This window comes from Diadema antillarum, unplaced genomic scaffold, assembly GCF_040938485.1.
Source record: "Diadema antillarum isolate AM-2024a unplaced genomic scaffold, OU_Dant_1.0 seq00001071_RagTag, whole genome shotgun sequence".
NCBI lineage: Eukaryota > Metazoa > Echinodermata > Echinoidea > Diadematoida > Diadematidae > Diadema > Diadema antillarum.
The window spans coordinates 369,664-441,752 of record NW_027271896.1 but is presented as its reverse complement, the minus strand read 5'-3'; the positions used below and the strand labels follow the sequence as shown (position 1 = coordinate 441,752).

Here is a 72,089-nt window from a genome sequence, read left to right as displayed (position 1 = left end):
ATGAAGTGAATGGCAGAAGTAATCCATCGGGCAGTATGTCTTCTTCATTTTCCGCAGGAAAATTTCTTTCTCAAATTCTACGAAGGTCTCGGAACTGACAGCAATAACAGCATCCTGCGCACCCTGTACTACCCCGCGGTGTCTGTGGTGAAGGAGCGCCAGCTGCGGTGTGGAGAGCACACGGACTATGGAGGGATCACCCTGCTGTTTCAGGGTTCCCCAGGGCTGGAGGTACATGACTTAAAGGCACTGTTTAACAGTGGGAGCAGTGATTCAAAAAAATGTTCGAGTTATATCATTTTCATATATTTAGATCAGTTGTATAACAAAACATCCTACCATATAAAAATTTCAAAATAAAGCCTAAAATATCAGGATATACTACTATTTTTCTCACTAAATCATAACTGTAGATGGTTTAATCTAGAAACAATTTTATTGTTACTGTAATATATCAAATGTAGGGGTGTTGTTGCTGCAAACCCAAGCTTCAACCACTACAGACATGATGGAAAACTCATTCATTGCTATTCTCAGAATTTTGTCCAACCCGATTGGTCATCACATCCTGTGGTCAGTCCACACACCCTACCTCCCTAGGAGCCTAACCTCTCCCATAAACATTTCTGGATAACCTGTCTCCATTGTCTACCAGTGCTAAGTTTCTCCCCCCATCATCCCCATCATGTAAAATGTGAGTCACTGGTGTCAGTGACCCATGGATTGACAGTGGTCATTATTAACCTACTCCTTTATTTTATTATAATCTGAATCCCTCTATTTTGAACATTTGAATATTGTAGATTAAGCCCTTCCTTCGAGTATAGATGTATTATAAAAGTGACCATGTGCTTTTGGAAAAGAGTTCTCTCTTTCACCCTCTTGAGGTAAAGACACATAAAGCGTTGGTCTCCCTTGCCATCCCTCTTTAGGGGCAATATATGGCCGTCGGATAGGGAGCACCTATTACACCTATTACATCAAATACTGTATCTGTTAAATCTGGCATATTCCATCGTCGCCTGGGATATTATCACCGTTATCATAATTGCTGTCATATTCCGAAGTGAACATTTCTTCGAATAAATAAAGAGCCTGGATTGCACATGGTAAATGAACTGGTCTCTTGGTCCTTTCTTTGGAGCGTCGAGAAAACGTTTAATACCAATGTAACACCGATTACGCCATCGAAGAATACATCAACTAAAATAAAGGTGTTACATTACTATTGTTCACATTTTTTATATTCAACAATACTTAATAGTTGTTATAATGATTAAGATTTTTACATTGGTTACATATATTCCGATCTCACATTTTAGAACTATTTTGGAGCACTAATGCGCTGGGTTTTTCTTTCATCTTTAAAATTTGGCAAATAATGCCTTTAACTTTTGCGACTCAGTATAGTTAGGCAAGTACACTTGCTACTTACCACCGATGCAGGTTCGGAGTAATGTACCGATGACGGGAACCCACTGTCCTCTGGGTTGAATGAAAATGATAATTATGTAATTATAGTAAAACAGGGGCGATCGGTATTTAATAGTAAGGGCGTAACAAAAAAAAAAAAGCCAACAACAATTAGACATTAACAACACCTGACATGATCACGGACAATTTCACGTGATTCGGTCTTGTTGCTTTTGAGGTATAGAGTTCACAAAGTGTCCGGAATAAAAAAATAAAAAAGAATCCAAGCAAAAATAAAAGAAAATCATAGGCAATACAAGAACAATTGCATATAAGGTTTAGTAAGAGAAAAGTTCTTCCATAAACAACCAACTTATTGGCAGATATTTGTTATCACTTGTTTGCTAAATCGCTTATTTTTGCGACAGCTATTCAGTTATTGAAATCGATTGGGAATTTCGATTCCTGATGGGTTATACATGAATCTGTTTTGTTTTGCTTTGTTCGATCGAGTACTTGTATTTTCTCCTTCGTAATGTGACCGTAACTCATGAAACCTGATCTGGCGACATAGAATGAATTTTGCAAGTCAGGGCCACGTATAATATGCTTTGTTCTTCATGGTAAACCAGGTGCGAGATCGTGACGGTGACTGGATGAAAGCTGATCCTCTGAAGGGCTCCATCGTCCTGAACATCGGAGATCTTCTACAGCGCTGGACCGCAGACATTCTCAAAGCTACTGTAAGCTCATGCCAAATGTAGACTATGTCTTATAGACCGATTCAGTGAGGCGGTTTGTGTATTATCGGCATGGGCAGCGCCATTACTGCGGTGTCCCGTCCGACCCCCCCCCCCCCCTCCCCCCACCCCCTCCCTACATTAGCACGCGCACGGAATGAAAAACTGATGCATGGTTGTTTTAGCCAATAGGCGTCTCGTACTGAGTGCACGAACGCTTGCTTAGTGCGCGAACCTTTGTAGCAAGTGCGCATACTCCTGCTAAAAGTGCGCGATAAACATGTTTCCGGGGGTGGGGGAGGGGGGGGGGGGGGTAGGCTGGGACACCGCAAATTGAGCTAATGGCTGCGCCCAGTGCCACAAATCAAATTGTCTGCTGCCCTCAACGAACCCGAATCGGTTTATACTCGAAGAGTTTTATCGCAAAACGAGCTGACTCCATTCTTGTTAAGATTAGATCTTTGTGATTAAGGCTGTTAAAAAATAAAGTAATAGGAAAATACAGGATAGTTCTAATCATGTCTTCTATAATGTTCCTTGTTGCCACAAGTGAGTATTACTGAAAAGGTTTAATTCTGCTTGAACAATATCGGTAAATCTAGTCAACTGGACTTACTTGTAATTTGGAGTAGCGACGTTTCGCGTCCGCTCCGGGACGCTTCATCAGGCCGACTGATCTTTGGCGGCAATTGGTTGTTGACCCGTAACAGGGTCGGGGAATTTCGGAAAGCGCCGAGGAATCTTCCGAACCGCCGGGTTGTAGGCTCCGGCTAGGTTGTGTCTCAGGCCCCCTCCTCGGTTTAGGGATGGCTCCTCCCTTTTAACGTAGATGGACTCTTTGACTCCCCTCTCGAACCACCGTGCCTCGCGATCTAAGATGACTACGTCCTTGTTGTCAAAGGTGTGGTTACTGCTGTTCAGATGGGAGTATACGGCAGAGTCTCCACATCCAGACGAGCTAGCTCGTCTGTGCTGGTACATACGTTTGGCCAAGGTCTGCTTTGTCTCTCCTATGTATAGCTCATCACATTCATCATCCTTGCATTGGATAGCATAGACCACGTTGTTTTGTTGGTCCTTCGGGGTCTTGTCCTTAGGATGGACTAACTTCTGTCTCAGTGTGAAGAATAGGCTTGAAAGAGACAGAAATATGATGTTTGCTGAAGATTCTACGGATTTTCTCTGAAAGTCCGGAAACATAGGGAACCGTCACGTTGTACCTCCGCTTTTCTGTCGTTGTCTTGCTTTGGTTCGGTTTGTCCTTGTGTCTTGGTTTGGATTTATGAACTGCCTTCTCGAATGTCCAACCGTTGTATCCACATGCGCTGAGTGCCTCTTTAACGTGCCTGTTTTCCTTGATTTTCGTGTCCTCATCAGAACAGATGATATCTGCCCGGTGGAGTAGGGTTTTGATTACCCCTAGCTTGTGGACCAGGGGGTGATGCGAATCAAAGGAAAGGTACTGATCCGTGTGTGTTTCTTTCCTATAGACTGATGTGTGTAGCGTACCGTCACTCTGAATATTGACCAGGCAATCCAGAAAAGCGAGTTTTCCCTCTTTTGCTCTCTCTCTTGTGTGAACTTGATGTACTTATTCACCTTGTTGATGTGGTCAAAGAAGGAATCCAGTTGGTCTTCCCTGATTTTTACCCACGTATCATCTACGTAACGGAACCAGTATGTTGGTGAGATTCCAGTGTACGAATGTAGAGCCTGGCGTTCAAACCGTTCCATAAACAGGTTTACCACTATTGGGGACACTGGCGAGCCCATTGCACAACCATGACACTGTCTGTAGAAACGGCCATTGTACACAAAATAAGTGGTATTCAGGCACAGCTCCAATAAGGAACAGACTTGGTCCGGGCTGAGCTTCGTCCTGTCACTTAATGATGTGTTCTCCACTAGAAATTCTCTGACCACTTGTACTGCTTCGTCGGGTGGAACGCACGTGAATAGAGCACTTACGTCATACGATGTTATTGTCTGTCCCTTCTCTAGCCGAATGTCCTTGATTTTGTCAACAAAATTTTCGGAGTTGATGATGTGGTGGTCAGAATTCCCAACAAGTGGTCCTATTATGTATGCAAGGTGCTTTGCTACATTGTAAGTGACGGAGTCTATGCTACTCACAATTGGTCGTAGAGGTGTGTTCTCTTTGTGAATTTTCGGCAGTCCATAGAATTTGGGTATCGAGTCACCTGGGTACAGTCTGTAGTACAAGGCCTTTTCAATGACTTCCGATCTCTGTAATTGTTGCAGAATGTCAATCACTCTCTTCTTGTAGCCAGTAGAGGGGTCACGCCTGAGAAGTTCGTATGTTTTTGTGTCGCTCAGTAGCTCATTCACTTTGCCATCGTAGTCCGTCTTGTCTAATACCACAGTGCATCTGCTTGTCTGCTGGCAAGATAATGATGTTTTCCTCCTTGCTTAGTGTTTTGACAGCCTCTCTCTTTGCACGTGAAAGGTTGGAGTTTGGCATTTTGGCAGTCACTAAACAAGCTGACACCCGAATTCGTAATTCCTCTGCTGCCGAAGCCTGTAGTTTGTTGTTCCTGATTGTTGACTCAGTCGCAGTTATGAATTCTGCGTAAGGTATGCGGTCTGGTGCTACCGAGAAGTTCAAGCCTTTCCCGAGAATGTCCTTTTCCGCTGCGCTTAAGGGTCTACTAGAAAGGTTCTTGACCCATTTATCTTTGGAATCCTCTTTCAGATGCAGTTTACCCTTCTTTCTCCAATCCTTGTCCGTATCACATCTAGAACGCTGTGTATTCAACAATCTCGTGAACTTTTGCTGTTGTCTTTCTTTTGACTTCCGATGTTGGGACAGCTGCGACTGCGTTGAAAGCTGCGACACTTGCTCATAGATGTCTGTTGGCAATCGGTTATACAAATCATCTGATAACTTACTCACTTTATTTTCCAAAGAGTCGATTGTGAAAATAGTTTGACGGACCCGTTCATTAAGTAATCCTTTCTGTGCCTTGGCGATGATTTTTCCCGCTTTGTATCCCTTCACTAATGGTTTAATCCATAAGCTCCGAGGTGTAACATCCGAATGAAGACAACGCAGGTTGAACCGAAGATGATTCCTATAGTCGGCTAATTTCCTCGACGCTTTCTCATAATTCCTCACCAAATCTAGGCAATCTTTGCCAAATTGGTTTAAGATATGTCTGTGAATGTTCTCAGTCATCCAGGTAAAGTATCACATGAACAATATCGGTAAATCTAGTCAATTCTGCTCCATCTGATGATGGCCTTACTTTGAAATGGGGCTCAGCTTATTTTGCAATAAAATTCTTCACTTGTGCTTGATGCTTGGAGATATATGGTGCCCTGAATCAATAACTATTAAAGCTTTAATGTGCCTCACAGATGTTTAGATAACCAACTCGTCATGTCGACATCCAGTCTGAAAGATGTCTCCAACAGGGTGTAGACATTATCCGGCAAGCTCCGAGATCTTGTCATACAATCATCTATGTCGTATGGATGTTTAGGAGGCGAGATTGATTTGGTCATCTGATCATCTCTTCTAAGGGATGTAGCCATGATGAGGTCCGCATCTCGTCACCTTATCATGTGTCACAGTGTGTTATCACTTGAACTAACTCACTCGTCTATTTGGCTGTTTGACCATCCAAAATAAAGTATATCGGAGGAGATGGAGTAACGTATAAGTACATTGATTTCATTGCGGTGAATTTACACAACGGAACCAAACATTCATGTATGCAGAACCTCTCTGAGCTCTAACCTTGAGAATACATTTGTCCAAGAGTGGATGAATTCATTCCACACATCAAATGTTAACAACCTTTCAATTCTGTTGACTAATTATTCGCGTCGTTAACCTTGACATACATAAAACTAATTGAATTATCACATAACATACAGCATTATAATGCTATATTATGCTATATAATGATATACTAGTATTAATAGGTTATAACCTATATGCGTATGGGACGACGTTAACCTGTATGGCTTGCCACAACTCATATCATTGAGTACAAAATGTTTATCCGGAGTTCAGTTTCGAGGGTGCGATTCCAGTTTATCGGATGGCTGTAACAGAAATGTACTGACATTGAATCGCGACTTCCGGATGGCAGGCGCTCCCCGAGCGTGCGAAGACAACTTTGGAGGCGGTGAACGCGGGTCGCTTGGAGAATGCGATTTAGGAGCGACAACGACGTCCTTTGTCGCGACGACGTAAAGTCCGGTCGACCGTGTTCAATGAAATATCTTCTGCATGATCCTTAATCCAAAGGATGGAAGACATGACGAGATTTTAGGCAAAATCCGAGATCTTAGCATCTAATCATCCCTCCGTGCGTATGTAGACATGGCGACATCTAAGATCATCACCTCTTGAAAAGGATATCACCATAATTACTAGCATTCAAATCCGAGATCTTGTCATCTAATCATCCGCTCCACGAGATGTAGACATGACGCGATACAATATTTGTCATCTGCTCTCTTCGCACTCTCTTCTGGTTCACAGTCCTTCTCAGGATGTGCACATTTTCAAGAAAGAATACCTCTACTCTCGCTTTATACTATCTATCTCACCTCTCCCTCTTCACTCTATCTACCATCTCCTCTTCCAACAGTCCTTTTCAGGACTTACCACATGGTGAACCGTAAAACTCAATCTTCATTATCGACACCACCATGCAAACCTCCACCTTCAAAGATCATCTGATCTACTCACCCATTGTATCCCAGTATATGATACAAGATGCAGACATGATGGGATCTAAGATCTTCTCATCTGATCGTCTGTTATACAGGATGTGGAGATGACAAGATTCGAGATCTTCTCATGTGATTATAATTATTTCCTCATCGATGTCGACATGAAAAGTTGATTATCTGGGCATCTTCAAGCTTCCATACTAATCTCATTGCTCATGCATTGACTCAGTGGGGAATTCCAATAATGAACCATAGGTGTAGATGGTATCTCTCTAAAAAAAATCGAGTGAAAATTTTCACTCTAAAAAGAGTGAATACAAAAAAGAGTGAATTTCGAGTGAAATTGGAGTGAATTTTGAGTGAAAATGTTCATTTTCACTCATTTTGGAGTGACCTCATGGATCACTCCAAAATCTTCGAGTGATCCCTGACGTCACTCCAAAATGAGTGAAAATGAGCATTTTCACTCAAAATTCACTCCAATTTCACTCGAAATTCACTCTTTTTTGTATTCACTCTTTTTAGAGTGAAAATTTTCACTCGATTTTTTTTTAGAGAGTATACGTGTGATAGGCTATACACCTGTCAAAACGGCGGGTGCGATCGGTAATGGGTTAAAGGCCTTCACACACATTGTAAAGCTGATGTTTTATCATTAAACATTTTATAGAATGGATGCTGAGATCCACAATGCAATCGCCTGTCAGTGCCCGTGATCAGGAAACGACTACTAGTATTCGTTTTCTCCCATAAGTAGCGCGATTTTTCAATCTACTTCGTGACGTGGAGAAAAAACAACAACAAAAGAACAAGGGATGATGAAGAAGTGAAGGAGATGAAGCAGTGAATTGATTTCTTCATGGGGGAGGGGTTCGTCAGCAAAATCGATTAGTTATGTGGGGGTTTTCTGCAATTTGAAGTAGCATACAATGTACTTGACATAGGTCGTTTTTATCATTCTTTTTAACGAAAACATTACTTGCCTCAAATGTGTTTATGTTTGCTTCACTTATTTTTTTTTCTGTGCAACAGCATGTTTTTGATCTGCAGAAGTTGGCAGTCCTGTTGATGTATCCCTTTTCAGTTGTCTGGTGCAGTCTGTTGTGACAATGATCCTCGTTTCTCATGTGTACGTGCCTGTTCTCTCCTAAAGCCTCATCGCGTTGTTCGCTACGATTACACCAAGGCCCGGCAGTCCATTGGATTCTTCGGAAAGCCTGACGACGAAACCGTGATCGAGTGCGTGGACGGTAGTAACAAGTACCCGCCTGTGAAGTCCAATGAATTCTTCACTGATCGTGTCCTACCCACCTACACAGGAAACGATCAGTAGATTTGAAGTTGATTAACATAATCCATACTCGAGATTTTTGTGGTCATTTATGAATAGATTTCAATTCTTGTTTTCTTGCTTTTAAAGAGCACAATGAAAGTCACTCAAATACATTGATATATTACAGGATAAAACCGGAAGCATGTGGTCCGAAATATCGCATACAAATAATGATAAAACAAGGTAGCAGCACAAGTTGCAAAAGTTGCAAGTTGAGCATGATTGCTTAGAAAGAGATAAAAAATAAACAAAACCAATTTCAATGAGGAGATTTACCTCTCCCCTTACCCATATTACCCCACATTAAAATAGGGCCTTATTCAACATTACGGGTGTATGATGGCACATTGGAATTGCACAACAGTAACACGATGTTGCCACTACTTCTTCCACAGGTAAATGCTTATAGTCACGTCAACATTTACGCCATGACTTTTCGACATTTTGCTCGTTCATTTGTGCATTAAACAAATTAAACAGGTATTTCATTATGAAAATTAGATTAGTTAAGCCTAGGGGACGGGTACCATCCTTCTATGACTATAATATAAATGTATTGCTGTCGTGTAATCACGCGATGTACATGGAACAAAATAAATATAATAGTTCAGTATTCTCCCCGTGTGAAAAGTACAGAACGATTACTCGCTAATGCTATCAGCCTTACAGGTATGCATGTTTTTTTTTTTTGTCGAGCCCACCGGAGGTGAGGGGAGACTAAGGGATCGCCTGGGCTTCCGTCCGTCCGTCCGTCCGTCCGTCGTCCGTCCTACCGTCCGCAACGCTACAAAAACTTCAATAACTCTTTACTCTGGGCTTCAATTGCAATCAGACTTCGAGGGTAGAGGAGTCATACAAAGTTTCACATTTTATAATATATGAAGGTCACCTCAAGGTCAGAGCTCACAGGCAGGGGTCAATGAACTTTAGAGCCCAATGTTAAGTTTTTATGGCGCGTTTCTATTATGGGTCATAACTTTTGATACATAACTCCATTTTTGACCAAAATTGGTTGGTAGATGTCCCTTGGGGAGTGGATGATCACCACAAGGTCAAAGGTCACAAGCAGGGGTCAACGAACTTTTAGAGCCCAATGTTAAGTTTTTATGGCGTGTTTCTATCATGGGTCATAACTTTCGATCCATAACTCCATTTGTGACTATTCATTAAAACTTTGATGGTGGATGTCCCTTGGGGAGTGGATGATCACCACAAGGTCAAAGGTCACAAGCAGGGGTCAACGAACTTTTAGAGCCCAATGTTAAGCTTTTATGGCGCGTTTCTATCGTGGGTCATAACTTTTGATCCATAACTCCATTTGTGACTTAACTTTGATGGTGGATGTCCCTTGGGAAGTGGATGATCATCAAAAGGTCAATGGTCACAAGCATGGGTCAACAAACTTTTAGAGCCCAATGTTAAGTTTTTATGGCATGTTTCTATCATGGGTCATAACTTTTGATCCATAACTTCATTTGTGACTAAACTTGGATGGTGGATGTCCCTTGGGGAGTGGATGATCACCACAAGGTCAAAGGTCACAAGCAGGGGTCAACGAACTTTTAGAGCCCAATGATAAGTTTTTATGGTGCGTTTCTATCATGGGTCATAACTTTTGATCCATAACTCCATTTGTGACTTAACTTTGATGGTTAATGTCTCTTGGGGAGTGGATGATCACCACAATTTCAAAGGTCACAAGCAGGGGTCAACAAACTTTTAGAGCCCAATGTTTATCACCACAAGGTCAAAGGTCACAAGCAGGGGTCAAGGAACTTTTAGAGCCCAATGTTAAGTTTTTATGGCGCGTTTCTATCATGGGTCATAACTTTTGATCCATCGGTCCGTTTGTGACCAAACTTGGATGGTGGATGTCCCTTGGGGAGTGGATGATCATCAAAAGGTCAAAGGTCACAAGCAGGGGTCAACGAACTTTTAGAGCGCAATGTTAAGTTTGTATGGCGCATTTCTATTATGGGTCGTAACTTTTTTTACTTTATTTACTTAATTTATTTGCTATAAATGTTTACCCTTTTATATCTCTTTTTTTATCTGTTATGTGGGCGAGACACATTATGGCACTTTCCTTGTATTTTGCTAGTGTTTTGTCTGTTTGATGTTACAAATGAAAATTATACATAGAACGTATGTCCTTATTGTTCACTCTTCTCTTACTTGTTAGCATTCAATATGTTATCTTCTACTATATTATCTCTTCCTACTCACATTAATAACAGGTTGCAATTCGGTATTATAATCAAGTGTAACCGTCTGATGTTTAGCGTATAGTTGCAGTTTATGTATAGGAATATTACTCGCGTATGTTATCGCGTGTTCTGTCCAACTTACAGGCAGGCAGCGGAGGTAACAAATTTATCATGTTTATAGCCAGACGGCAAATCGCTAACCATTCCCGCACTGTAAAAACATCGGTGTTAGATTTAACACCACGGGTGTTAAATCTAACACCGATCAAACTTCAATAAAGGACCACACCCACAGGTGTTAAAAATGCACCGTGATGGTGTTGAAAAGTGTTCACCTGACACTTTGTGGTGTTAATTTGACACTGTACCTGGTGTTATTTTGACACTGCACTGGTGTTGATTCAAAAATGACACCACATGGTGTTGATTTGATATTTGTTGGTGTTAATATCAATGGTTTAACACCCGTCCAGCTTCAATAAGAGACCACACCAGCTGGTGTTACTTTGGTGTAAATTTATTTTCACATTTTTTTCAAAAATCGAGTATTTTAATGTAAAATTCTTGATCGTCTTGTTTAAATTTAAAATCAACAAGAAGTGCAGTTACTAAGAAACTCTTCAAAAAACAGTTTAAAATTTGGAAATGACACCCGTTGGTGTTAATTTAACACCATAAATGAGCACCGAAAATTTAACACCAGCTCGGTGTTCACTATTTAACACCGGACTTTTTGCAGTGCGGGGTAATTTTCTCTGTGTCTCTTTTTGTCTGTCTCTTTATGCGCTTCTTTCTGTCTGTCTGTGCCTATGCTAATAACCAGTCGACGGAACCAATAGGACGTCAACTATTTCATTTGTAACTGTTGACCTGCTCTTGTATTTAATACAGATTGTTATCTTTTTTTTTTATGGGGGGGGGGGGAGGGTTATCGCACCATAATGGTGAAATGCTTTGTCATGTGTGCATGGATTTATTTTGAGGTTGATGTTATGTTATGTCATGTTAACTTCCAAAGAAATTAAAATTTACGATACAATAATTTCCAGTTTAGTATGATCTTACTTTAGTCCCTTTCTCTTTTACTGAATACATCTTTAAAGGACAAGTTCACCTTCATAAACATAAGGATTGAAATAATGTAGCAATATTAGTAGAACACATCAGTGAAAGTTTGAGGAAAATCAGACAATCCGTTCAAAAGTTATGAATACTACTGCAGTGTATGAATAACTTAGATGTCACATGCGTACAACAATATAAGGAAAATATAAAGAGAATTTCACAAAATTCCATCTTTTGAAAAAAGTACACATTCCCCTGACTCGTTACCGACAAATGTTATGGGAAATATTATTCCCCCTGCCTTTAGAAAGAGGCAAGTCAAATGCTCTTTTATTATGCCAAAAAAGTGAAAATATGTTGAATTTTCTTTTACATTTTCTTTATACTGTTGTACGCATATGACTCACAAGCTGTAGTAGTCTCCTCATCCAGCGGTTCCAACACAAAAATTTGAAAAATTCATAACTTTTGCATCGATTGTCCAATTTTCCTCAAACTTTCACTAATGTGTTCTACTAATATCGTTGCATTTTCTCAATCCTTATGTTTATGAAGGTGAACTTGTCCTTTAAGCCGTTGGTGATAGGTATGATAAAAAAAAAACTTATCTTAACCTTGGTACTACAAGCATTTATTGTGACAACTTGAGGCTTAAATTTATACAAATTAATACAAATACAAGTACAAACACACACACACACACACACACACGCACACACACACACAAGTATACATAACAAACATACAAACTTGACATGCGAGCCTGATTCATTTCGTCAAGAACTCGAAAGTTACAATGCTACTAGGCTAATACATTGTATTAACAAGCAATCACTGCAGTAAACACGAAAATGAAAACTTGGCGCTCAATGTACTAGCATTGATACACTGCATGTTTGCTTGTTTCATTTTTCCATCTGAAAAGATGACTGCATAGCCCGTATTCAGCTGTACTCAAGCTGCGTGGCCTTTCGTGAGGTCCAGTTTGGTGTGGGGCAAGATCACTGTCTTCACCATGTTAAACACCCTGCTCTTTTCGATGAATAAATGAAGCGGTATCTTTTACGTGCATGAGTTGAGACTCTCTCACACACCGGACCTCCATTCCATTAATGTCCTATCCAAGGGACAGAATCTTTTGCCTCTTACTTACTGATACTAAAGGGGGAGGTATGATTACACACGACATTGCTCAGATAGACTCGGGAATCGAACCCGGGTCCTTTAGATCTGGAGGCAGACGAGCAACCTACTGAGCCATGTCACTGCCCGACAAACAAACTAACTGCGTGTATGTTTACTTCTGTAGCAGATATGACTTTAATTGTCATACCCTTAAAGGGAACCAATATTTTCAGATGAAGTTTTTCTTATTCAAATGCTTGATATATTTGATTTGTTTGTTGCAAATTATTGAGCTAAAACGAACAAGTACTAGTAATAAAGTAAGCTACAGCTCTTTTAATAAATGGACCGTAGACGGCGACAAATCAACTCGGGGTGAAACTTGTATAGACAACTCTCCATTCATTTTCTACACAAAACGTCAGTATTTTAAGTTTCCTCTTGAATTACATATATAAACAATATGGTTCAACTTCAAAATTGGCCCTTGCAAAATGGATTGCTTCATTTTTGCCATATTTGGAGTTCAGAGAAGAAGTTACGAAAAATATGAAATTCTGTGTATGAAAAACGGTGGAGACATGTCCACAATTCAATACGTCACATGCTGTCTGCTGTCCTCTACTGTTGGGCTTTACTTCCTTGCCCAATTTGGCTGTAACTTCACATGAAGGCGTTGCTTCCTTATTAGTAAAGCGTGGAAGGATAAAGGAGTGTGACTACATTAATGATCGAAGATGAGAGAAGGGGAGAGAGAGGGAGAAAGGAGATACAAGGAGAAACGAGAGACGAAAAATTAAAGAGCGCTGCGGGGATAGCTGGAAGCAAATGCTGTGATCATAACGTCGAAGCCTGGTATCCAAGAGATTTCTCTCTTTATAAGCTCTTAGTCCCTCATACATGCATGGAGACTATATACACAGACGCGTGCGCGGTATTATGGTACTTAACGGTGGGTGCAAGTCATGTGTTCGACACCCACGACTCGTACAGGCCATGACTATGACACCTAAGTCCAGGCAAATAAGGCCCATGAGTCCGACACTAGGCAAACAAGGTCCACGAATGTGGAACTCGTTACATCACGGGACTTATAATGTGAGCTGTGTCGGCCTCGTGGGCCTTGTTTGCCGAGTGTTGATTGGACTTTTGGGACTCCGGAATTCTTTAAGACTAAATGGCAACGATCACCCGGATGGTATACATTGAAACGTGAGCTTAAAGATAAACTTTTCTTTCAGTACTCTAGTGACGACACGAAACAAGAGATGATTTAAAATGAATAACATTGATTTAGACTCCTCGACTTGGTTGTATGCTGAACAGGTCACATGGTATTATTGAGACCCAACCTCATCATGACGATACATTTAGGGCTATCATTTTTTTTACGTATAAAACTTAATCTTACTTCAAAGAGACTAATTGCCATTTATGCTGCTCAATAAAAGTGTATAATAAATTATCTCTTTTAAATTTGGGCTCCTTTATCATCTCAATCCCTCATGTATAATATCATTTGTACGATGATTGTACTAGTATGTCATGTTGCCGTAGAGGTATATTAGATTTCATGTGGAACTTCTCACTCTATACTACAGTCTCGCATGACAGTGAGCCACAAAACCCCGTGATCACCTCATCTGTTGTTTACTTGTTTTCAATGTATTTGCAAAAAAAAAAATAAATAAATAACCAAACAAACAGTGGGAGTAGGCAAAGAGAGTAAGGTTGAACCTTTGACTTCATTGCTGTGAGTACTTGTTGCAGCGCTGCGTAGCCGTGGCGCGTTTAGCTTGTACTTGGTGGACTGGTGCTGACAATAGTGGGAATAAGGTAATCTCCAGGTTGACCATGCCCGGGAAAATACCCGTGATCGACTTTTCGGCTTATTCCCTTGATCGCAACGAACCAGACAGCGATAGAATCCAGTCTCTCGTCAATGACGTACACGAGGCCCTAAAGACTGTCGGCTTTCTTTATCTAGTCAACCATGGAATCCCAGAAGCAACGGTGAGACTGGAAGATTGTCTAGTACATTTTGCATCAAATGCTTCATCCTCTTCATTGTTTTGTATATAGCTTTCTTATCATAGTTTATTTTCAGATTGCATAGAATAGAATTTTAACCGCAATGGCTGTCATAGAGCTTCATTTTTAGTTGTGGCAGCCCAGTAACAATCTATGGAATATCATCCATGAACTTTCTCAAAGATTTCAAGTATTTGACCGCCATTTTTACGAAGTTTGCCAATACGAAATACACGAATGCATACTCGCGCACACGTGCCCACACACTACCCATATAACATTATGTGTATAGATAAATTATGAAAAACAGACTTACGGGTCATTTGTTTCTCGGTTAGTAAACGTGCAAACGTATTGGATATAATTGTGTTGATTTGACCCACGTCCCACGTCTTACAAGCTTTGCTTCTCCGCATTCTAATATTTACTTTTCTGTCAATCTGCCTAGTGAACTTTGATATTTTGTTTACTTAATGAATAGTGTATTATACTTCATAGTATTTTGATCATGTATTTTTACAAAATGATAAAACAATAATGCATACTGCATAATGTGTAATGCACTTGTATTTTGTTATGGTTTTTGTGGACGAATGGAAATAAATGTCAATCGAACCAACAACAACAAAAAAGGAATGATTTTCGATACATATACTTGGTATTCAAGAGTAATTTTTGTTTTTATGTGGCATTCGAATCTTGGGTTTAAAGGCATAAACTTGGGTGAAAGATTGGGATAACATTTGTTCTGTAGCGTAGCGATTCATTTTGGCTGCATGCATATCTACATAATCTTTTTTCTTAATTGTAGGGCCTATAGAGTATACTCATTTTTATAATTATGACATTAATTCCCTCGATCGAGTCATTTACCTCATAGCATGCCAATAGGTGTCAGGTAACAAACAAAATGATGATGCAAAGAAAAAAGAAAAAAAAAGAGAATCTTAGCAAATTGAACTTGAATATCAACCGAAGTATTCTATTTTTTACTCGGCATTTTTTTCTCTCATACAGAGGCGCTTTATTCATTAACATATCACATGCCACAAACTACTTCGATTCAACTGTTTTCATAATTTACCTAATAATGTTACAATGTATAGGTTGCAATGATATAACACATTCTGATTACTGGAAATCTCTGCTTGATAAATCAAATAAATAGACTGACGTAATGACAAAATTCATATCTGAATTAAATCAACATGTTATGGAATGTCTGTTGAATGGAATTGCTTTCATCTTTAATATCTGAGATATAACTTGCATAGATTGTAGATAGCGAATGTATTTGATCAAAACAACAAATATTTCGGTTCAGGCATCATATACGTTTATGTGATAACCAAATATGAACTCTTATCATCAAAATCACATGTTTAAAGAGAATATCTACTGCTTCTCCAATCTTTTCCCTTTCCTCGGCATTTTACTCTGTTTTACTGTTGTTGATTTTATTTATCTAGGAATTTTTTTCTATAAAAAATGTTGGCTTTTTTTCTGTAATTTTTTACCTGTATTATTGTTACACCGAAACAGGAAATTTCTTTTTGCTTGATTTCTTTAAGACTATAAAGGAAAACATCCAGGTGCTTTTCCACTTAATTTTGTTTCATTATATCCATTTTCATATCATTTCATCTATCATTTATTTATTATTATGTATCATTATTTCTATTTCATTTTATTTTTCATCATTATAATTATATGTTTTATCTTTTTTGTTTTTTTCATTTTCTTCTTTTGCTGTTGTTAAAACATACTTAACTCGGAGGATATCTAGTTTGGGCTCGCGTGTGTCTATAGTTCTGGATCCCGAGTACTGTATGACATTTAATAGAGCTATTTGAATGAACGTCATGAGTCCGAACAACTCTGAATATTCTATCAGGTGATGGCCACCGGATATGAGTACCCTAAGTTTGTGTTTGTGAATATTTCCTCGTGGGAAATGACACGGTATGGATGTAGCAAACAAAACTATATGGGTCACATTGTTGGCCTTATCAAGTTGACACCCTCAATTAGGATCTGCAGAGCGATTTCCTTTTAACCTTGCTCTAATTACTGTATGTGCTTGTGTGTGTTTTGTGTTTGCTGTTGTTGTTCTTTCTTCTTCTTCTTCTTCTTTTTTTTTTGGGGGGGGGGGGGGGGTGGGGGAGGATATGTAAGAGTATCGTTAAATCTACAAGGCTTTTGAGAATAAAAATGATTTTAGGATTAGTCATTATGACCCGCCAAGAATATCAAGACATGCATCTGTCAACACAAGGGTTGTCACTTTCATGAAAATTCATTTTTTAGTTTTTGTTTTATTCAAGGTCAACAGCGTCTTTTCTGCTTCGAAGCGATTTTTCGAAATGCCCGAGGAGATCAAAGCTGAATACGAGAGCATAAATGTGTATGAGGGAGGCTACGATCACATGGGCAAGGAGAGGTCAGTAAACTTTGCGATGAGCACATAGTCACGTTGTGTACACTGTACAGGTCGTCTCCGACAGCAACGCTTATAGCTATCCTAACGAGTATTCTTTGTTCAAATGTGTCCATAAATCATTATATTCATACATGTCAATGATGATGTTATTGAAGACTGTTTGCCATCTTGATTGAAGTATGTTTATTTGTTCCTGTTTGTTTGTGTGCTCGTGTCTCATACTAGCCGTGAGAAAAAAGAAATACATTTATGACGCCAATGGCGCTCATATAATTTGAACCTAACCTCTTACTATAAATCAAGATCATCTGATATGACAAAACAAAGAGCAATGTATCATTTATTACATTTCTAACAAATGATTAATCAGACAGCCATTCAAGCAAAGCTTCATGATAAATAGATACATGTACCTTTCAGGTGATCTTCGTACAATCAGTCCTTCTGGAGCACCATTTTCTGATCGACTCGAATTTCCTCGCAGCCACAAGACTGCAATTATGATATCACCTGAGTTTAAAAAAAAGCAAGAGGAATAAGATTGGTATGATTTTTTTGTTGTTGTTGTTGTCAAGAATTGGTCATTATTTTAAACTGCATTTTTATTTTTTTTCCCCTGACATTGCAGATGTAACATTGAAAGGCCTACAGATCTGAAGCAGAGCTTCAATTACAGTACCAAGGGAGATATCAGTCGGGTAGGTGCATGTAACCTGATGTAACCTATCAGATTTTTTTTAAACAACAATTTATGAATATGAGTTCCCATATAGATTATACTCCACAAACATCTTAACAATTCCATTCATGTTTTCTTACGAATATGCCCCCAAAATGATTTCGCTGTCCAGAGCGACTTTACTCAGGAGACGTTTGTGATAGTGTTGCTTGAATGGTGGGCACGGTTATTTATATACAGTTCGTTATTCCAGATGGTGTGTTTCGGGATAACGAACCTTCAGAACGGCGAACCGTACTTCATTTTCGGAATAACGAACCTTTGGAATAACGAACATAACCCGGTGGGAGATTTCCTTGTGTTATTTTATTCATTTATTTATTTGTGTGCTGTTGTTGTTGTTTTTTTTTTGTACATCGATTTAAGTGAGGTGCAGTTATCCATGGCATTATGCCATACTGCCGTACTAATGGTATGCGAGAGACGTCTAATAGAGTGCGTGCGTATGACACATCGATTATTTTGATTTTATTGTTTCATCTATAGTCTAATAAGTCATTTTACGGGTCGAGTGTCAGTCCAGTATAGTGTTTATTTCACCTCATTGTCTGATTACATTGAGAAGTTAAAAAAACCGAAAGAAACCAGCTAACAATATAATAGAGCACACCACAGAAATCTTATATCACGCCTTCTTACAATATCGTTAACGGTCATGCTGACAATGTTTTCCACTGAGACACAAAATAGTTAGTAGTGGTATATGCACAATAGATCATTATGTTTGTTGATTCCTGTAGAATTACTGTTCTGTAGTGGAAACGGATTTTTTTTTTTCAAAGCGGGCATGCAGACGAAGGGTTAACGTTCACTCAAGTTTAAACAAACTTGACAACAGAGTTGCTGGGATGTGCTATTTTTAAAACAGTCTTTCAGGTTTGTTTGTTTGTTTTTTTCAATTCATTGAGAGCGCATGGTGCGCTCTGTGTGCACTAATTCTTCTTATTTATTCTTTAAGAGGAGATCGTTATAGGGTATAAGACCCAGTTTACAGTGCGGGGCTGGGCCGAGCCCGGCCTCAATTGCGGGGCCAACCCCGCAATTCTGTCCGTTTACAGTGCCGGGCTCGGCCCGGGCTTTTAATTCAAACCTTTCAATAATTTGTCGTAGTAGCGCTCTGCTTGTAAACAAACGCAATATTAAGTATTGTCTGGTTTCCAGACCCTTTGCCAACTGGATTCCGTGGCGAGGCAAAGGCCTTTGCCGAAGGAAAAATCCTTTGCAGGACAAAGCCACATTTAACTATACTAGTTTTCGACGTTGAGGGGGTTCAATTCAATTTTGTTTTCCACTCATGGGGTGGAACACCCTCGTCAGCCAAAGGCTGGTTTTCAGAGGGGTCCACACATACAGGTTCAAAATACAAACATTATACATACAGTATGACAAGGATATACATCACATAATATGCAAAGAACAAGAAACAATGATGAGGTACAAGCACCATGAAAGCTTGTTTCAGACACAAACGAAGAAAATATATATATATCTACAAGGCATTAGATTACAACATAAAAAAAATAAGGGCATGTGACACTGAATTTCAAATACAGAAGAGAATCGGTATTGCTGAGATATTTTGACTGTGAATTGATGAGTGTAAAAAAAAAGAATGGTTAATATCCTGAATATATAGCGAAATAGTACGGGCAAAGGGTCTGGAAGCCAGACTAAATTTGGTACCGTATTTGGCCCAGTTTGCGTTTACACTGAGAAAAGACCACCTCCAGAGCGTGGCCAAATGCGCGGCCAATTTTGGCCCCGCATTTGGCCTTTTGCGCGTTTACACTGAAATGAAGGCCTTTTCGCTCGCTGTAAACGGGGTCAAAGACCCCGTTTACAGTGCGAGGCTCGGCCACGGCTCGGCCGCGGCTCGGCCCAGCCCCGCTTCAGTGTAAACGCGCAAAAGGCCAAATGCGGGGCCAAAACTGGCCTCGCATTTGGCCTCGCTCTGGAGGTGGTCTCGGCCGCGGCCGAGCCGCGGCAGAGCCCGGCCTTTTCTCAGTGTAAACGCAAACTGGGCCAAATGCGCGGCCAATTTTAATCTGGCTCCCAGTTGGCAAAGGGTCTGGAAACCAGACTATACCAAATTGCGTTTGTTAACGAGCAGAGCGCCACTACGACAAAATATTGAAAGGTTTGAATTAAAAGCGCGGCCGAGCCCGGCAGTGTAAACGGACAAAATTGCGGGGCTCGGCCCCGCAATTGAGGCTGGGCTCGGCCCAGCCCCGCACTGTAAACGGGGTCATAGACTTAAAGACGAAATTTACCCCGAAAAATAGATACACTTCAAAAGAAAGAGAAATATATTCCCTGACAGAACGATACAAAAATGACTGAAATCGGATAAGAAATAAGGAAGATATGACCGTTTGAAAGTTCTTTTTTTTTTTGGAGAACATTTCTTGACCAGTCCTTCTGAATATTTAGATTACTTGATGATTTCATGCCTTCACAATCAATTGTTCATTTAGGTAGCCTATGTTATTTATGAAATATGGAAACAAATATTTTTAGCTAATACAAGTAAAAGCATGTTCCCACATCAAGATAATCAGAGTTAACATTATTTTATTCTCTCTTTTTTTTTTGGGTGGTTTTAAGGCAAGTTCTTTTTTTATCTATGCAGTTGAAATATGAGTTTTTTGCCATTTCTATATGTACGAAGTGAATAAGAGATTGTGAGAGCATGACATCGTCAACTTGCTGATTTGAATATTCATAACGATTGGTCACGAAATGTTTTCAAAAAGAGTGAAATTTCAAAATGTCAAATCTTCCTTATTTCGTATCCGATTTTGTCATTTTTGTACCGTTTCTCTTTCTGTGGAAGTTTATTCATTTTGGGGCGGATTTCTTCTTTAAGGCCGTCCGTCTATTTGTAATTCCTCCATCAGCTGCAGTGCCACACACATTGTCATTCCGTACACAAGTATACTGAGATGACAGAGAAAGTCTTATTTTAGTTGTGTTCAAGCAACTGTTTAGTCCTTGGTCATTGCATATGCGTGTATGGGCCTTATCCACGTGGCGATGCACTTAGGCTTTTGTCAAGCCCGTGGTATACGAATATCGAGGAAAGGAGGGCGATAGGTTTCTGTTAATGTGGGCTTAGTGGGGTAATGGTCAGGGCCGGCGCAGTGTTTTCAAAAGTGTGGGGGCCCACTTCCGGGTTTCATGACCTAACAAGCAAAAAAAAAAAAGGTCCTCAGCTCATCTCTCCCCGTCCACTTCCGGGTTTCTTCAGCTAACAAGCAAAAAAAAAAAAAAAAAAAAAAGGTCCTCAGCTCATTCTCTCCCCTCCCATTTTAGTGCCACTTACGTACTTCCGGGTTGAAAAAAGTGTGGGGGCCCAAAGTGATGACACCTTATGTATTCCTTTGTATGGTGCACAAAAAGTGTGGGGGCCCGAGCCCCCACGGCCCCCACGGCTGCGCCGCCCCTGATGGTGCAGACATCGTTATCTGTCCAACCGAGCTAGGCTCACCCATGACAATTGTGATTTTCTTTCTTTTTCACTGTTTTCAATAGTTGTAAGTGCAATTATTTGCAATCTAAATAAGCCATTCGAAGCGGATATGACATAGGCCTACACAAGTCTATGTGTTACTTTCAACTGCGTAGACCTACGTTTCCTAGTTAGGGTTCATCTATCAGTCTCATCTTGATTCGAAAGAAATGGACAAAAATACAATTAGCGAGCTTCAGATATGAGACGCTAATCCTACGACGCGGATATCAGGCAAAAAAAAGAAGAAGAGGATATACTGCACATGCGCGAGATGGCTGTTCCCATTGTGCAACCTTAAACATTTATAGCGTCGAAGATAATGAAGCTCGCTACTGATCCCAACTGAATTCTTAAAGACAACTTGTATTTGATGTAATTCTGTTGATTCACTGTAACCATCTCACATAACAGTACCTACCCGACCAACACATCCCAGAGTTCCGAGCATCTATGGAGAGCTTGTGGAAGTACTGCGTGAAGATTCACGAAAGGCTGCTGATTGTTATTGCTCGTGGACTGAATCTGAAGGTAAATACTCTTACGTGCGTAGTACTGTAATCATATTACGACATCTCAGTAGGACACCTTCTTTTCCTATCCAGTTTTTTTTTTTTTCAAATATCAAATTTGATTGCTCTGGTTTCACCAAATATTATGTATATCATGTCGACAAGGAAGACTATCGGAACTGTGTTTCCCGCTTCTTTGCAGGACCCAGAATTCTTCGTAAAGCTTTACAAAGACATTGGTTCAGAGAACAACAATTCCATTCTCCGCTCCCTGTACTACCCCGTAGTGTCGACTGTTGAAGAGCGCCAGCTGCGGTGTGGAGAGCACACTGACTATGGCGGGATCACCCTGCTGTTCCAAGACTCTCCAGGGCTGGAGGTATGACTTGAACTTCAGACTCTCAGAATTGACTGCAGTTTTGTTGTACAGAGAAACGAGGTGCAATATGAGCGCTAAGATAGATACTGAAGTGAGGGCCGTTTTGGATACCGAGCTTTTAATAGGTCTACTAGACGTTGATATCACTGGCAGGGAAAATTAAGTTGCCGTTTTCACGAACATGTCAATTCTAGCCAAGACCTAGTCTAGTAACTTCTGCCCTGAATAATCGTTCTAACAATAACATTTAGGTCTTAGAGACACGAAATGCCATATGATAAAAACAAAATAAAACAGATGCACAAACAATTCGTTGTTCACATAACAACAACTACCCAAAATATGTGTCTTAAACACAGATTTCAAATTATCAAAATTTGCAATAATTGTGTGTTATGTTGATGGGGAGATTGTTCAGTAAAGCTGGTACAATAAATTTTACCAAAAGCCTTGTCACCGAATGTCTTGGATTTTAGACATGTTTCAGAGAGGAGATTTTTGTTTTCAAATGAAATGAGTCTCATATGGTAGTAATCATCAATGGACATAATGGATGAAAAATCAACTGTGCTGAAAACAGAGTTGGTGTTCATTTCTATTTTGTGTGTGTGTCTAGGGAAGTTTTTGTTTTCTTTTTACTTAGAAAATAAAAGGGAAATCGGCAAGAAAATACACATTCTTGCCATCACTCTCAGGTCAGATGATGTCTGGGCGATTTAGATCTTCCTTGACTTTGTGTTGACGTTTTAGTTGTTTGGGTCCCTATATAATTCAAAACCGCGGCGTTTTCGTCAACATCAGGTGCGAGATGCGGAAGGTAACTGGATTAGTGCTGATCTTATGAAGGGCGCCATCGTACTGAACATCGGAGATTTATTGCAACGGTGGACTGCAGACATTCTCAGAGCTACGGTATGTATTTTTTTCTGGTGCTGACTTTTCCAAATTCTCTTAAGAAATTAAGCACTGTGGCTTTCACTTGATAAGTATCATTACATGCGTGGCTGTCAAGTCACACGTCTAATCAGAGAGGGTCTGCAAAAATGAAGAAGAAAAAATCGCTTAAATGTTAAGGGCTGCGGAGCCGGGAAACGTGCTAACGCAGGGAAATTTGCAAACGACTCGCCGGGGATTGTGCGAATTCCATCAACGGGAAATGTGCCAACACGACGCCTGGAAATGTGCAAATGTCGCCTAGTACTATTTACACATTTCCCGGTGACTTGTGGCGGGGAAATGTGCAAATCATTTACTTCACCAATATGTTTTATAAAGATGGTGGATAAACTCTATGATCTCAATTTGTTAAGATTACCCTTCCCCCTTTCCCCCTTTCCTTGTCTTCTTTTTTTTTCCTGGGGTGGGGGGGGGGGGGGGGGGAGCCTGGGCACCTCCAAGTCCCAGAACTATGACTTTTTTATTAACCTAAGAAGATAGAGCTAGATTGGTGCTATAAATACATTGATGACTGTAATTTCAAGAATAGTGACAGATCTAAGTATAGGGGGGGGCAGGGGGGGGGGGGGAACAAGGGGAGATGGATCAAAATTTAAAAGCACTTTAAACTTCTCTCTAAAATCTCATGACATACATGTACCTTTAGCAAACGTAGCAGGTAGTATCCCTAGAGTTTTTCCGTTCTCTTTTTACCCCCCCCCCTTTTTTTTTTCCGAAGGTGTAATAAGCCCCTTCGGATGAGGGAAAAAGGCCTCAATATTTGGGATTGAAATATATATATATAGAACCAGAAGTGATAAAACTAATGCAGCGCTATATTGATTAGCACATTAATGAATGTGTTTTCAAGTTTACTATGGCGAATCCAGGGATGCGGGGGGGGGGGGGGGGGACGTAGGAGGCGGAAGTTTCAAATGTTCAACTTCTTCATGAAAATGGAGGGAGTTGTCTTTAGTGGTCGTACACGGCAGGTGGCCGCTATAGACAGGTGGTGGTTCTAAGACAAGTTTTACTGTACAGTCAAACCTGTCTATAGCGGCCACCCCAAGGGAGACGAAAAAATTGGCCGTTATAAACAAGACGCCGTTATACAGGTTCTCTAACATGCTTTTTCTCTCGGAGGGAATTTTTTTAGTGGTCATATACAGCAGGTGGCCGTTACAGACAGGTAGTCGCAAAGACAGGTTTTACTGTACAGTCAAACCTGTCTATTGCGTCTATCCAAGGGAAATGAAAAAGTGGCCGTAATAGACTGGAGGTCGCTAAGACAGGTTTGACTGTAAATAATAATGGGAATGGTTCATGCGCAGGTTTGATAGAGAGTTTATCTTCCATCTACATAGTACTAGTATACAATTTATCGGTAAAAGTGAATGGTTTGCACATTTCCCCCCCCCCCCCTCCCCCCCCCCCAAAAAAAAAATGAACGTTTGCACATTTCTAGGCATCACGTTTGCACATTTTCCGCTGATTCAATTTAGAGATCTGAACATTTTCCCGGCAAGACCTTTGCACATTTCCCGGCGAGACGTTTGCACATTTCCCTGCGTTTGCACATTTCCCGAGCTCGACAAGGGCGTTTGTCCCCTAGTGACAGTCAAACAAGACCCTCTATTGGCTACCTCTGGCGCAGCTCTGGTGACTTCATTGTCACAGGATGTGAAGTTTTGTACTCGGCATACATTTCTAGACGATCTGCGGCTGACACACTGGTGTCATCGAGTGTTTAAAAGTATCATTCCACGGTCAAGTTGGTTGACTTTGATATGAGTCGAGGAAGAGATCAAACAGACTGACACATGGAAGATTCATTAAGTCGTTTATCTAACAATAAAGATGAGAAAATTCAAAGATTTTCGCGAATTAGCATTTTGATTACAGATATCGGTTGCATCAAAATACTGAATAATGATGAAGAAATTATGTCACCGTCACAAAATGCATTGCACTATCATAGCATCAAAGTGATAGTCCACGATTATTCATTTTTTAAAATCACAATCCGCTTTCCTATAACTTTGAGTCATTGATGACAGTTATTAGAACTCTAGGATATATAGGCTAATGCAAAAGATGCATTGCATTCTAAGAAGGAAAAAAAAAAGTAGTTTTGTTTATCAAACATTCTTGTTTTTTGACCGTTTGTAAGTATAGCTTTCACTGCCCATTTCCCTTGAATTCAGTTATTGCTATCGTCAGTATGTATACATGTACATAGAAAAACAAATCCTTGGAGGAAACTAAAGATGTTTCAGTGTTGAAATATTTTCGACGATATGATATGCCCGTCATATGCATATTACAGACTTTTTGTCGGAAACATTATGCTCTTTGAGATATAGGAATCTTCTGACATTTCATGCTTGCAATAGACAAGGACTTTTAAATGCAAGCGATATCTTAGTCACGTGAAATGACGTGTCCTTTGAACGACATGCTTTAGTTAGTCAGTGACAATCTCAGCCTTAGAAAATATATATTTTCAAGAATCTCTTTATATAGTTTCCCCTCCTACCTTTTTGCACCATTCATGTGATGCGATAAAAGTCATATAATGTGGGGGAACATTGCCCTTTGGGGCAAACATGAATTTTCTAAATGCTGTAGGCTTTTATTCAATATAAGATATGTCTAATTTCATTACAAGGAAATTTCCTCCATTGCAAGAAAAATGCCCTCCCCCTCCCCCTCCCCCTCCCCCCCCCCCCGCAAAAAAAAAAGAAAAAAAGAAAATGACTGAAAGTCGGAAAACTGTTAAAAGTTATGTTCGAGAAGTCAGGGTTCCGCGAATTATTCTTATTTTTATGATCTCTGACTTTATGCAGGTCCCAAGATGACGCATTACATTTCCACTGCATACCATTCCATAAAATGAGGGAATCTTTTTTGTTTGTTTGTTTGTTTGTTTGTTTGTTTGTTTGTTTGTTTGTTTGTTTGTTTGTTTGTTTGGTTGGATGGTTATTTTGGCGAGATGCAGCCCTAAAGGAGGCAAAGTAGAGTAGTTGTGACCTGTTTAACGTTTGCTTGAGTTAATTACTGATGACACATATCGCAGAGGATAATTTCTCAGGTGGTATTCAGTGCACACGCAGAGCCCACGTGACACTAGCATGTTTACTCTCAAAATCTACAAGTCTTGATGTGTTGACGTATCGTTAGCCTGAAATGACTATTCTTTGTCGATGCGACGGGTGTCCAAAGAGAACAATGAGGTATCGTTTTGTGAAGTTCGCGGGTTAGGGTTAGTGTGCTCATATAGGGTAAAAGGACTCGCTTGTTTTTTGTGCATTTCCTGTGAAATAATGTATGTTTCCTCTCTTGTATGTGCGTGTTGTAATGCAGCGTGTGGAACGATTAACGTCCTTATTGAAGAGGCGAATGCAGAGAGTAAAAGTGGTTCCCTTTGAATGAAGGGAAGATGTTGAAAAAAGAGGTACCCTTGTGTCATCCTTCACCTAAACTGATTCCGTGAAATAATCTCTTTCATATTCATTTCGTTTTTCTTTGTTATTCGTACACCATCCTTTCGGAAAATAGGGAAAAATAAAAGTTGACTCCTCACGCGCGTTAAGGAAGCTTCACAAAATATTTCTTTTATCATCATTGTGTGTATCAACATTCATATGAGTATTGCTAACCACATTATTCTATGAATAGAAGAAGACTGTTCTGTCGTACACGTTCTCCCCACAGTGTTGAATGATCTTGTTGCTGGTTTTCTTTTCTAGCCTCATCGCGTAGTACATCCCGAGTCATCCAAGCCTAGACAGTCAATTGCCTTCTTCGGAAGACCGGACGACGAGAGCGTGATCGAATGCGTAGACGGCAGTGATAAGTATCCCCCGATCAAGGCTGACCAGTTCTACAGCGATCGTGTTCTGCCCACGTACAGCGGGAACGATCAGTAGGAGATGTGTACATTGTGGAGGCACAGTATGCGGGTTTTGGGGTGCGGAAGATGAGTGAGGGAGTGAGCACATCCCAAGGCCCTCCCTTCTCAATAATGGGTGATGCGAGCTCATTGATCAAGTTTCCAATCAACCTAATGTGCTCCAAAGTAGACTCTTTTGAATACCAGCTGCTAATTGACGTATATGTTTCCAGACATTTTCCACTCGCTCCTTGTAGTACTGTGATACACTGGCTCTGAAAGCTATTCATCTGCTCCGGTGACTGTCATAGATATTTTGTGTCACTATAGCTGACAATCACAACATAGCAAGTAGACGCTCAAAGCTGATGTTCTATTCTAGAGTTACCCTGTAGCTGTAGGGTGAATGTACATCATTCTTTCATAATGGAAAAAAAAACTCCATCAGTCTAAATACATCTCATAGTATATGTTTTCGTACCCGGAAGTACTCATTGATATTCTCTATAGTGAACGAAATATCGACAAATGATAACTCATAGCCTATCTACGTTTCATTGAAGGTCTTAATCCTATAGATCTGATTTTAATGAATTCCTCAATAATCACATTTCATGCTTGAAACACACTCAACTATCTTCCAAGAGTAGTTCCAAATCCATTGTGATGTAGGCTCTGTAAAACAGGATTAGATCATTGATCACTGGAGTTTCAGGTAGATGCTACTGTTATCATTAAGACGATGTGTGTAACAAGAATGTTACGTCGTCGTTATTCCTCTACTTTACCCAGAATGTTCAGTCATTTATCCGGAATACCAAGCATGGCAGACACCACATTCATGCCGTCGGTAGATTAACTCCAGGTACACATCAACACATTTTCCTGCCCTAAAGAAATGACAACTGGGGGAACATGATATCGGGGTCATCCCACGAGTTAGACACCCACGAGTCATACAGTCCACGAGCTCGACACCCACGAGTCATACAGCCCACGAGCTCGACACCCACGAGTCTTACAGCCCACGAGCTCGACACCCACGAGTCATACAGCCCACGAGCTCGACACCCACGAGTCATACAGCCCACGAGCTCGACACCCACGAGCTTGACACCCACGAGCTAGACAATGAAAAGAAAGGAATTCATCCCAAGAGCTAGACACCCACGAGCTAGACAATGAAAAGAAAGGAATTCATCCCAAGAGCTAGACACCCACGAGTCATACAGCCCACGAGCTCGACATTGATAAAAAGATCCATATGAGTCATACAGCTCGACACTAGGAAAATAAAGTCCGTCAGCTCGACACTAAGCAAATAAGACCCATGAGCACGACACTAGGCAAATAAGGCCCACGAGACCGACACTCGTGGGCCTTCTTTACCTAGTGTCGAACTCCTGAGCCTTCTTTACCTAGTGTCGAACTCCTTAGCCTTATTTGCCTAGGGTCGAGCTGGTGGGGTCTATTTCACTTGATGTCGAGCTCATGGGCCTTGTTCGCTTAGTGTCTATCTCGCCAGCTGTATGACTCGTATGGGTCTCGAACTCATGAAGTGCAGCCCGTGATATCTAACCGCATTACTTTGCTACACTCGCGATACAGTGTTCAAAAAATTTTCGTTCTCAACACATCATTATTTGTTTTCATTTTCATCTTCATTTTGTATTCGTTCGGTCGATTGCTTAATGTAAATGGTCTGTGTGATCAGATCAAACACAAACTACGAAATTATCACTCTGATATGCATATCGATGATGGCTTTCACATTCGGTACGCGGTATTTGACACATTTGAGTTGCTACCATTTGCTACTCAGAAATTGTCTCCAATTTCTATTTCTTTTGAAATAGAAATAATATCAAAGCATCCATCCTTTTGCAAGCGTATATTGTGACTAAAGAACATGATATCCACATTACATGTGGAAATAATTCTGAATCACACACAAACACACAAATACAGACACACAATTACAGGGATAAAGGAAAAGAAGGAACAATGATACCGATAGATACCATAATCAGGCGCATGATACTAGTATTAGAACATCTGTTTTTATCTTATAAAAGAGAACCAAACGTTGTTAGTCTGGTAAGAGATTATATTACATATTTCGACAGACGAGTGATTGAAGCGGTAGGATACGAGTTAAACAGCAGGAAAGCTATCTTAGAAACAGTGCTAAAGATAGAAAATGAGCAAATACATGTATAATGCTTTTTCGCCAGCTTGTCTTTAATACTTGGCTGCAATCACCTGTTGGTCTGGATTGTTTTCGTACCATGATGACGTCAGAAAGTGGGAATGAATGAGATTTTTTTATTCTTTTTTTTTTGACATAGGGTTTGCATAGTGCAAGAGTGTGAATTATTGACGAACGTGTCACCTCACAAATGTGTTAGCTGACCTAATGCCGATAACATTATGAAAACGGGTATTGCGCGCACACCAAAACAATTCATTTCAAACGACATTCAAATGAACAGATGTCAGGGGCGTATACACTACCATCGAAAAAGAAAAATGTAACTTTCTTGCAATTCCAGTTTTTCGTCGGAAATCACCAGGCAACTACCGGTATGTGAGCGTAAATGATAATTCAAAAAAAAACCTCCTTGGTACTCTAAAAGTGTTTTGTCGTTGTTGTTGTTGTTGTTGTTGTTGTTTTATAACTCGGAAGTTTCATTCAGGTTTCTTATGAATGTAAATGCTCGCTTTACGGTTCGCCACTTTCTATTTCGGTTTTGGTCACGTGACATCTACCTCGGCGCGGGGCTCGTTACCTGCAGCCGCAGGCCGCCCGCCAATACCGCTGATCTCCGTATAAAGGCCGTGTCACACCACTACGCGGGCTTGTGGCGAGGAGGTAGTTTCCAGCACGTAGAAGATTTTCAGCGGGCGAAAAAAAATGTTTGCAATTTTCATTCATGCCTTGTCATACCGTACGGGGGAACTTCTGCGGCTTGACTTGCGGGGAAACAAATTTACTCCCCGGAGCTCTCCGCAGTTGGTCCGCACCTGACAGTATCTAGCGCGTAGTAGCCCGGAGATGCTCACGCAAGTCCGATTTAACCGCAGCCAAGTTTTGAGCATGACCAAAACTTTTTCCGGGTGAGTCGCGGGAATGCCCGTAGAGGTCCACGCAGAACGCCAGTAGGAGACCCTTAGCGGCAGTACTTCCCAGGCAATTCCCACGCAGGTACTTCGCAGTCCCGTATGCAGCCAAGATAATGAAATTCTGTGGGATTTCAGCCATTCCATTAGAGGAATTCCTTCACTGAGTTGTCAGCCCCCACGCGACTGGTACAAAGGTCACACAGTATACTCGCAAGTATAACGCGTCCAGCAAGTAAGACACATGTGCTGACTCGCTCAAATCCTTTTCCGCCCTCAGGAATGTCCGGTATGCTAGAAAATCCCTACACGTAACAAGCCCGAGTAGCTTGGCCGGAAAGGTGTGACAGGGCCTAAACGCGGTTGCGGGTAAAAAAAATATGCGTGCGCACCTCCTGGCGACTACTTTTGAGATACATGCTAGGTACTGTCATGTGCGGATCATCTACGGGGACCTCCGGGTAGTCAAAATTGTTCTTTGCAAGTCGCACGCAAGGCTGGTGTGACACGGCCTTTAGTATCACACTAACCAGTGGCATTCATTGAAGACAGCGGCATTAAGTGGCGCTAAAGCATACATTATTTCTTTCCTTTCCGCGAATGCAGACTTCCCGCAAAAAGAAAGAATGAAAGATTCCGGGGTCTCCATGTATACGCATTAAACCTGAACGATTCTGTTTTTGTTTTTGTTTTGATTTTTTTTTTCTGGCAGTGTAAACAGTTCATGAAAAAACTACAGTTTTTCCCTTTCCGGTTTCTTTTTTTTTAATTATTATTCCAGTGTGAATACCTCTATTTACTAACGAGTACACTGTAGTGTGTTTTCGAGTGTGTAGGTGTGCGTGTATGTATGCGTGTGAATGTTGTGGATTGTTTGCTTGTTTTTCTAATCATCATTTCAAAGGCTATGGCCCGAATTCACGAACAATTGAAACCATATGGTTTAAACCATGCACAATTTGTATGGAGCGCCAAGTGTCGCATGGCCTATTTCGTTACGAAATCAGTCATATCGTCGACGAAATTACCATTTCGTTAAAGAAATGATCATTTCGTGGAAGAAAAGTTTTTTTTTTTCATTGCGAAATGATCATTACGAGATGACTGATTTCGTAACGAAATAGGCCACGTGACACTTGGTGCTCCATACAAATTGGCCATGGTTTAAACCATGGTTTCGATTGTGCCACCTTCGTGAATTCGGGCCTTAGCGTCTGGACGTTCAATTGTGGACGCATTGTTGCATCAACAATCACAGTCGTTGATAAATAAACAACACATCAACACACACACTAAAATTGTTCTGATGAACTTGAACTCCGATTTCAAGACGGGAAAACTTGAAGACCGTATAACCGTAATTACAATCAGACATTAACATGTTCATGAAATAGTGATTTGAGTACATGTACAATCATTACGTCACGTATAAGATAAGACGATGATGGCTTACTGAATTGCGCACTGTCTTGATTCAGTTGTCTTCTTTCATTTTATTACAAAATAGGTAAGTGGGTATACGATGAAACCATGAGTTTATCGACCAAACACGTAAGTCATAATGTAGATACATTTTTCACGTTTCTACAAGTCTGTTACGGCACAAATTGTCTCCCTGGCAGAAATTGTCGCCCCCGGCTCGGGGCGACAGTTTGTGCCGGCACAAATTGTCGCCCCTGCATAATTTGTCGCCTGTTTGTGCTGCTTGTGCAGTTCCCAATTTTTGACCTCGATGGCGACAATTTGTGCTGGCAAAATGAAACGTAGCTGCACAAATTGTCCTCGGCCATGCACTATGAATTGTGTGGTTGGGGTGGTTGCTCCGGTGTTATGCTTGGGTGGGGTGGGTATGACTGGTAAGTTATGCGCATGTGTGTGTTGGGGGGATGCATGGTATGTGTTCAAGTGTATTATGTGACTTGTGTGTGCATTTGCGCATAGCTGTGTGTGTGTGTGTGTTTGGAGTATGATAATACAATATGTGGAAACTGTGTGCATGTTTGGTGGTTGTATAGTGGTAGTGGCTTGTTTCTCTGTGTGTATACGTGTGAATTCTTCCATAATATGATACAACACACAACACACACTCACACACACACGCACACACACACACACACACGAACGGACACTTAATTATCATGCGCGCGCGCACATACACACTTCCTTGAAACCTCACTGTGACTTTTTACATGGCTTGTTTGCATTGATGTAGCTATGTAAGTTATGCGTTGGTATTTCAATGACTATGTCAAGAATGATGTTACCCCCCAAAAAGCGCTTCGAGGGCGGGCGACAATTTGTGCCGTCAGCCATCAGCACAAATTGTCGCCATACGACAAGTTGTGCTGGGGCGACAATTTGTGTCGCCTGCTTCAGGGGGCGACAATTTGTGCCGGGGCGACAATTTGTGTCGCAACAAAGCCAATGGGGAAATTGTGAAGTGTTTACATCATTGTTTCTTAGGATTGATTGTATGGTATCATGTGATCGCCTCAATGTTTAAAACTTTGTGAAAACTCATTTTGAGATGCTCAATCTGTTCTGCTCGTTATTTCTAACTCTGTGATATTCTCAAACATCTTGAATGACTTTCAGCCGACACATCTATTTGTTTGGAGTTTTTGGGGTTTTTTTTAACAATTTTAAAGTGTGCAATGTTACTCATCACATTATCATCCATATAACATTTTGTACTTTTTTGTCCTTTTTTTTAATTGTTTAAGATTTGAATTGACGAATGTATCACTTTGTATTTTGTAGTTCCTTCTATTGATTATAATTGAAGTGCAAAAAAATGTACAGAGCTTCAATTCAATGCAAAAAATAAAGCTAGTTGAGTTTGAGTTGATGCCATGGTTTATTGCCATTGGTCTAATATCAGATGGTCTACTTTCCAGTTCGTCTAACATCACTAAAGCTAAACTTAAGTTCAAGTTCAAATTGATTTATTTCATTTCCAACAAAATAATTAGGGATATAATGAAATGTTCGCATGTACAGATAATGTCACAAAATCAGTAAAACAATGTAATGAACATAATAACATGTAATAAAGACACAGGTAAATTATTAACAGAGATAACAATGAATGTTATGTCATTGTGGTAAAGTCAGAAACAAAATTGCTGGAAATGGAAGGTACTGCTAAAAAGCAGAGCTTGTAGTATACAGTCCCCTCATTAAAAAACAATCAAATCTCATTTGGTCTACTATCAGTTTCGTCTAATGCCCGTTTGGTCTACTCCTCACTTGGTCTAATGTCCAGTTTGACTATCATTTCGTCTAATGGCCAGATGGTCTAATTGCAATTTTGACTCCTTGGATTTTTTTTTTACATTTTGTCTGATAAATTGGGGTATTAGACGAATTGGGCATAACCAATGTGGAAGTATGAATAGACCAACTGGTAATAAGGCTAAGTGGCAATTGGACTGAATCATGGTCAGACGAACCGGTTGTAGATGAAACGGGATTAGACCATGTGGGTTGAGACTAAATGGCTATTAGACGAAGTGAGAGTAGACCAAGTGATAGATCACTGATTTCATTTCATTTATTAAGTTTCCACATAAATGAAACAGAATTGTGTTTACAACGTCCATCCATGACAATTTAAAGCAACGTAAATTATAAGTTATAATTTTAGTATATACAAACAGCATTTACATGGCACAAAATCAATTGAAATCATTCTCAAGTACATGACATTCATGGCGTATAAATATAATTGTGTGTAGTGGGAACCTACATAGAAGCAGATGCTTGTGGGAGTAGGTTCCCCGAAATTGGTTACTTGCCATTGGTTACTTGGAAAGTTGTGATATGGTGTCGAATGTACCATCAATGAGCCATGTGACATTACGGTTTACAGAATGCGAGATGTAGATATCTTGAAAACCAAAGCCCAGATATATATAGAAAATGTGGATTGCGTTAAAACAGCAATATCGGTAAAATACATCAGCGGAGTTTGATTCTGATTCTAACTGCACCGAGGGTTCAACAAACTCCACATTACAACCCCAAAACATGAACACGAGATATCGCGATCCCTGAATGACATGAAAACTAGACTAACCGATTTTTTTTTTTTGTTATTCATGATCCATATTCCATATTTCATACAAGTTTTATATTCCATTTGATTTTAGAATTTTTTTTAACACAACAGTCAATTTGAAACAAAATTGCACAAATATATAAGGACATATAAGTGACGTGTAATATGAGGAACCCACTAAAAACAAAGCTTGTAGGATGTAGGTTCCAAAGATATAATAGGCTTTTACTACAATATGTCGGTATCAAAAATGACGAAACGTGCAAAAATACAACATGTCGAGAATATCATAACGTTTACGGAATGTACAAGGTATTGTATGATGTTCATGATTAAACTTAAGGTATCAATGCTAAGTAAAGTAACAAATTGATAAAACAAATGAAGCCATCCGAGCGACAGAGCGAGGCATCATTTTGAGTATGCAGAAATACTTCAAGTGATCACGGCAAAATAATTAAATGATTGAATAAAATAAATGATTAGAAAATTGGCTTTAAGATTTTGCTTAAAGGAACTTAGACGTGTTAGAGAACTTGATTGCAACCGAACAGAGTCTGACTCATTCCAGAAAGAAGGACCGGTCGAAGTAATTATCTTAAGAGCTAAAACTGTATGAACGGGGGGGGGGGGGGAATGATAGGATTCACTGTGTCTTGTAGGGTAAGTATGGGTATCACTGTTTTTAACAAACATTGAGGAAAATATACTAGGAAGATCGCCAATATTCAGCTTATACATAAACATTTCAACATTGAGAAGGACAGTAGCATATTAACCATAAAAATGTGAATTGAAAGTTCTAAAAATGATAATGATTGGTGCAAAATTTCAGGTTTCATGTCTTCAGAGTCTTTCCATGTCTTTAGATCGAATGTGTTTTGTGTGTTTGTTTGTTTTTTTCCAGTGGAAGGGAATCATTTCGCCATATGTGTATATTTACTCGTGTCCGAGTGTATAGTAACTATCTACTTTTGTAAGACTCAACGTATTCATCATTGTTCATTTCTGGTCGTAAATGTTGACATGACGTAAATGTTGACATGACGTGATGTTGACGTGACATGACGTGATATTATGATGGTGAAAATTCACTGCGAAGATCACACCTCAGTGATCTTTTCATCAATACTTCAGTACACATGTATTGGTTGTGCTCGTCAAATCTTTTTATTGCATCGGGAGGCAAAGAGTATATTAAACGGAACATTTTTTTTTTTTAAATCAATTTATCACAAAATGTTTGATATCTGATTGTTGGTCTCGTGTCATTGCTCTATGGCCGTCGCTACTCGACAGAAAGTCACTGTAACGACACTCTGTGGAGCAGTCATGTCCAGCTTTATGTATGTTGTGTGTACACACACACACACACACACACACACACACACACACACACACACACACACGCACACACACACACACATACAATATATACATGAACATCTACTTATTTTTTTGACTATTTATGTATAAGGTAGGTTTGAATGATGTCTCCTAATACTGACATATCAATACCCTTATAACCATTACAACAACTATGAAAGTATCGTTGTCACTTACACAATAACAGCACACAAGCATGCATGAGCACCTGAATCACTTTCAGTGCGTGTTCACATCAAATAATTACAACTCATATCAGAAAGGGAGAAGGACTGAGTGTATTTGCATGGTCTACACTCTCCACTCATAGTATGCATTCAAACCTCACTCGCATTTCATTATCTTTATTTGGCGACATCCTCGCTACGATAACTGGTAGAGAGTGCGCGTTTACCCATTTTCCGATAGCGCCAAAAATGAAACCGGTCTTTTATGTTCTCCCTCTCTCTCTTTTTAATCACCGCCTTTTTCTAACTTGGGCCTACCAGATACGATATTCTTTGACGTCAATTAAATTAGTCAACTTCCTCATTCTGCCAGGTATTATGTCATGCACGTCAGAAAACACGCCGGAGTGTTCGAAAGACCGCTCAGCCCACATCCTGCTGGCTTTTCTTAAAACGGGTGTGATATATTATTTAAAGAGCTATCATCGCTCCATGTCAAACCTGAAAGCACGAATCAATAGGGGGAGAGATCCATGCCCCCTTAACCGGTGGCGTTATGAATATATTCCGGAATTGTATTTTCTTACTTGAGAATAAAACCAACAACAGACATGGAGGGTCTGAATACATGTTTTCCCCTTTTATTTTATCTCTCCTGTCTCCTCCCGAGAAACTCCGTGAACATCACTCATTTTCCTCATTCGTTGCGGGAATTTGAATTCTCTAGCCATGACTTCATCTTGTCTTATTCCATTGACATATAAAGAACACGCTGAATGCATTCAAAGCTCAGAAAAATAATCGTGCGTGCTTTTCATCTCTTTCCTCCCCCCCTCTCTCTCTCTCTCTCTCTCTTACGCTTACTTCAACAATGTCGCAGTTCGCTTGTTTGTCTCATCATTTTTAAGTCTTCTTTAGGAAGAAACAAAGACGCATAATTATTCTAAACATTCTAAAGACTTTGCAGCTATATAATTGTGCACAAATTTTTCTGCAGTGCTATAGGAGTCAACAGCAAAAGAACTTGTCGCCCATCTTTGAAATATATCTTGTTATTGTCAAATTTTCAAGCCATGGACTCGGCACTACATACAGTTCGATAGCAAATTACATTTCTATTGACTTGCTGAGTTAGAGATAAGGAAATGAATAGAAGCAAAGTTAGACTTTAGGTGTCATTGTAACTACCAAATACAAATGACCTACCATAGGTCAAATGATGATGTAATTGCTTCATGGTCATTATGAATACTTCGTCGTTATACACGGGTGATTGCACACTGCTGATATTGATTACAATTAATGCATGACAATATGGTTATGATACAACGGCGTAGCCAGGATTTCATCTTAGGGGGGGCGGTTAGTCTGCGAGGGAGCGAAGCGACCGAGCCCGAGCGAGCGGAGCGAGCGAGGGGGGGGGGGGGGAGGGTGTGGGAGGGGGGTGTCCCCCCTCCCACGGTAAGAACTTTTTGCATTTGGATGTTGTAAATGGTGCAATTCGATGCATGTTTTTGCGCGTTTTATCGACGTGAAGCAGTCCCACTTGTTTATGGTAGCAGTTTATTTTGATGTAGATTATTATTGAACAATTTGCCTATAAAATGGTATAATTTAGATACTGTAAAACATGATATATTCGCGGCATGAATTTTTCGCGAATTGGAACCGACAGCCTTTTTCGTGGCATGAAATTTTCGCGAAGTGCCACTGGCGTTCAATGCATATAGTGTAAACAAGGACTTTCGCGTGCATTTTAATTTCGCGAATCTTGGCGCTCGCGAAATTCGCGAAATTAAAGTGCACGCGAAAATTCCTCGTTTTACAGTACACTTCTTGTATTGATTCTTTTCACTGAATATCATGAACGCGACTGAACCCGAGCGAGCGGAGTGAGCGAGGGGGTAGGGGAGGGTGTGGGAGGGGGGTGTCCCCCTTCCCACAGTAAGAACTTTTTGCATTTTGATGTTGTAAATGATGCAATTTGATGCATGTTTTTGCGCGTTTTATCGACGTGAAACAGTCCCACTTGTTTATGATAGCAGTTTATTTTGATGTAGATTATTATTGAACAATTGCCTATAAAATGGTATGATTTAGATACACTTCTTGTATTAATTCTTTTCACTGAATATCATGAACGCGACTGAACCCGAGCGAGCGGAGCGAGCGAGGGGGTAGGGGAGGGTGTGGGAGGGGGGTGTCCCCCTCCCACAGTAAGAACTTTTTGCATTTTGATGTTGCAAATGGTGCAATTTGATGCATGTTTTTGCGCGTTTTATCGACGAGAAACAGTCCCACTTGTTTAAGGTAGCAGTATATTTTAGTGTAGATTATTATTGAACAATTTGCCTATAAAATGGTATAATTTAGAAACACTTCTTGTATTAATTTTTTTGCACTGAATATCATGAACGCGACTGAACCCGAGCGAGCGGAGCGAGCGAGGGGGAGGGGAGGGTGTGGGAGGGGGGTGTCCCCCCTCCCACGGTAAGAACTTTTTGCATTTTAATTTTGCAAATGGTGCAATTTGATGCATGTTTCTGCGTGTTTCATCGACGTGAAACAGTCCCACTTGTTTAAGGTAGCAGTATATTTTAGTGTAGATTATTATTCAAGAATTTGCCTATAAAATGGTATAATTTAGATACACTTGTTGTATTAATTCTCTTCACTGAATATCATGAACGCGACTGAACCCGAGCGAGCGGAGCGAGCGAGGGGGTAGGGGAGGGTGTGGGAGGGGGGTGTCCCCCCTCCCACGGCGAGAACTTTTTGCATTTTGATGTTGCAAATGGTGCAATTTGATGCATGTTTTTGCGCGTTTTATCGACGTGAAACAGTCCCACTTGTTTATGGTAGCAGTTTATTTTGATGTAGATTATTATTGAACAATTGCCTATAAAATGGTATGATTTAGATACACTTCTTGTATTAATTCTTTTCACTGAATATCATGAACGCGACTGAACCCGAGCGAGCGGAGCGAGCGAGGGGGTAGGGGAGGGTGTGGGAGGGGGGTGTCCCCCTCCCACAGTAAGAACTTTTTGCATTTTGATGTTGCAAATGATGCAATTTGATGCATGTTTTTGCGCGTTTTATCGACGTGAAACAGTCCCACTTGTTTAAGGTATATAGCAGTATATTTTAGTGTAGATTATTATTGAACAATTTGCCTATAAAATGGTATAATTTAGATACACTTCTTGTATTAATTTTTTTCACTGAATATCATGAACGCGACTGAACCCGAGCGAGCGGAGCGAGCGAGGGGGAGGGGAGGGTGTGGGAGGGGGGTGTCCCCCCTCCCACGGTAAGAACTTTTTGCATTTTGATTTTGCAAATGGTGCAATTTGATGCATGTTTTTGCGTGTTTCATCGACGTGAAACAGTCCCACTTGTTTAAGGTAGCAGTATATTTTAGTGTAGATTATTTAACAATTTGCCTATAAAATGGTATAATTTAGATACACTTGTTGTATTAATTCTCTTCACTGAATATCATGAACGCGACTGAACCCGAGCGAGCGGAGCGAGCGAGGGGGTAGGGGAGGGTGTGGGAGGGGGGTGTCCCCCCTCCCACGGCGAGAACTTTTTGCATTTTGATGTTGCAAATGGTGCAATTTGATGCATGTTTTTGCGTGTTTCAACGAGTTGAAACAGTCCCACTTGTTTAAGGTTGCAGTATATTTTAGTGTAGATTATTATTGAACAATTTGCCTATAAAATGGTATAATTTAGATACACTAGTCTTCTTGTATTAATTCTTACACTGAATATCATGAACGCTGTCTGTTCAGCAATCAAACAGAAAAAGCATGCACACGAGGGTGTAGATAGGGGCATATCCCCTCCCACACGAAGGTGATTTTGCGTTTTCAGACCTGAAATTCAGCGATCTGGTGCAAATTTTTGGTGCAATACGTTTTCATCGAAGTGTTAAAATCACGGAATTTAGCTCTTATTCCGAATGTGCACCATCTGTGCGAATGTATAAAGTCTAGTGAGGTATAGAGCTTAGGGGAAGGGGGATTCCCCTTCCCGCTCGCGGAGCTTTTGCGTTTTTAGAGTTGAAATAAAGCGATCTGGGTATAGGCACAGTCTACTTCTTTGCATGGCCGGGGGGGGGGGGGGGTGAGCAGGGAGAAGGCGTGGGCGAGTGTTATCTCCACCCTTCCCTTCCGATGGAGCTTTTATCTTTTTAAGGTTGAAATTGAGATATCTCGTATACGCATATTTGATGGAATCAACATTTGAGAAATCACCAAAAAAAAAAAAACCTGATTTTTTTTTTGGGGGGGGGGGCTGAGGGAGGAAAGGGTCGATTAAAAGGGGAAATTCCTTTTAAGATACATGAGGGAACCTTCAGTTTTCGGAATATAAGTGATAAGTCTTGTGCACTCAGAATTATTCAGAATTTTTTGTAAATCTAAAAAGTGTACTTGGCTAGGGAAAGAGGCACAGAGGGGGAGGGTTTGGGAGGGGGATACCCCCTCCCAAGCACGAGAGATTTTGCATATTTTGAATTGAAATTCAACGATCTGGTGCATACTTTGAGTGAAATATTAAAAAAAAATATCTTATTTGATGAAAGGTTGCAAAGGAGACCCGCTTCATGTGCATGCATACAGTAAACACGCATTTTTTTTTTTCCGCCTCCCAAATCCCCGGTCCAAATCTTAGGGGGGGGGGGGGGGGCGACCGCCCCCATCGCCCCCCCCCCCCCCCCTGGCTACGCCAGTGTTATGATAGTGATACTGATAGTGAAAACTGTAAAGGAACGCTGTTACAATTACCAGTGATAAGTACAATTCAATCAGTTCAGCAGGCCTCGTAATTTTGCACACTATAGTCTACAAGGGTTTCCACACTCTGCATATAGCACCTGTATCGTTCAGGACATTAGCTGTTTTCGAAAAAAAAGTACTATAGTTGAGATCACCATTCGCAGGTATACAGTTCGTTAATTCCAAACTGCCGAAGGCTCGTTATTACAAAGTTTCGTTGACCGGAAAATGAAAAAAAGTACGTTTATACTAAGAAGGTTCGTTTGATAATCCGAAAAAAGATAATCCGGAAAAGGTTCGAAAAGGTCTGTTAGTACGCACTTGAATCTTCGAAATAACGACTCTTTGGATTAACGAACCTTCTCAATAACGAAACTTGTTTCATTTTCAGGCTAACTTACCTTCAGAAAGACATCAGAAATGTTCATATTAATGAACCCTATTTCATTTTTGTAGTAATGAACATCTATAGGTATATAGAATTAGTGTATTACGGGATAAAAAAAAAACTTTCAGAACAACGAGCCTTATTCATTTTCAGATTATAACGAACATTCGGAATGACTGACATCAACCCATTTGGGGTTGAAGACTCATGAAGTTCACCAAAATATGACGAACATTAAAATCATTAACGTGGCAAAGTATGTTTGTAGAAGTGAATCAAATGGATAAAGAAATGATTGTCGTTTGATAATGATTAGAGATTCAGTAATGACATGTAGTGGATTTCCACCTAGATATCCGTCTAATTGTAAGCCATTAGCAATTATTATAATTATCTCTTGAATAGAAAAGCAGAAGCTGGTTGAATCTAATATTTCCATGATTTAGATAATGAAGAATCTTAAACGAAGAATAATATAATTATTGCATACTCGCTTATCTCTACCAAGTTTAAGATTCTTGGCTCTTACACACACATACATAATAGGCCTAATAAATGTTTGTGTGTTTTTGTGTGACAGTGTTGGCAATGGCCGGGATGAGTTAGTTTGTTTGTGTGAGACCTTTCAGTCATAGAGACCTTTCCTTTATTCCAGCCTTTTATTTTCACGAAATAACATCTAAATGGTGTACAGAATATAAACAAAGCACAACTCAGTCATGTCCATCGCCTTCACGATAATGATTATCCACGTGAAAATCTTCTCTGAAAGTCTTGTTTTCTGCTATGATGCAAATCAAAACTTTTCTTTCCTCATAAAAATGACACTAATAAATTACGTCTCGCCGTTCTTTCATATAGGGACCCTCAATATCAGAATTAGCCCCCTTTTTTAATTGCACACACGGTAATTCAACAAGATCTTAAACAAAACTAATGTTAAAGCCTGCAAGCACGCCCCTTTTTCCTGTGATGCAATCTACCGTTTTGCGTCAATTGCTTCTTGTTGTTGTTGTTGTTGTTGTTGTTGTTGTTGTTTTAATTTCGTCACTTTCTTTGTGTGATGATGGGGATGCATGGGTCAGGTGAATCACATATTTTCAAAATCAAGATCGCGTGTACATCTACACATAAAAGAAACCATCGGTTTTTGTAATGGAATTAGACTCTCTACGAATTCCGTTCACTTCCCGATTCGCTCTTGGCATTTCCTTTGAAATGAGCAGAACACACCAACTTTAAACGGCTGTATAAATACTAGTGGACGGTGATTCTAATATGTGGAATAATTGCGGTCGAAACAATCCTCACGTTTGTCATTGTTTTGGTTGAGCCGACTTATTCATCTTTTATATCATTTAGCCGCTGCCTCGCCCATCTTCCGTCTCTCCCCCTCTCTACCCTCCCTGTCCTCTCTCTCTCCCTCTCTCTCTCCCCCTCTCTACCCTTCCTGTCCTCTCTCTCTCTCTCTCTCTCTCCCCCTATCTCTCCCCCTCTCTCTCTATCCCCATCTCCATCTCTCTCTCTCTCTCTCTCTCTCCCCCTCTCTACCCTCCCTGTCCTCTCTCTCTCTCTCTCCCCCTATCTCTCCCCCTCTCTCTCTATCCCCATCTCCATCTCTCTCTCTCCCTCCCTCTCCCACTCCCTTGATTGATGTCCATTCCCGCCTATCCTTCCTCCCAGATCATCGGAGCCCGGCTGGCACGAAGGCAGGTGTTACGCCTCTGCGATCATTATCCAGCGGAAAAAAAAAAGGGCGAGTTACTCTTCACAAAATCTGTCACAATTACATCAGAGTCCGATAAATGGAAGCTATCACAGAGACTTAATTGATTATTAAACCATTTTTTCCCTCCTCTCTTTTTCCCCGAGTAGTTTACGCGATATAAATGCATGATCATCGTGCACCACAACCAGACGCCACCTTAATATCGTTATAACGTCGTAGAGCATTCTTGCCTTATAGAGCTGCTCGTATGTTTTTGGAGTGGAAGAGGACACCCAGAATTCACTAGACAGCCATTTATCGAGTGACGCCACGAATGACATTCAGCCAGAGAAGGAAAGTTGCATCATTGTAGGTTTCTTATCGGCAGCGGACGTGCGAATCATTTCCGACACCAGTGAGCGGTAAGTTCATTACCTTTATGAAGTTTCTTGCTCGGACTTTGGTGGAGTAGAACTGATACTTCTTACTCGTCAACATGCTAGTCGGTGTCAGAGACCGTCATCACTTAGGATTCATTCATGATTTTTGTCCCCCTGCTGACTTTAAGAGACAGTTGGTAAAGAGCAGTGCAGATGTTGTCGTAGACAAGAGAGCTCGATAGCTGCATCCTAGCTGCTGCTTGTAATAATATCATTTCATCCGTAAGTTCAGTGACCTGAGACGAAACTAAAAAATATCATTCTTTTATAAACTGCCCTGTATATTTAAATCGAGGCGACGCGCTTCCAGCTGCTATGAGAAACTGGAGCCATGGATGCAGAAAAGAGAAGTTTCAATAATTTCGTAACTGCGTAAGCATATTATTTCGAGTCCCCTTTTTATACTTTCAACACAGCGTGCTTTTTAAACATTAAAACGGCAGAAGCGTATCAATTCGAGCCCTAGTTTAAAACCTTCGTTGAACGATTATGCTCTCATTATACTTTCTGTAAAGCAAATCTTACACAAGCAAAAGTGAAAAAATATTCCATTGTTATGTCAGAAAAAGTAGGACATAATCACATCTTTTGAGAATATTGAGCGTTGCCGATATTAATTTAATTGGACAGTAAGCAATTTACCTCATGTCTCTCGATGTATTTTCTCATACAGTGAAAGACGGTTAATCTTTAGCTGTTTAATCTGTCTCTGTGCAGACTCTAGACTTCTAGACGTCCGTCTGCCTATTTGTTCCAGATCCATTCAATGTCAACAAATTTAAAACCATATTTTCATCTTGAAATCTGGTGCAGTTTTTTTTTCGGAATCAAAACATTGTCATTCTTACTATTACCATTTTATCCCAGGCAAATGAGTTTTCTCAGAGCCTAAAAAATAACAACATATAAAACCAATGATATGATTATTACCTCAATGCGACAAGAATTCATTATCATAACTTGAAACCATAATTTTACAACCTTACTGCCAATGCTAGATTCGCAGTTGTAGGAATGTCCATTACTTTTCAGAGCTGGCTGTCTATGAATCATTATTCATTCCTCACTTTTAATGTCATAGTTTATGTTCCCCTGATGATAAATGAGAGTGAAATATACACAAACAAATCGATTAATTCAAATGGATTCAATTCAAATAAGTTGATGGAATCAAATAAATACACGTATCTATTATAACAATTATAAGGTTGTAGATCTAACAAAAGATGATGGAATTTGTTAAGTTTTACTTAAACAAAAAGTGACACTGATTGTCGGACAATTATTGCAATAAACCAAAGGAACAGGTACCAACTTTCAATAAGAAGATTAATTCATTTGTGTTTAGAGAATGGTTTCTCACCCTTCAATCTTCGTTTTGTTTTATTTTGTGAGAATGTCTAAGCTTTGAGGAAATCAGCTCAAAGTAAAATTGATTCGTAAAAGCAAGGTACTAGTACTTCGAAAACATGGCTAGCTCAAAGAGAGAGCGCTGAGACTTCTTTTGTGGTGATAAGACGCAACTACAAATAAGGGATAATATTATCTTTTAAAAAATACATTTTTTTTAAGATAATATAATACTCATACAAAATTTTTTACAAAAATATTGTCTATTTAGACGCTTAACTTCAATAGTTAAAATATGAAAAAGTAATGCTGTTTTCTAGATTCAGACGCTAAGAACTTCATCAACATCGTACTCCTTTTCTCAACCTCCTCCTCCTCCTCCTCCTCCTCCTCCTCCTCCTCCTTCCCTAAACTTCTTGTTCGGAATATTTATTCATTATGAGTATCAAGAAAACCATAATCGTACACATTGAGTAACTTGACAGACATGATAAGAGCTTGAGTTTAGAAACTGAAAAATTATAATCAGGTCAGAAACGTTCATTTCTGTCTAGTTTGTAAAGAAGATATTTGCTGTCCAGAAATTTACACATGGGCTCTATCAAGTATACTTACGGTAACACAATTTGATTGTCATCAGGCAGTTCGGGAAAATCATTTTCATTAAAATCATTTCGCTCAATCGTTAGGAAAGTTTACATCGCAAATTAAAGAGAAAAGCAGACTACTCTGATAATACGAGTGTGTGTTATAATCAAATGAGGAAAAGTGTTCAAAAACAAAATGATGCACATAGGTTTCGTGATTTTTAACTACGCTAAGCTGAAATGATTTTGTTTCTGTGTACGATTTCTTTGTTTTTCTCCCAAGGCGGACCATCATTAGTGGCCTATAATGAAGTAGTTGTCCATGCACTTTTAAGGACTTAAGGACATCCGAGTAGAGGGCATTGTAATGAGATGGTATACACAATGAAATCTCCTTAAATGAGAATGATCTATCATTAGAGTTAAGTTTTTTTTTTTAATTTGTTAGATGTTTGTTGGTTTGTTTGTTGGTTGGTTTGCATGTATTTAGCACATGTTCTGCCCTTTGGTGACTAAATGTCAAAGCTGGTTACTAAATCTGGTCTTACGTTACCATGAAATACTCTGAAGATCTGCAGCGGCGCCTTTGTGAGGACGTGTGTCTTCAGTTTTATTTTTGTTTGTGTGTGTGTGTGTGTGTGTGTGTGTGTGTAAATTTGTCTGTTTGTTTGTTTGTTTTTGCCGATAGCTTAATTGCAGACTGACGAATGTTAAGAAAGATGATGATGATCTTTAAAAAAACATGTAATCAAGTAGAATTTTATTAAGATGTTACTGTAAGAAAATAACATTTCGTTGTCACGTCTTCATGTCGGTTTGTCTGTCTGTCTCTCCTCTCTGTTACTTGATTCCTATCTCCGTCGATCTCTCTCTTTCTTATATGTTTATTATATATTTAAGTTGATATACCTGTCAACATGTGTGAACATAATTGCGTCGTTGCCATCTTAATGCTTTCATCGTGAATTGCTTAATCGTTCATATTTTTTGGAAAGGCTAATTTTCACCTTCATATTTTTCTGCTCAAGCAAGAACCTACGGGGTAAGATACGAAATTGATAATAACAAAATATCGGCATGGATTCAGCGTTCGTTTTAAGGGGTCGTTGTGCCAGATTAATCCTATTGGCTGAAATATAACAAAAAAACAGGAAAACCACGGAAAGACGTAATTTGCCATCTGTACTCTTAACGAGACCAATTCCTTTCATGTTAGCGGGTGTTTTCAGACAGAAAAAGCCTGTAAATACACCAATTATTGATGTGTCAAACCGGCATTGCTTCCTTAAGGTAGATACAGCAGGTGATTTGTGACGTGTTTTTCATTCATTTCTCGTTCAGAAATGATCGATTCGATATCAAACAGAACTGAATGGGTTCCAGCTTCACTATACAGTATAAATGCCCTGGAAAGTGACCGAGTGAAGGGTCGAAACTCCTAACTCGAAAACAATGTTTTTTTCTTGCTCTTTTTCTTTTATTTGCTCTCTCCCTGGATTCAAGGTTGTTCGTTATCACTGGAATATCCCCAGGTTTAAGTAACAGTTTAATGACGGAAGATAAAAAGGAACATTGAAATACATTGTACTGTTAAGAGGGGAATACGTAACCTGGTAAAAAGAGTGATAAAGATACAATTTCAAATAAGCTTGCAGTCTCATACAAAGTGTTTGTCATTAGATAGATAGATAGAAGGATAGATAGATAGAAAGATAGAGAGAGAGAGAGAGACTGACAGACAGATAGATATACGTACATAGATATAGATAGATAGATAGATAGATAGATAGATAGATAGATAGATAGATAGATAGGTAGGTAGGTACAGGTAGGTAGGTAGATATAGATAGATAGAGAGTAAGATAGATAGATAGATAGATAGATAGATAGATAGATACTGTAGATAGATAGATAGATAGATAGATACTGTAGATAGATAGATAGATACTGTAGATAGATAGATAGATAGATAGATAGATAGATAGATAGATAGATATAGATAGAGACAGATAGATATACGTACATAGATATTAGTACATAGATATAGTACTTCGTATTATTTGTGGGGTTTCACCACGTTCCCATTCAGATTCATTGTTCATAAGATTTAAAAAATCAAAGATTTGTTTCTTTTTCAACTGGGTCAGTTCATGTTCAATTACAACACAAATGCTCTTCCCAATATCTTTAATTCAACGTTTCCACGAAATCAATCTTTTCATGAATATCCTACTAGGCGGTCTAATGAGTTTCATTTACCCCTTTTGAGAACCTTATTAGCTCAGAACACATTTGATATACACCGGCCCTAAATTTTGGAATTCATTAAGTCCTGAAATAAAAAATTCTCCATCGTTATACATTTGTAAGCGTGATTTGAATTTTTTTGCTTAAATTCTGGCTGAGATATTTATTTTCAATACCTATACAGGTTACAGCAAACATGAGGGTCATTATCAGTTATTGAATTTATCATTACGCAGTGAAAAACCGCATTACCACTACCAGACTATGAAATACGGCATCTTATTTGCATAATTTTTACACAGCTGCGTGCAGTTACCAGCTGTTCGAAGCACCTCCTCAATTCTCTCTTCCGTTTCTCTTGTTCAGCGTGTAGGCATTCTCTCTCTTTTCTCTCTCCTTCTCTCCCTCTCTCTATCTCTCTCTCATCTCTCTCTCTCTTTCTTTCTTTCTATCCTTTTCTTCCTTTACTTTTGTTTTTGTCCCATTCCGTTCAATCGTCTCCCCCTCAGTTTAGTCATGTCATGTTGTTGTGTCTCTGTTGTTTGTTTCATTTTGTCCAAATCATTTTTGTGTAATGTATTTGTATTTGTAGTAAGTATTGTTGGAAGAAATTCTTGAGTGGTCTACAATCTACAAGCACTGCTTTTTAGTGGACCTCTCAGTTCTCTTTTTTTTTCTCCTCAAAATATAACTTTGTGCTTTCCCGTATGTATACATAATTTATTTCTATTAGTTTGATGACTATCGTTTATCCTTCGCACTTAGGACTGTATGCTTATGATGGATTCTCTGATTTACCTTGTGTTATGTTTTGTTGGAAGAAAAATGAGAATGAAATAAATGAATTGAATTGTATTGAATTGAAATATAGATAGATAGATAGATAGATAGATATGTAGGTAGGTATAGACAGATCGAAATAGATAGATAGATCACGTAGATGAGAGATAGATAGATAGATAGATAGATAGATAGATAGATAGATAGATAGGTAGGTAGGTATAGACAGATCGAAATAGATAAGAGAAAGAGAGGGGGGAGAGTAATCAAACCAGTCATATGAAAGCAAGGATAATCAAACGAATAATAAATGGTCATCTTTGCTCATTGTGTTGAGTCATCCGACACCCATTTCGTTTAATATATAACAAAAAGCATAGTCTTTTTTGCACACACAATGGTCATAAAGATGGCAGTTACATTCATGTAGGCCTATTGCCTTTCTCCGTAGAGGCAAATAGTTTTTGTGATTATATAAGACCCCAGGTATACGAGGGATTTTTCAGGCGTATAATCTTGCAATAGCTAACAATCAAATGGTATGCACAACGAAACTCACGTCGCACAAAGACTTTCACAAAAACCACAAAGTCATACTCGCAGCCAGGTTGTAGCTCTTACATTGAATTTATGGATTTCCCAGTACATAACACCAGATTTTTGTGCATTGATGGACTTTTCGTCATGGATTTTTCCCATTTTCGTCATGGACTTTTTTCCCCTTTATCATTAAACAACTGAAATAGGACCACACACTAGCACACACACAAACAAACAGACAAACAAACAAGCAAACAAACAACCCATACCTTTTTGAGCGATATCAATACGATGTCAATACGATTTTCCGTCATCAGCTTCGGTAGATTTTAATCCTCTTATTTTTGTTTGTTTGTTTGTTTGTTTGTTTGTTTGGTTGTTTGTTTCTTCTCGTTTCTTGTTTATTTTGTTTGGACATTGTTTTGTTTTGTTTTCTTTTCTTTTGAGCTTTCATTTCGCCTGACATTTCAGCTATTCCAATGTTTGCAATCAGTTAACTCTGTGATAGGGACGTACGTTCGGATGTAGATAGCAACATAATACTCGCTGATAACGCCCGTATGAACGCCTACGATGCCATAATTTGAAACTACACAGCATCTCAGTGTTACAGGAAACCAGAACCCAAAGAGCAGTGTGGACTGAGTGAAAGCAGCAACATTAGTAGAACACATCAGTGAAAGTTTGAGGAAAATCGGACAATCGATGCAAAAGTTATATATTTTTTAAATTTTGGTGTTGGAACCACTGGATCAGGAGACTACTAGAGTTCATGACGTCATGTGTGGACAACAATACAAAGAAATTACAAAAATAAATCCACAAAAATTCAATTTTCACGAAATTTACACATTCCATCAACTTGATACTGACATAATATATGCTGAGTGTAGTAATTATTCCCTCTGCTCTCTAAAAGTGGTTAGTCAGGTGCTCTTTCATTACAATAGAAAAGTGACAGCATGTTGAATTTTATTTCTATTTTCTTGTGGTATCTTGTACTCTGACCATCTTCATCATGCTAAAGGATCACATCGCAAGTAAATATGAATTACTGTGTTCTTTGATCAGTAACCAGCCCAGCTAACCTTTCACATAATCATCAATGTAATTATCATTGCTATACATTGTTAGTTATCTATTATCTTGTTTTATTCATATTTTCTGCATCAGTGATTCTGACACGACTGTACCTTAGGACACCGACAATAAGGTAAGCATGAAAAGTTTCTTTTTCTTTGTTGTTATTGTTGTTGTTTTGTTGTGATGTAATGGAGGATAAGGTAAAGTACTGAAAAGTAGACGAAATCAAAGCGAATGAAATGCATGAATGTGATATCATTTTCATTTTTCAACATGAAGAAATGATATGCATGGAATAATTTGTCTGTGTGGCACATCGCATTTTATTACCAAGTATTGCATTTTGTGTTTTTGTTTTCTTTCATACTTATAACATAAAAGGGAAAAATAGTATTCTTCATTTCATTTCATTTCATTTCATTTCATTTCATTTATTTCCACTTTCACAATTGGTTTACAAACTTTGCATTAAAAACAAACAGACAAACAAACAAACAAACAAAAATACATGGTGTCAAATATGATAGTGGCGGAATCATGAGAAGCACAAAGTAGGCTTATTGAAAATGATCCCTTAAGAAATATTGTGATGTAGATATATGTAATCATTTATAATCATTGGTTTGTAACTGAATTGAAACAAACATGAATGCAAAATACGATAAGATTTACAACTTGAATAAATTAAAAGACGGATATGTGTAGATGTGAAAGTAGAGAAGAAAAGAAGAAAACTCCATATTTAACTATTCGTCAACTTGTGACTTAATTGCATCAAAAAGATGTTGTGTCCATCCTTCCAATGTATATATTAGCTTATATACTTCTGCATTTTCCATTTGCTGTATTATAAGATTCATGTATGCGCTGTATAGAGTGCCTCACAGGAGACTCTAGGCCTACGGATACAACACTTTTGGGGGGCTTTTTTTTTTTTACAGCTAAGTATTTCCTTGTGCGTAATTCGGGATTCTCCCTTGCTTGAATTTTTAAGAAATGAGAACAACGGGGGAAAAAACGAAGAGTATGGTGAGAGTAAAGCTTACTTTGAAAGCTGTGTCCTGTAGGTTACAGAGCTTAAAAACAAACAACATTTTGTGGATTTTTTTAAAACATATATTTCGTCTTATTGGGAATGTGTTTTGGGGCGACACCGCCTTGGTTTGCCGCATTTTATTCTATTTCTGCAAGAGTATAGGTTTTGGGGGGAATTGACAACCCACGACAGGAATTGCTCCTCCTCCCTCCCCCCCCCCCCCCCGTGTCCTCGAAGTTAAAAGAAAAAAAAAACAACCGATGTGGGTTACGAGAGACCGGAATATCATGCTTCTCACCATGCAAGTAAATGTGACGCATGTAACGAACCCAGTTTATGCGATGCGTAAATTTGTTCTCCCATTGTCGGGCGAATGAATCACAAGCCATCCCGATTCAGGGTATATCTTTTGCCATCGATATGGCAGCAAACAGCTTGGAATCATACACCTCAAAACTGGGGGATATGATGATACTACCTGTTTGCATTTCCGTTCTTGCTTAGTCTGGTTTTCTTTGCAGTGAATATGTGCAATGCATCGGTGAGTTTTCATTACTAAGGTGCTATAAAGAGGCCATGTAAGACATTACAATAACCAACACATCAGTTCAGATTCATTTCACTCAAAGGGAGAACTACTAAAATAACCAAGCTGTCCTCAGACCATATGCAAGGACACGTAAGCAAAGATTAGAGCTGCATGCGATATTCCTTACTACTTAGTGCTATTTCACCTCGAATTGATATCATGAAGATCAATATATTTGTATATTACGTGTTCTGTTATGTACTATGATAATATACATATCATACTATTGCTTGATATCTATTCTCGGCCTACATCTTGAATTTGCTTGATACCATTTCACCTTTTTTTGTACAAATTGCCATTGTTATTTTGTTATAATCAATATAATCTTATTTAGATGTTGAAAAATAAATGAAATTAAACTAGATGAGGTTAAATTAAATCAAATAAATCTTCTTTCTACTACAAAATGAATCGATTATCACGTACATCACGTGAAAAGTAATAATGCAGTCTGTTTCTAGACGTTATACATTTTGCCTGAAAAGCAGTTTGGAAACAAAGTTATCAAAATTATTTTTGCAGATTGAAGGGATCTATAGCTTGAGTGAATCCATAGATTACTTGAATATATGAAAAGACCCAGTTTATTGATTTACTAAATCATTAAAATAATTCAGTTTTGCATGATTTAAGTTCTTAAATTCTGATTCGTTTTTTCATCCAAAGTACCCCTCTTCTGAATAAAAAATTTAGTTTGACGTTTTTTGATAGCAAATGGTGGACTATTATTTGCTGATTCATGTGTCATTGATTTAAAGATGGCCTTATGGTCATTATAATGAGAAGTATGAGTCGTAGCGGGGATAGGAGTGACTGTGGTAGAAAGGAAGGGCGGAGTATATTGATATCGTTCACTTCACTTTGATTATATATTACAAGGTTTCATTGATATCATATTCCGCTATTATCGCATACCCTGTTCACTTCACACCGCATCGTTTACATCATGCTCTTTTGCAGAAGAGCGAAAAGCGTGTTTAAGAGTGAAGGGGTGTTTGGTGTTTATTTTTATCTCTCTGGGGGAATATTTGAAGTGGTACTTTTATCTAATCTTTCTATTATGTCTATTCTATGTCTAATTCTCATTTGACCTCAATGTCCATTGATACGCCTTGTCCTGGCTATGGACGATGTATTGCTGTAATGATTCTGTTATTTCTATTGTTTCGTTGTGTCTTTCGATGTTTTTCTTCGTTGTTGTTTGATACTTCAATAAAGTGATGATTTAGGGCCTATTATGTTTTGTTGAAAAATGGAAATAGATTTGAACTGAATTGAAAATGAGTTCGGAAGCGAGGAGCGCAAATAATGTTCATCGTGGACATAATCATGGGAACTTCCATGTCTCAAGGCTGATTGTCACTCTGTAAAAATAACACTATTTGCAAAATGATTATTGATAGTCCAGTGACATAAGTGTTTTAGATAAGAATGGTTCTCTCCGAACTGGTAAATGCTGTTTTCTTACCAAACTTTAGTGTACGCGCCGCTGCGCGTGCCTACTTATGATTATTGTTTTGATGGTATTTTTGAACATGTTGCTCGACCATTTTGCGTTAATTCCTTCTTCTTTTTGAATGATTTTTTTTTCCTTCCTTATTTCAGAAATGACTTTTTTTTGGGGTGGGGATTTGATATTTCGCAACCTTTTACAACATAACGTTCATCAGCTGCAGAAGGAGTATAAGGTACTTACAGAAATGACAAACTGTATCTAAAAATAATAATAATAATAATGAATTGAAATTGATTTTGTATTATAAGGGAATATAGATATTGGTAACAACAGATAAGGAGAGTCCAGATGGCCACCATAGTAAGCCTAGCTTAAAGGAATGACCTGCCCTATTTCATATACAATGACGTACAGGAGGGTTGTATGATTCATCAAATGCTGCTTGAGGTTCTAAATTGTAGTAAAGTGCATGTTCTTGTGCCTTCTCAAACTCTCATTATGCTCTCCGTCCTTCCTTTCACGTGCTCCTCTCCACCCCCCCCCCTTTCTCTCTTTGGGCATACTTCTATATCTGGTTTTAACCGTCAATATTTTTGTCTAATGTTCCCTTTCTTGTATACTGATGATGTATTAAGGAACCAAAGTAATGCTGTCTGAAGTGTGATGATAGCACAATGGCATTAAATTTAGGGTAAAGTTGCAAGAAACCTCAGCCGTGTTATATCTTTACACTTGTACTTTAATTCTGACTGTCTCTCATCTATTCTGGCTTCTCATGTTTCTGTTTTGTTTTTGTTTTTTCGCAGCCACCCCTTTCTCTTTCTCACTTGTCCTGAGTAGACTTGTGTAGTGATATGAATCATGATTACTAGATGTGTGTAAACACGCCCTACTTCTAGTCTCGTCGACTTACTTCGCTCCCCCTCACCGACTAACTCGATTTTGTTACTTCGCTCTAACTCTTGCCATGTTCGTTGTCGGTCCATTCTCTTGCATAATGAACGGCCCGATAACTTGCTCTGCTCGCCGATTTAAAGTAAACTTACGCTTCCCATCTTGTTCTATTGAATCATGGCCCTCCCTCGAGTGAAAGAAAGGCTCTCTATCGAGCAATGATTAAACACTGCGACGTACATTGTGTATTTTCAATCACTTTGAATCGCCCGGGTAATGCGAACTGCATTGGTGTCTCTTTTGTGTGTATCAGACAGTTTGAAGTATTCAAGATTTCCATCCCCTCCCACAATCACCTGTCAACACTCTTACTCTTTTGCCATCTCGGCATCACTTTCCCCTTTTCAGTCTAAATCATTCATTCTTTCCTCACCTCTCTCTTCTCATATACTCATCTATGGCGCTATTACGTTAGCGCTTAATGTGACTTAAGTCGATTAACGTTGACACCACCAGTGACCACTCATCAAACTTCTTATTCTGTAGATGTCTTTAAGCCAAGTTTTGATCACCTGTCATACAACACAGAATTTCCACATCATTTCAGGTGACTGTACTTACTGAATCGTTGATCCTCATCACTAAGTCTTGTGAGAATTAATGATGTTGTCTCATGCAAAGTGGGAATCACAAGAGTCAATGGTGTGTGAGGGTTCTGATAACGAATGAATGTGGTTCTACGGATGAAGCTTCTCGTAGTTTAGGAGGAGTGGGAAAGGGGTGATGTTCGTTATTCCGAAACACACCTAGATGATCGTTAGTCCGAAACTGAAATAGGGTTCGTTAATCCGAACATTTGAGGTGTTATTCCGAAGGTTTGCTGTTCCGAAGGTGCGAATAAACGAACTTTTCCACCAGCCAACCTTCGGAATAACGAACTTTGAAAACAAAAATCGGACTAACGAACCTTCAGAATACCGAATCTTATTTCATTTTCACTGACGTGTCAAATGTCAAATTCATTAACGAACCTTCTCGTAGTTAGGAAGAGTGAATAAGGGATGAAGTTCGTTGTTCTGAACTCTCGTTATTCCGAAACACACAATTCCGTACACCTAGATGTTCGTTAGTATGAAAATGACTTTGGGTTCGTTGACCCGAACATTCTGAGGCATTCTTCTGAAGGTTCGCTATACCGAAGGTGCGTATAAACGAACTTTGGGACAGGATCGAACCCTTCGGTATACTAACTTTATTTCAGTTCCGGGTTAACGAACATTGGGAATGACGAATCTCGTATCATTTTCTCACTAACGAACTTTCGGAATGATCAACCTCATTTTCCGACAAACGAACCTTCGGAATAACGAATCTTAATCCTGTTTTCGGACTAATGAACCTTTGGGGATGATAACGAGCCTTCATCGGGCTAATGAATCTTCAGAATAATACGAACTGTAATCGTGGAGGAGATCGGCCGATTCTCTTCGAAGCAATGATGAAATATCTGTCCTGTGAGTGAACAACCGTTTCATTGTCGACACGATGATATAATGATCTTTCTCTTTCCTTGTTTGTGGTCAGTCTTTGTAGAAATATGGCAGGACAACCAAACGTGGCCATTGCTGCTGCAGCCATTGCGATCTCCATGATACTTCTCGCCACTCCGCCAGCCAGCGGGGAGAAGAGGAGGCAGTACTGCGGGCATCGAGCTCGCCAGGGCCGTGGTAGTGAAGTGCTCACAGGCTAAGCGATCAGGAAACACCGTCACGAATGGAGGTAACACATAATATTCTCTCTTTGATACACTCTATGAAGTGATATGGTAATTCCAACATTTGAATGTTGAATTTAACATGTTGAGTGTTAAGCTGAATGATGAAATGACAAATCCAAATTTTGATTGTTAAATTCAACTTTTGTAGTGTTAAGCTGAAAAAAGAAATGGTAAATCCAACATTTTGAGTGTTAAACGTAATACATGCCTTGACAAAAAGTTCAAGGAGTGACAACATTCAAAATTCTGGATGTACCATCTAACTTTATAGAGTGTGGTGATCGCGAGCACCCTGTGGGTCTTGCTTTACGTCACCTCCTTTATTTGGTTCCTCGCACAAACCTCTTAATCTTTGACAAAGATTTAATGCCCCTTGAGCAACATTTTTGCCCTCAATTGCGCCATTTGGAGATTTATGAGCCAAAGATACTGTGATTCTTCTTGATAAATCTGTTTAAAGCTGCATAGTCAAAGGCCTATAGGTTAATTAGAGGACCTATGCAGTACAATGCCTGATGTATTTTTTTTTTGTTCATGATACTCCAGCGTCACATATACATGGCGAAACGAAAGTCTAAATATGTTCCATATATTTTATAATTCTACTACTTTTCTTCTGATTATGTGGATACGACCGCCACAAAAGAAAAAAAAAACCAACAACACAAGATTCTACTTGCGACCTCATGATGAAATGTCAATCATTGCTGAAGTACTAATAGCAGTTATCCCTTACTTGACCGAGTTTATAAATGGGTCATCGTAAAAGTAGCGCGGCTCTGCTATAGTTACTGAACGCCATTTTTAATGCTTGGCGCGGGCTAATTTACTGTAGCTCGGACCAGGAGCGGGCCAAAGATGCGTGAGTTACTGAAAGCGGTATCAGATTACTTTGCGGAGAGCACTACACTGGAAGCAACATTACTTCCGTCAAAATTGTCCGTGGAACCTAACAGCTAAGCTGTGGGTTAATCCACAAGATGAAGATCCAATGAGTCTAGCACAATGACCTCTATATAGGAGGCATAGAGATCAGTGGTTTAACAAATCTTTTTACATGTGCTCGTTGGAATACGACCTAAAAGTGTTTCTCTCGTGGCATGTTGAGGGCGTGTCACTTCGATCCTCATCACCATTGTGACATCAGTGCCATTGCTCCTATTATTCTTTGTTTCGTCTTTCAGTGGATGTCGATGCACTCTGGTCGGATGACCATCCCTCGAACAGAAATCTACCGAGCCTGGGTGAACTTCTCCTTGCCACGAGGTTTCGCAGGTCATCTTCCCTTTTTGATAGTATGCCAATGGCGAGATACTGCTGTTCGTATGGTTGCTCGGAACGAGAACTGGCGTCGGTTTGCTAAAACATTAAAATCCTCATCTTGTATTCTTAAAGAAAAGGGACTGAAATGGAAACCTTGAACAGAAAACATTGTTATTTTCTAGTACTTTGCGCCATACCGTATTATTATCATTACTATTATTATAAATAAGCACGGGGAAATTTTCTGTATTTCAAAAACAAAAACAAAAACACACAAACGAAATCCGAGACTCGTTTCGGCACTTGCGAAGTGACATGAGATTTTTCAAGTTTGAATCTACTCGTCTAGTCAGAGTTTAACATTTGCACGCCAACACGATAATTTCAGAGCAGGTCTGACATGGGTTAGCATCCAACTTAGACCCAATGCGAATATCGATTTCGTGCTTTGTTTGCTTTTGTTATCAGACTGAAGCACATGACAATACCATTGTTGTATAACTCCGTCCCCGTCTTGTGCAATATTCGAGTGTTAAACTTTTAGATTCAATAAATGTTGATTGCAAACGTACAACAAACGTTAGTGATTTGAATTATATGCTTATTTATTGTCTCATTATGTCGTTGAATCACTTTAGTGGTCAGGACATTCACCTCCGTAGTTGTAACAGCTTTCATTTTCGTGTGACATAATTATCGTTATGTGCATATAGTAAGTACCGTTTGCATTATGTTCGAAACATTGGCACTTAATCAATTGGCCTATAACAGGCAATTTTTCGATGTAGTGTGCACGTATAGGCAGCAGCACCACATACGTCGAAGTCAAACGACAGGGCATGGTGTGTGTGTGTGTGTGTGTGTGTGTACGCGCGCGCGCGCGCGCGCGCGCGTGTTTTATTTCAAGATATGGGACAACTTCGTGTATTATGTTCAGTCTAAGTTGAATTAGTTCATCCTGGTTGACCATTTTTTGTGCAGTAATAACGATCAAAGTCTTGTGTGTTTCTTTAATCATTAACAAAACAGGAAGGAGTTTAAGGTTATGTAAAGCCAGCATGACAATTAACGGATAGTTCATAATGCTAAGCATTGTATTCCAGGATGAACATGTCGGTGGCGCCGCTTTGAAAGACAAACAACTTGCCTTGACAAACCAAATCACGTGATAATGGGACTAAAATCTGTTCACATCTTGCACATTGAAACTCCTTCATGTTCTGTCAGTGATTTGACGAAAATAATGACAGAAGCACGTCACCAAGGCGCTATCCCATCAAACCCAAGAGACCAATTAGATGTATGCCTTCACTGTCTAGCCCTCAACGGTCGCAAGAAACAAGTCCATACGGGAATAGGAAACAATGTCGTCTGCTCAATCGCGCAGTCTAACCATGCTTACGTAGCGATCTACGCAATGACTTAAAATGTTTTAATGTGGGGTTTTCTTTTTTTTTGGGGGGGGGGGGGGAGGGGGAGGGAAAATGGGGGGGGGGTGGGGTGGGATGGGGCCACACTATTTCATGGCAATGCAGGAATATGGGAATATGCCATTTTTCTGTTCGTACATTTTTCACCTTGGAAGTAGATGTACACACGTATTAGCAAATGAAATAACATCAAAATTATGGATTTCAGAAAATAAGTTTGAAAAATATGGAAATGTGCTTCTATATCAAATTCTTATCTTCGATGGAGGCCCTCTTTTCGAAAAGTTTCCTCCAATGAAGGAATGTATACACAATTGTCAGTAAATACACAATTTTGTTTTTCTCAAAAGCTTTGACGCACTTCTTTTCCAAGCCTCCAGGCAGATTTAAAAACGGAAATAGTTCACTTGTATTTGAAAGTGTCGTCAACATGTAGCAGTGTTGGATTCACGAACAATATCATCGGGCGTTTCGGGTGTTAGGGGAATTAAACGCTAGAAAAAAAAATAGAATAGCATTTCAATAGATATGGATAAAAGTGTGATGATTTCCTTCATATCGCAAGATCGCCGCAAGAGTTTACTCGTGTTTGAAAGTGTTATTCAAATTTTTTGTTCTTGGTATCTTCAGAATCAGGACAGGTTCATTCTGAGTCATATACACGTGACACCAGCTAATGTCACACCATCACGGTTTAAAGGAAATATCAAGTATGGAGGGGACGTTAGCAACAGCAAGTTTACTGTTTTAAAGATAGATTTGACGATGTAAGTAATCGATCACAGTCACTGATTATTTGTACCTGGTGGCATGTGTTTACACTTTATGCTGATAGCCCGGACATAAAACATTGTACCCTTCGTTTATTGATAGTGATAATGTAATTTGCACGACCTAAAACGAATCAAGATTATCCATATGTATGACCGTGTGAATAAATGCGTAAATTCCAACAAGCAGATCGTCACCACTATTTTTTAACTGTTGTTTGTTTTGAACTCGAGCGATTTATTCATCGGGAACAGGGATAAGGAATATTTAAAGTTTGGTGGATGTGTCTAAATCCAGCACAATAATGGTTATGATGAAGTGTCAAGCTCTCATATTATGGGCTATTATTGGAATGTTATTCCGAAGGCCCGTTAATCCGGAAATGATACAGGGTTCTTTAATGCAGATGTTTGTAGCGTTCCCCAGAAGCTTCGGCATTCCAAAGATTCGTTTAGTCTGAACATGAGATAATGTTCGTCATTCTGAAGGTTTATTAGTTTGAAAATATAATAAGGGTCAATATTCCGAATGTTCGTTTATCCGAAAATGAAATGAGAGCGGGTACAAAAGAATGTCATGTCGTTTTCGGCTATTGAACTTTCAATTTCGAATTAACGATCCTTCGGAATAACGAACTGTTACCCGATATCCAATGTTCGATTATCTAATATTGTGTCAATGGAGATAAAAAGAACTGTGACGAAATGTTAACACGGGTTCCGTCTCTTCTATCGGCATGATCGGGGTTCATTGGTTTGATTCTTGACAAGAGTGTTTATACTTCCTCTAGAATTTTCTCTTCTAGATCGAGTTTTACAAATCGGTATGTGATAATGCTAAGACAACAATAGTAGCATGATCCTCCATTATATTGTTACCATAAAGTTTTTCACAAAGCTGAACTAATAGAAATGTTTCTTCGACTTTGCGGAATTTGATGGCTTGTTCAATAAAAATGACTGTAGATATTCTGTCTATCTAATCATTCGAGTTGTTCGATGTTGTTTATTTTTGTTTCGCGTTCTCTAAACACTGCATTTCATATGAACCAACATCCTTTAAATACATTTGACACAAAGTGATCACTGTAATTGTGTCTACAATGAATTCAAAGAGACGTCAAATGATTGAAGAGAGTGCAAGATGACGATTCTGTACAGAAATTAACAAGCTTTAAGTTGACTAAACTCGTTTCTTTTATGTTGATAAGTTACTTTAACAGGTACTGTCACTTGCAGAAAGTGCTGATGTCGTTCTTCTATACCTAGCTAAAATGAATAAATAAATAAATAAATAAACAAACAAATGAATAAATAAACAAATCAATTTTTTTTAATCCTCCCGAGTCAAATTGGCGTAACTTTTGAACCAAGGTTTTGATGAAAGATAAAGGATCACCTGCGCTTAAACACGACAATACAATCTAAACTTTGTCAAATGGAACGTGACTTTTGAAAGGTAATCGTTTCTTGTTTTTGATATGTACTCACTCATGCATGACTTTACAGAATAATATTTATCATTTTCATACAGAATAAATCAGTTCCTCTCACCTTCCTGGTTTTAATGTAGAAACACGCAGTCACATTATTTTGCTCAATACTTAAAAAAAAGGTTTTACGCCAGATTGATAAGTGGGGTACTTTTTGATGTGTGCATTTGACGTCAAATTCTGTGATAACAATAGTAGGTGAGGTTTCCCTTCCTTTATATTCACTTTAAACGTGTAATTGTAATGAACGAGATCGGAGAACATGACATCTTATTAATCTAACAATTTATATTATTATGAATAACTGCTGACTGGTGCGATATCCTGTTTTTCTTTTGTGTACTGCAATGATTGATTTGATTAAATGTGACAATCAAGTTAAAGGCATCTCTTCGACTTAAACTTTACAGAGTTCCTCTTTCGTCATTTGGAGGTGATGACCAGTACTTGAATTGAAAAATCAAAATAAAATATAACGGTTTAAGCAGTGTTAAAACCTTCTTCCTTTCGATATTGAAGACAATAATATCGTCATGACAAAAAAAAAAAATATATATATATATATATGTTATATATTATGTGACAGGTAAGCTTTATTATGCATTGAGTGTCGTTGTTCTCATGGAAATAAACTCACGCCTTCATTAGCCCTAATAACGTCATTGCGTTAACGCCTGTCAAGATATTCTTACGAGAAACCATACACAGTTGTGACAAAGACGCACTGGAATTTGCCGAAGGAAATGAAAAAGGGCATATCATGCGGTATGACCACATAATAATCAAATAGAGCATGTTACGTCAGTTTATGGTGAAGGCAAACTATTCAATATTGCAAGAATCTATAATGGACCTTGGCCGCTTTCGATATTTGAAAGAAAAGTATGCTTGAATCATCAATACTTTACTACAAAAACCACAACTTATGCAAAGCACACATACACACACACGGTTATACACGCATGCAAAAATAGCATACATTAGAATAATGAAGGCTCTATATAGACAGCAAAGCAATTTCATGACCAGAGAAATTTGGGAAATGTTGATAGTCTTATTGTGTCAGGAGTATAAATAACATTGAATTAGCTGATTTCCTATTAGATAAATTAATAATTTCAACTTGAGAGAGATAAATGAAAAATCAATACATCACTCGTGGTTACTGGCACATAGAAAAAATGCTGAACAAAAATATTACACGATCAAAATATCACAACTGCTAAGCAAAACAGCATATATAATTCCGTATGTAATATAAGCATGATTTCAAGGAACTGTATAATGCAAATGCATATCAACTTGTCATGGTGTTTCATGATAAACTCAGCATCATACGTTACGGCGAGATAATTATCATTATTTCATTTCCGTTTTAACAAACTTTCGAATTAGCGAACCTTTGGAATAACGTCGCAATTTTGTTTCAACGAACCCTTTTTTTATCTTCGGATTAACGAACCTCTAGGGAATACTAGTGGGGAATTTGTTGTGTTTCAGGATAACGAACCTTCGGAATAAAGAACATTACTAAATTTTCGGATCAACGAGCCTTCGGACGTTTGATGAAGTAATGAACATCACCCATTTATGCAACAGCAGCGGTCACGTTCGACTAGGGATGTAAACTTATGTGTTTGATCGGAAAGCCGCGCCAACCAGTCCAATGCAACTGTTTCGATGTATTTCATTCTATGAAAATCTGTTTGGCAAAAAGTCGCTTTGCCAACCAAATAACATAATTGTACATGGCAACAGTTAAGCAGTGGAATATACATGGAGTGGTTAAGGTAAATTTTTGTTTGTTGTTTAAAGTCCACAAGGAAACGTCTCCTTGGATTTGAATGTATCCGAAAAGTGGTCTGATACCGATCATCGAAAACACACTGCCATGCAGTTCAAGATGTCAAAGCACCAAGAGAACATATCGATGGTGTGTAACCTTGCAGCGGCGACGTTACAAAACTCATGTGTGATGTCACAAGAGCTTACAGGACAAAGAGGGGAAATTAATGATGAACTGTTTTCGTTTTCATTCTCATTGTTGAAGGGAGAGGGGGCTTGATTAAGAATTCAACAGAAGCCGTCGGCATTCAGATTTACAAAATGGAAAACATCAAAGATCAGTGAAGGTTTACTAAAGAGAAGGCATCCATCATTGAATGTGTACATCCATGTGTCATCAATCATGTCAGTGCTGTTGTTCGCATGGAAATACATATTCAAAAATAATCAGTGTTTCGTATAATGTTGTAGTAACAACATCAAGAAATTGCCGAGTTTATTTTGGCAATTGTCGTATAGGACTCAAAATTACCTCCCACGCGACAACGGATATGGCATGTTGGTGATCGGTTGGAATCGGGCGTGGTGGACATGGAGGCAGCTGGACGGGGTGAAAGGCGTGATGTAGACCGATCGCGGAGTTGTCAGGCACACATGGTGTTTTTCTGTCGAAGATTTTGCGTAGGCAGCGATGGAGTAGTCACCTGGTGTATTTGTGGCGTCGCGATAAAATATTCAACTCGAGACAACTTCAGTGAAACGGAGAGGCTATGAATAACTCTTTATATGTTTATATCTCGCTGGCGTTAAAAAATATATATTTTTTGTATGTTTGATGTGAGAAATACAACAGGTTTGAACCCAGGCTTCCTGAAAAAACATGAAAATGACGTACGTTCTGTGCTATTTCAGCCACAATAGACAGAGAATGATCGTCGACATGTCCCGTTCAGATATATTTTGTGCTGGTTTTCGTGATACACGAGGGAAAAAGAATTCATGTCAAGATTGTATTTAACAGTTTTAGGTACTTCTAGGACACACACAAAATATCATAATTAATGTGTAGCCATTGATCAGGAGTTATTCGGGTATGAACAAGTACAAGGGATAATCAGCATGAATTAAAAAATCATCATCTTTCTGTACATGTGAGCACTGCAGCTAGGAAAAGATTGATTATCTTGGACAGATTTTGCTGTCAGTCTTGTACCGTTATCTTAAAAATCAGCCTTTAACTGATAAACAAAACTATAGAAAACAAAAGAAATTCAAAATTGAGGAAGGAGAAGAAAGGGGAATGCCTAAAAACGAGAAATAAAGAGACAAAGAGAGAGAGAGAGAGAGAGAGAGAACGAATGTTGCATGAGAACTCTAATGGCAGTGATACACTCTGATACATATCTTATGTATCTCACGATATATCTCTTTTGCACCTTGAACACTGTACATTAGAGTGGATTTGACGCAATATAGATTATTCGTTATAACAATGATGATGGTGATGATGATAATGATAATAATAACAATCATCATCATCATCATCTTCCTCATATCATTATTATTATCATTATTGTTATCATTATTATTACAGTCATGCATACCCCTCACCCATGCATGCAAACGATGTCGTACCTGTTCGTACCATTGGAGACCATAATCATCTGTGGACATCGGTAGACAACAAATCACTGAGTGATTGAACAACGATGATGAAAATGATAATGATGATATGGTCAGTGCGGAAGTCAAAGGACACACGTCATCATTTCAAAGATGGCAGTGACAGGGATAGAGAAAGATACATAAACCGGAGTACAATCATCATGAACAGCTATTGGGAAGGCAGAGGTAATACACAAACACCCGCATCACCATCATCATCATGCAAGCACATAACCATACACACACAGAAACAGACAGTTTTAAGTTTGCAGGCTTCTTATCAGATCTCCCTTTAAGCTGGTACCATGCTTATCATTTTCTTTTAAATTTCGTTCTAACTTCTAACCCTCATCAAACGCCAGGAAAGTATTACTGCCACGTTTTCTGTCGCCTGGTTTCAACACGTACCCTCACTTTTCACAGGGGTGAGACTCAGTTTAACCAATGCAGGTCAGATCGGAGCATAAGTAAAATGAAAGACAGATTATGAGAGATCGTCACGCATGACTAAAACGGTGTATACTTCATGCAGGTAGTATAGCAAATGAAGAGCTCGAAACGGCTTTACATACAGACATGTAGCTCGTCCTCTACATTTTGTCCAGCAAATGTATAGCCCGCCTGTTTTACAGTCCTTCTACAGGCGCCTATTGCGATTTGCATCTAATCTTTCCTAAGCAGCTTCACAGAGGACCGTGGAAAAAGAGTGCCAAGATCGCTTCGCTGTTCACCGGAAGCAACATGGTACAATTCGAGATCACCTTTGCCCGACAGTAAGTATCGCGCTTCCGACTATATCCACGTTACCTCTATTATTTCACCAAGACACGTGAATTTTCGTCATGATCTCTTAGTTAACGTGTGCTAGTATTGCATTGTGCACGTACACATACATAGTTAGTAAATATGTTATGAATGCGTGAGATACATATATGGCAAAATGCATGTATTGTTTTAGCTCTGGTAATCGTAGCTCTTCTTCCCTTTCCACCCCTTCCCGCAAATATTATTCTGTGGCTGAAGATACCTATACCAAGAAATTATGCAGCGCTGTATTGTGTGTGTGTGTGTGTGTGTGTGTGTGTGTGTGTGTGTGTGTGTGTGTGTGTGTGTGTGTGTGTGTGTGTGTGTGTGTGTGTGTGTGTGTGTGTGTTTAGGTATACTGTTATCAACTTGCACTGCACTCTATAAACAATTTGCAAAGCGAGGAAAAATAATTTTCATAAACATGATTGTTGTTCCATTATTGTTCTCTGAGAGTTCCGTTATAACTACATAAAATTTACATGAATATACTCTTCCTTTCCCGACAAGAATGAGAGTTTAATCAAAAGCAATTTGACTCCAATATTGCAGGTCAATTTTACCAAAAGATCTCAAATGGGATATGCTCTGATAATACTGTTTGGTGTGTTGTTATTGTTGTGATACATGATTTCTTCTCACACGCCATTGATCATTGTATTCTTTGTCTTTTAACACGTGTGTTCATATACTATGCTGTTTCTCAAATAAACGGAATCAAACAAAACAAACACACACTCACGTACCATTCGGTCGTTGTTAAATGCAAGTTCTGACTGTGTGTTCTGTTCCTTGAAGATGGCAATCTTTCCAATGGTTTAGCACACAGCATGATAATGTTGTTTACATATCTTAGTCAACTGTGTAGCAATTATCCGCTTGGAACATATCGTATCTGTGTAAAGTTACAGTGAATAAAATTATATTTGCAGTGTGTATTGAGTGTGTATTAATGTCCTGTCAAATACACTCAAAATATGAACGATAAGTAAATATAAACACATGGTGGATGAATGACTGTTTATTGCACTTTGTACGTACGCACTATTCAATAGCAAACACATCAACTTATCAGTAACTTTAAAGGCAAATTATCAAGTTTTAAGTGAAATGAGTCACTTTTTTATCGGGAGCGCGACAATCTGGCTCAATAGTATGGTGTCCGAATACTACCTGTGTCAGAATTCAGGACACCGTTTTCTCAGCGCGTGGCTGTGTCTTCTAATAATTTCTGCTGGTGGATACCTCTATCCAGTCATTCACTCGTGTGGCACAATTTGTCGACTTGATGTATGACCGTTTTGCTGAACCACTGCTGCTCACATTTCGCTAGCAATAAAGGCGTTTGCGTTTAGATGTGGCCAAATTGGTTTGTATCATTCACCCATTTCCCGCTGTGTGTTCCATGTGGGAAAGGACCGGAAGATAAAATTAAAGAAATTCAACCTATACATGAACAGCATCTATTTCCTTTCCAATCTGTTAAGATACTGTAATTTTGGATGAGTACTGACTATATATAATGGAACGTGTTGAATGCAAACCATAAAAGTATTACAAGTATAATGGGACCATTATGGTCTAGTGTTTAGATAGGGTTTGTTCGGTTTATTCTATATTTCCAATATTGTATGTACTGAACATCTGTACTGTAATTCTAACATGATTACGATCAACAATCTAGTATGATAAATGTAAACGCACTGCAAGTCTGTGTGCATTCTAGCTGTCAATCAAAGAGACAGCGGTATGAGGCTTCTATAATGAGTCACTCACTTTATAACTTTTCTTTGGTATGATTTTCCGACGTCATGTTTGATGGGGCACATGTTATGTTTAATCAATTTCCTACCATTCTTTCATATTTCATTATTGCTACTCTTTACCTGCAGTGGCGAGAGCGTATTCAACAAAGGAAAACTTGTTCAGGGTAAGTAAAGTACTTTCCTTACAAGAATATGCAAGCATGAACAGCCTCCTTTGTCTTTGGTGTTTATGTTTCGTTCACTTGTCAGTGCTTATCCCTGCCGGTCCTCCCCTCCCCCTCTCGTTCTTCTCATTCATTTGTTGCCTATAATATTATGCGTGGTCGTTTCCATTATCATCTTCAGAATTGTCGTCGTCATCACCATTATCTAATTCTAAGGATATTGATGCGTCGCACCTATTGTTTTATAATACTATGATACTGTTCTTTTGTTGCTGTATTTTACAGCAATTGATCGTTCTCTAATCGTTTCACTTTTCCCTTCAATAATACCTCAAGACTCATCAGCAGATTTCTTAACGATAAACGACATGTTCATTTCAACAAACTTTTCTCAAGGGGACAGCCATGCTTACACTCATATAAGCGGTAATGTCTGTTTGGACAGTCACTAGGTAAATGTTTTAGTATAAAAAAAAAGCATTCACCTTCTTCGAATAATCATCTCCCTCTATTTCCCTCCTTTAAAACAAGCAGTATTGATTACAGATCTGATCATTAAGCCTATGTCTGTATTCAATTGTTCAAAATGTTCAATATTCAATACAGTACGTTTTGTACAGAGAGTGACAAATCTACCCTTTATTCTATAAAGTAAAGATTACAATGATGAATGCAAGCATCATAATCTACCTCCCATTTTTTCAGCAAAATCCCTATAATGCATTGTAGAAGTTCCATGCGCTTGTATTTTTTCTTCTGCGAACCAGGTCAAACTGACTCTCCGCTGTCGGAAGAGGGCGAGCTTCAGGCACAATATCTGGCCAAACGTATGTCAAACGAGGTGTTTGATTATGTTTTTGTAAGCGATCTCACTAGAGCACAGCAGGTGAGCTTTTCTTTTACTAGTATTCTTTTTTTTATCAAAGGACAGAAAACTGAAGTCAGGCAGAGACAAATTCTGGATGAGTTTTTAACAAGTTAAAGACAATTCTAGTGTATGAAACTGAGCACTTATATACTTTCTTTTCACTGACAATGTCAGCAATATTGATTTAATAATGATTTTATTTTTAAAATATTCATTTAGAATATATCAAAGCAAAACGATGCATTGATATTATTTGATATGATTTGCATTGATACTTAAAGGCTGAGATCCAAATTGTTGTTTCATTATTTAGAGAATGTAACATAAAACATGTCACACACAAACAAACACTCCAATTAAAGTATAGCATGACAGCATTTTGCTTTACAATGAGGGTTCGTAGTAGTGTGACCAAACAATTATTGTTTGAATATGACCATGTGAGACGTTATGATAGAGTCACTGCAGGTTATCATACGTTACAACGAGTTTCCACTAAAGGAGTCCTCCGGATATTTTCAGACTTTTATATATTTGAACAACTATAAATTAGCTATATTGAGTACAGAGTTTCGGAATTCATAGTGACTGGGGTGAGGAATAAGAACGTTTTCAAACTTTAAAACAAATTGCAATGAACAAGGATGATGACATGGCAGCCTCACCACAAGAATGCATGAGATGAGGCTTAAGGAAGCAGGACAAAAGAAGAAGGCATGCTTAGATTTCACCCAGTTGAACATGTTAAGCAAGTGGTATTGTAATGGAATTACACTGCTAAATTTCTGAAATAATTTATGTGAGTCTCCTATGTCATCAACACTGGTCAGTGTAATTTGTTTAAGATTTTTCAGAGTAGGCCTAATGCTTTTTCTCCTCAGGGAGAACAATAAATTTCACAGATCTATACTTGAAGCTGTTGATTTGTGTACTACATGATGAGAAATTATGCAAATCGTCTAGAATGCCCCTTTAAGAAGGATGTCCCCTTTAAGAAGGATGCCACTTAATTTCCCTCTGCAGACTGCCGAAGCCATTCTGAAAAGTTTGACGACGCCTCCTCGCGAGATAATCAAGGAAGTCAAATTGAGAGAGCGGGTAGGTGGCCGAAAACCGTGACTAGCCAGACATTGTAAGAGAGTGTGTTATCGGCAAAGATTTTAAGAGGGGCTCTACAGGGTCTTTAGACATAATGGCCATCAAATTTCATGATTGCACTTATTACCACGACCACTCAGGAGAAACCTGGTTCAGCCTTCATGTGCACACATGTAGGGGCTATGTGTGCTTCGATAAACTTAAGCGTATTCAGCAACATGTTGCAAGTCCTGATCCATTATGAGTTTTCACAAAACCGTGTCTTTTGGACTGAACAATGCCATGCATTTTCAACAACTGACTCGCTAACATTTAATAGCTCAGCAAAGAATGGCCAGAGATAATTCAACCTTGATATCTGTCGCAGTTGTAGTTGTCGTATTATGAAAAGTCGGAAAAGCAAAGCAAGTACAGTAAAAGAAATAAGTGAAATGGCATGATATCTAGTCGATTCAGTACGACGGGAACATCAGCATGAACTAAAATAACTTTGTACAGCATTTGTTTCCCCGAATAGAATAAAATTTCTCTTTTTTTCCTAAGAGAACACACGCAGTATAATTCAGATAACCAGTCGTGTAAGACATATACTAGTATTTTACGTCTTTGTTTCTCAATGCAGCACTTTGGTGATCGAGAAGGAATGCACATATCAGACTACAGGGTGTGGTTACAGGAGCGAGGCCTTAACTTTCGGAACCACGAGCCAGAGGGTGGAGAATCCTTCCCAGTGGTAAATCAATACTCCTCTCCTTAACCTCCCTTCCGTGTCTTCTTTTTAAAGAGGAAATCCGCCTCAAAATAAATAGACTCTATAATTGGAGGGAAAAGTTCCTTGCATGCTCAACGTTTAAAAAAATGACAGAAATCCGATAAGAAATAAGGAAGATATGACATTTTGCAATTCTACATTTCTACGATTCTTGACCAGTCCTCATGAATAATTATTCAATTGAGCGAGTTGATGATGTCATGCCCTCATTATATTTTGGATGTCTTTTAAGGTTAATTTTATATTTTCACAGCTGAAATATAAGATTTCTGTCGTTTGTGTATATGTATATGAAATAAATAAGAAATTGTCAGAGCATGACATCAACAACTTGCTGACTTGAATATTCCATTCTATTCATTTATTTCAACAGGGTAAATGAAAAGACGTTACATCATGCAAGATGCAATAAATATAACACGTGGGGGAATCAACATAGGCCATAATGGCCTTTCAAAGGCTGATCCCTGACAATTAAAAATGGTACGATCGTTAATAACGATCACACAATAAAACACTACAGAATACATTGGAATATACAGATGAAGAAAAAAACATTACGATAAACAAGTGATTAGGCAAGCAATATATCTAACTCATTCATGCGTGTGTCAAGCGAGATTACTGAATCAAAAGAAATTGTTTATACTTTCTTTTAAAGGACGAAAGACTAATGGTCCATTTAATATTTGAATGTACTAATGGTGCATTCAATGTATGAATATTCATAACGACTGGTCAAGAAGTGTTTTCCGAAAAATTGTGAAATTTCAGATGTCGTAACTTTCTTATTTCTCATTCGAATTTGATCATTCTGCCCTCTTCTGTAGGATTTTGTTCTCTCTCTCATGAAATTGATAACATGTTGGAGTGAATTTCTTCTTTAACTTTTCCTTCTCTATCTCTCCCTCCCCCACCTTCTTCTAAATCCCCTCTTTCCCGTTCTCCTTCTCTCTCTCCCTCCCCCCCCCCCCTCTCTCTCTCTTATGTCTCCAACTGTTGTGTTGCGTAGCATTAGGAATTGCAACACGACACTAATTCATGTAATGTCGTGAGATGAAGTTGTTGAGCAGTAAGTCGGAATTACATCGTGTAGTAATTCGAATTGTTACGCGACGCAAATAATTACGTCGCGTAGTAATTCGAATTACGACGCGTAGTAATTCGAATAACGACACGACGTAATTATTTACGTCGCGTAGCAATTCGAATTACTACGCGACGTATATCCATGTTTTTGACGGGCTCCTGCTTCCATAGTTTGGAGCGTTCGAGCGCTCTTCTGGGGCGTGTTCGGTACGGTTCGGTTCGCTTTAGGAGAGCGCTCGAACGCACTCTGGGCATGTTGCGGCGGCCAGGACGACACCTCCTCCCGGGTTGGACGAAGGAAGCAGCTGGGCAGAATACCATATTTTGCCTAGTAGCGTTTTCTTAGTGTTCGCGTCGCATGTTTGAAGTTCGGCAATATTTTCTCCACAAAGCCCAATGAAACCAACAATATTACTAATGATCTTTTGTAGACTAACGCTTGTCAAATTGACTTTGGTTAGAACATTACTCTCATTATTGTCAAATTCATCGTAAAAGTAGATCGGATAGGGTAAAACATATTTTCTCTCTTTTTGCTGCAATATGAACTTGTCATAAATTTATGACGTCTTGGTGTTATTGTATACATTTAATGAGAAAATACATATCCGTTTTACATATTTCTGTGCCCAGGCTAGGGAAAGAATAGTAAACGCTTTCAACGACATCTGCGAGAAGCTTCTCGTCGAAGAGGGCGCCGTTGAAAACTCTTCTCTGCTCCATGTTCTGGTTGTTGGGCACGGTCTACTGTACAAGGAGCTCTATTGCCATTTCATCGACACACTCTGTACCGACATACCAGGAGGCAAAGAACGAGTGAAACAGGACAGCGCCAACACCAGTGTATCTCGATTCCTCGTAGATTATTCAGGGAAAGCGCCCCCAGTAGTCAAATGCCAATTTCTGTATGACTACAGTCATTTACCAGAAGAAATGCAGAAAGCACTGCCGAGCAAAGCCTATTAGATCAATCTTGAATCGATAATTAAATGAAATAAACCCCTATCCTCTGTTGGCCAAGATACCATTGATATTGCATTATTATATTTATTTCTTTTGGAATGATTTGGAAAATGTATAGAAATACTGAATGCTTAAGGAATCTCACAAATCTTCATTTTCTGAAAGGTACATATTCATTCGACCGGTTATTAGAACTGGTAAGGCAAATAGTCCATTATCTCCTCTAAGAGCTATGTAAAGTGCTCTTTTCCAGTTCCTAGATTACGAAAATATAATCTTGTTCCACAATTATTCACATCTTCCAAATATTGGGACGACACGAATAGTTGTACATTTCATATATTCTGTAGGGGACGGCACATGCAATTTCAAAACTATTTATATCTGTAAATGGAGCCACAGGCCGATTCACCACAAGCTCATGGAGTATTGAACTGATATTTCTGCACTCACTGAACCATATATTTATTGTGCGAACTTTTTCTCTTTTTTGCCTTTTTAATGGCAACACGCTATGGTTTTGATCCTATGAATCAGCATGCTCCTTAATAGAGTTTAATATGTCAAATTATGCAAAATCTTTTGTAAATGTTTGTTACGATTTCCTCACCATGAGTCGCTGAATATTGCAAATTTCCTTCACTGGTGTTGGTATTTGTTTTGAAGCGTATCTTGTTATGACTGTGAGTAAGACATTTCTGAAACAATAAATCACTGTAGCAATTCCCAAACAG

The 72,089-nt window shown here is 39.0% G+C and overlaps 3 protein-coding genes across 3 annotated transcripts in view; all 3 read left to right on the top strand.

Moving 5' to 3' along the window:
- The window catches only part of LOC139743353 (uncharacterized), a 9,607-nt gene extending 1,414 nt beyond the window's left edge, over positions 1–8,193 (top strand). The window contains exons 2-4 of the mRNA XM_071653841.1: positions 58–231; positions 2,046–2,156; positions 8,014–8,193. Of these exons, the coding sequence (XP_071509942.1) occupies positions 58–231; positions 2,046–2,156; positions 8,014–8,193 (465 nt within the window). The remainder of the gene's footprint in view (positions 1–57; positions 232–2,045; positions 2,157–8,013) is intronic.
- A 6,251-nt stretch (positions 8,194–14,444) lies between these two features.
- On the top strand, positions 14,445–55,398 carry LOC139743352 (uncharacterized). Its single transcript, XM_071653840.1, has 8 exons — positions 14,445–14,603; positions 16,946–17,061; positions 17,690–17,759; positions 21,723–21,839; positions 22,023–22,199; positions 23,001–23,111; positions 26,885–27,060; positions 55,242–55,398. Exons 1-8 carry the CDS (start codon positions 14,445–14,447, stop codon positions 55,396–55,398), a joined length of 1,083 nt encoding a protein of 360 aa, XP_071509941.1.
- Positions 55,399–64,572: 9,174 nt separating this feature from the next.
- Positions 64,573–71,358, top strand: LOC139743351 (fructose-2,6-bisphosphatase TIGAR-like). The gene is made up of 6 exons (XM_071653839.1): positions 64,573–64,604; positions 66,528–66,565; positions 67,333–67,451; positions 68,457–68,531; positions 69,154–69,264; positions 71,026–71,358. Exons 1-6 carry the CDS (start codon positions 64,573–64,575, stop codon positions 71,356–71,358), a joined length of 708 nt encoding a protein of 235 aa, XP_071509940.1.
- Positions 71,359–72,089: the final 731 nt, after the last annotated feature.

Coding starts and splice junctions, on each gene's coding strand:
- LOC139743352 (XM_071653840.1), top strand. CDS start 14,445: ATGCCCGGGAAAATACCCGTGATCGACTTTTCGGCTTATTCCCTTGAT. Junction 17,062..17,689: donor GATCACATGGGCAAGGAGAG/GTCAGTAAACTT, acceptor CTGACATTGCAG/ATGTAACATTGAAAGGCCTA. Junction 17,760..21,722: donor CCAAGGGAGATATCAGTCGG/GTAGGTGCATGT, acceptor CTCACATAACAG/TACCTACCCGACCAACACAT.
- LOC139743351 (XM_071653839.1), top strand. CDS start 64,573: ATGGTACAATTCGAGATCACCTTTGCCCGACA. Junction 64,605..66,527: donor GAGATCACCTTTGCCCGACA/GTAAGTATCGCG, acceptor CTTTACCTGCAG/TGGCGAGAGCGTATTCAACA. Junction 68,532..69,153: donor AAGTCAAATTGAGAGAGCGG/GTAGGTGGCCGA, acceptor TTCTCAATGCAG/CACTTTGGTGATCGAGAAGG.